Source organism: Lactuca virosa, chromosome 3 (assembly GCF_052849685.1).
Source record: "Lactuca virosa cultivar CGN04683 chromosome 3, Lactuca_virosa_CGN04683_v6, whole genome shotgun sequence".
NCBI classification, from domain to species: domain Eukaryota; kingdom Viridiplantae; phylum Streptophyta; class Magnoliopsida; order Asterales; family Asteraceae; genus Lactuca; species Lactuca virosa.
In genome coordinates this window covers 381,259,379-381,331,467 of record NC_136428.1, presented here as the reverse complement: position 1 = coordinate 381,331,467, position 72,089 = coordinate 381,259,379, and the positions used below count along the sequence as shown (strand labels likewise).

At 38.5% G+C, this 72,089-nt stretch overlaps 1 protein-coding gene across 1 annotated transcript; it reads right to left on the bottom strand.

Annotated features, from left to right (window-relative positions):
* Window positions 1-15,214: 15,214 nt before the first annotated feature.
* LOC145164973 (5'-3' exoribonuclease 3-like) lies at window positions 15,215-68,845 on the bottom strand. Its single transcript, XM_079083615.1, has 25 exons — window positions 68,706-68,845; window positions 68,463-68,619; window positions 68,196-68,370; window positions 65,839-66,077; window positions 19,844-19,949; window positions 19,698-19,774; window positions 19,331-19,522; window positions 19,048-19,230; window positions 18,852-18,944; window positions 18,469-18,639; window positions 18,208-18,285; window positions 17,916-18,068; window positions 17,749-17,829; window positions 17,557-17,649; window positions 17,383-17,478; window positions 17,215-17,285; window positions 16,990-17,118; window positions 16,824-16,900; window positions 16,686-16,726; window positions 16,510-16,584; window positions 16,305-16,432; window positions 16,139-16,225; window positions 15,972-16,047; window positions 15,632-15,705; window positions 15,215-15,540 (listed from the first exon to the last, which is right to left on the bottom strand). The coding sequence occupies exons 1-25, from the start codon at window positions 68,843-68,845 to the stop codon at window positions 15,294-15,296; spliced, it is 3,039 nt and encodes a 1,012-aa protein (XP_078939741.1). The 3' UTR covers window positions 15,215-15,293.
* Between the last annotated feature and the right edge of the window lie 3,244 nt (window positions 68,846-72,089).

Genomic DNA, 72,089 nt, shown 5'->3' with positions numbered 1-72,089 from the left:
ACCTCTTGCTAAGTGCAAGAGAAACAAATGATCGGGTAGCCCCCGAATCAAACAATACTGTAGCTGAAATGCCGTTCACTAAGAACGACCCTATACAACAACATATAACCATGAGAAACAATCAATATCAATAAAGAGATAAGAGGAAAAATACATACCCGTCACCACATCAGGAGTCGCTCGCGCCTCCTCTGCTGTCATCTGAAAAGCTCTACTCTTCGCCACTGGCGCCTTACCCTGGCCCTGACGGCCGTCTGTAATCCTCAAAGTAGCAGGGGCAGGTGCTGCCACCTTCCCTGCTGCTGCTAAACTCGGGCACTGGGACTTTTTATGTCCCCTCTGATTGCAATGGAAGCAAATCAGATCAGCTGCTGTGGTGGTGGTGGTAGTAGCTGTACAATCTCTACTCATATGCCTGGTCCGACCGCACTTATAGCAACCGGCACTACCTGCCTTGCATGCCCCATCGTGCAATCTCCCACACTTGCCACACCGACTGTGGCTCTGCTGTCCTCTAGATCTGTGATCTGACACCTTGGGCTTTTTGCCCGAACTCCCTGTACCAGAAGCCACCTCTGGCTTCCTCCTCCTCTCCATCTCCATATCTATCTCCCTCTCCCGAGCCCTCGCAATCATATCATCCAGCGTTTTACAGCTGGACCGACTCACAAACTGGCGGATATCACTCCGCAACATCTCATGATAACGGGCCTTCTTCATTTCCTCATCAGCTGCATACTGAGGAACGAGAAGAGCCCTCTCCCTGAACTTGGCGGTAATCTCCGCCACTGTCTCTGTAGTCTGGGTGAGATCCTGAAACTCCCTGGCTAACTGCTGCACCTCAATAACCGGTGCAAACTCGGCTCTGAACTTGGTAGTAAAATCAGCCCAAGTCATCGTATCAAGCGCTGCGTCATCCCCGATGACATGCCCGATCTCCTCCCACCAATCTCGTGCCCTGTCCTTCAGAAGACAGGATGCTAGTCTGACCTTGTCCCCCTCGGGACATCTGCTAGTACGGAACGCATTGGCGACATCCGCCAACCACCTGGTACTCGCAATGGGATCCCGTGCCCCATGGTAGTCTGGAGCTCCACAAGCTCTGAACTCCCTGAACGTCAATGTACGTGATCCCATCATGGCTGCTATCTCAGTACGGAACACGCCCAACTTCTCATCCAGAAGCTCTAGGATACCCTCCTTGACCGATCCAAAGATCACAGGAGTCTGCTCGAGTATGCTACGCGTGACCTCGGAAGAGATGAACTCTCTGGTCTGCTCATCTAAATGCTCGGCTCCCGAGCCTGAACCTGATCCCTCTCCGACACCTGAACTGCCGACTGCTGGTCTAGGGCGTAAAACCACCATTCTGAAACATATAATAACATTCATCAGAAATACTATCATAACTAGAGGAATCACTTCTACCACAAGTTCCCTGGTTTTGCCTCAGCCTCCCTTGATTCGAGTACAGATCCTCTGCTTTCAGTAGTACGGGCCCATACTACCTTGCACATTTATCCGTACTTTCCTCAAGTACTGCCTCGACTCCACCAAGTCACTTCTACTGCTACTGATCTCTGCTACTCTCATCCTAGGCTTGCCCTAGGAAAATCTCTGACTCCACCCAATCCAGTCCTCAGTTGCTGAAGGCCTCCTTGTAATGCCAATTAGCCATCACCTGAATACCATCACATGTGACGAGGCTCAGATAATCCTTCGAGTAAAGACTCGTCCCGACAACGGTTAGACTCAGACGAGAGCTGCGCAATAGGGCCAAATCCATCACTCTGAGATTATTCAACCCTGATCACATGTGACATGACGTATTCACCTAATGGCTAACTCCCATCACTCCGAGTCCTACAAAGCACGAAGCAAGCAGCATTCGGACACAGGAACTACTCAAGCAATTCTATCCTCATAACGAGAAACTGTACTAGCATACAATGCTAAGCTCATACTATCAGGCATAACCTAAACAAGCTATCCTACTGCTGTCTACTCATTACTAGCATGCAATTCTCAATAAGCTGAAACACATATAATAGGCACATAAGGCATCCTCCTAGATCCTTAGTCCTATTCTAGCATGCTGTTCTACTGAAACTGGAACTGATAATTACAACATAAACTTGTATGGGTAATTTGGGAGTACTTACTTGAGCTCGGATGATCGCATGCACCACACCCTTTTCCCTTTCTCAAAACTCTTTTCTTTTTAAGTTTCTTTTTCAAAAATTCTTTCGAAAACATTTTTCTTTTGAAAATCTTTCACCATTTCCTTAGTTTGAGTCCAGTCATACCAGAAAGTGTGGCTGAATCCCTCAAACCAAGGCTCTGATACCAACTTGTAACAACCCAAAAATACGACCCAAAAATTTTTGTTTCAACATTACTAAAAATCACAACATTAAATGTCATATCATAAAATCATGGAACGTGTATCTCAAAAAGTTATAATCAATGTATCAAATCAGAAAATGTGTCAAATCATATCAAACTATCAGAGTGAACTCCCAGGCTAAACTGAAGCTGTGGTGTGTGCCATGCCATCATCCCGAGCTCTTCCCCTTGCTAGCGGAAGTACCTGAAACCAAAACTGAAACTGTAAGCACAAAGCTTAGTGAGTTCCCCCAAACTACCACATAACATACAATAACATATAAAACAACTATTGGGCCTTGCCCACTGCATCGGACCGAAGTCCGGAACTAACCAGGGCCTTGCCCTCTGCATCGGACCGTAGTCCGGAAATTGCATCAGACCGAAGTCCGGAACTAACCAGGGCCTTTCCCTCTGCATCGGACCGAAGTCCGGAAACTGCATCGGACCGAAGTCCGGAACTGACTGAACATAACATGGCATATTCACAACTACTGGCTTAAACACATATACTGCATACTGCATCGGACCGAAGTCCGAAACACATAACACAAAGACATGCTTGAATCAAAAAGACCTCAAGCACACTGAACTACTGCATCGGACCGACGTCCGGAACTACTGCTAACTAAACGGGCCGGCATTGTGGCCGTAGACCCGTTCCTACTGAAAGGAAACTCACCTCGTAAGCTGGCTGCTGAAGAAGCTACTCGGGAACTGTCTGCTGCTGCTCCAGTATCCCTCCCGACTACGATTCCCATATATACACTCAATCAAATACTGATAACTAAACTGAGGGTGAAATGACTATTTTACCCCTGATCAAAGTCAACTTCCTGGTCAAAGTCAACTGCTAGCTGACTTGACTCGTCGAGTTGGTTCGCCAACTCGCCGATTCCCTATCTTTTCCTCAAATCTCTATACGCTTCTACTCGCCGAGTTTTAGCACAGACTCGACGAGTTCTTACTCGATACAAACACTAAGTCTGTCTTCATCTGACTCGCCGAGTTGTATGAACAACTCGTCGAGTCCTCCTTCATCCTATGAATATGTCCAGTCTACGACTCACCGAGTCGTATGAACAACTCGTCGAGTCCGTTCTTGAGGCAAAAAGATTGCCTTGGACTCGCCGAGTCAGGGCGTTGACTCGCCGAGTCCCTCCATTACTGAGTCCGTGACCCAACTCACTGAGTCCACCTCCTACTCACTGATTCCACTCGTAATAACTCAAAAGGGGAAAATCGGGGACTCGCGACTCGACTCGTCGAGTCTGATGAACAACCCGTCGAGTCCCTTGCATGTCATCACTATTCAGTCCGTTCTGGTCGATTCCAGTGCATTCAATTCATAGATCTGGGTTCTTAGGGTTGGTTTTACACGTAAAGTTTCCAACTTTATGTGCATGCATAAAGAAATGAGGCTAGAACATCAAAATAAGCTAAGAATGGGGTCCTAGGGTTTGGAACTCGACTTTGGGTGCATAAAGGCAGCTACATTGAGCTCCCACAGCTCGAATATACTCAGATCTATGATCCATTTCCTTATGGGAGTCGCAATCTCGAGTTTGGATCCAAAAGTCCCAAAAAGAAGCACTTCTAAGCATACAAGACTATGAAATGGAAATAACAAGCAAGGTTCAAGCTTTAGTACCAGAATGTGAGGCTGATGGTCAAGAGACTCTGGATCTTCTTCTTCTCCTTTGGATCTTCCTTCTTTCCTTCTCTTCTAATCCTCAAAATGGCACAAAACACTCAACTTAGAAATGGAGGGTTTAGGGTTTTCAGATAAGATGATCTAAGGGTGCTGGAGGCTGGGGTAGGAGGCTATAATGATGCTTAAATAGGGTGCAAACCCTTAAAATTAGGGTTTCATCCAGACTGGCAGACTCGCCGAGTCCGAGAGTATGGACTCGTCGAGTCGCCAACTTAAACTGCGTGCAAATCCCGTCTCTACTCGACGAGTCGGGCTACTGACTCGTCGAGTACCCCTCAAGAAATGAAACTTACTTTATTTAAATTACATACCAGAAATGGGGCGTTACATAAGTGGGGGAAAATTGTAATGCCCAGATCCCTGGTATGCATTAAAATATTTATTTATTCATTTTTACAAGGCAACTCGACGGGTTGGTATCCCCAAACTCGTCGAGTAGAGATCGAGAGGGACGCGGATTCTGATGTCTACTCGCCGATTTGGGAAGCCCCGACTCGACAAGTAGGACTGCCAGAATGAAACCCTAATTTTAAGGGTTTGCCCCCTATTTAAAGAACATAACACCCCTTATGGCCTCCCTCATCATCCTCCATTGTCCAAAAAACCCTAATCAGTGAGTTTGAGTTTTGTGTGAGTCTGTGAACCATTTTTGAGTGTTTTAGTCTGATTTGAAGCTTGTGAGAACAAGAAGAAGCTAAAGGTCTCCAAGAGAAGGTTGTAGATCCAGGAGCAACATCACTTTTCTAGTTTTCCTCCACTTTCTGGTAATCAAGTCTATACCTTGACCATTTGTTTACTAGATCTTCTTATGGGGTAGTTTAGGGCTTTTGGAGTGCATTTCGGAATCATTCATGGATGCAAGCATGATTTGGTGTATCAACTGCATATCTAGAGTCTTTGAGGGACTCCATGTCATAAAGGTGTCAACTTTATGGCCATGGGAGTCCCATGCACCTTATGAGACACCTTTTTGGACCTTGTGAGCTAAAAACCCATGTATGCACGTAAAGTTGGAAACTTTACGTGACATAAGGACCTTAGGGGTCCAGATCTATGTTTTGGAGGCAATGAACCCAACTGAAATCGACTGAATTGATTAAGATCATGGGGGACTCGAAGAGTTGTTCATGCAACTCGGCGAGTCGGGTCGTGGTCCCCCCAACTCTTCTGTTAATGAGTGAACTTGTTGGGTCTAGGAGACGACTTAGTGAGCTGGACATAGTTTTGGACTTGGGGTTTGAAGAACTCGACGAGTTGAGTCGGGGTGACCTGATTTTATGATAGACAGAACTCGACGAGTTTTTGAAGGGACTCGCCGAGTTGACTCGGTTGACCATGAGTCTGAGTAGTTCAGGGACTCGCCGAGTTGGGAGATAACTCGACGAGTTGGGTTGACTGGGAGTCTACCTTGACTTTGACTTTGACTTTGACCCAAGCGTTGACTTTGACTAGGGGTAAAATGGTTATTTTACCCTAGGAAGAATTATCAGATTTTGATTAAGTGTTACTATGAAATTGATAGCCGGGGAGTCATCGGAGCAGCATTAAGAGATTCTTCACTCAAGTTTTCAGCAGTCAGCCTTATGGCACCAAGGTCGGCCCGAATATGTTATTATGAAATTGATAGCCAATGAATTTCCTTCAGTAGGAACGGGTCTACGGCATCAAGGTCAGCCCGAATATGTGATATGATAGTAGCTGAGTGTGGGCGGGGCCCGAATCTCGTAGTATTATTTGAGTATAGTTATGTGATTGTTTAATAGGAGTAGATATACTTGTTGTCTGTGTGATACTTGTATGTATATTATACAGCGGAGTGTGGTCGGGGCCCAAATCTCCCAGACAACGGAGTGTGGGCAAGGCCCGAACCTCCTAGACAGCGGAGTTTGGGCGGGGCCCAAATCTCCTAGATAATGGAGTGTGGGCGGGGCCCGAATCTCCTAGACAGCAGAGTGTGGGCGGGCCCAAATCTCCTAGACAGCGGAGTGTGGGTGGGGCCCGAATCTCCTAGACAGCGGAGTGTGGGCGGGGCCCGTATCTCTTAGTTGCATGTTATGTGTATGGTATGTGGTAGTTTGGGGAGACTCACTAAGCTTCGTACTTACAGTTTTCAGTTTTGGTTTTAGGTACTTCCACTAGCAAGGGGAAGGGCTCGGGATGATCGCATGACACACACCACTGTTTTTAGCCTGGAATAGACTCTGATATTTTTCTCATATGATTTTGATACAGTATTTGACATGGTGTTTTGAGATACATGATGCTTGATTTTCTTTATGATGATGGATGATTTATGGTTTATTTATAAGCTTTAAAACGAAATTTTTGGACTGTATTTTTGGGATGTTTCACTTTCTTGCAAAAAAGTTGTTGTTAGTTTCTTCCCCGCAACATCTTTTGATCACTTGGTATTTCTCCTATGGAGACGTGATCATCTTTAACAAATTGTTTTTTTTGTTTATGAATTTGGGAGAGAGTAATGAATGATGTTGCAAATTTGGTGATTGCAGGCCAATGTAGGTTTCTCTAATTTGTGAATCTCCTCGTCAAGTTGACAATGCCAACATGGTTATAGATATAATCGTTGCAGAATATGGCTCTCTTCAAAGTATTTCACACCTTTAGAATTTTTTCAATATGTTCTAGCATCAGATCGATACAATGTGCAACACAAGGTGTCTAGTATAAATGTGGTCTTGTTGCCTCTAGCATCGTTCCTAAAAGAGTTTTGACAAAAAAGTAAAGATATTGGCAAACATATTCAAAGCTCTAAACAGGTGAGGTAACCATGTAAGAGTAAGACTTACCCGCTTTAACATAATTAGAAGCATTGTATGTCACAACTTGCACTACATTCTCTTCTCCTATATCTTCCACCATATCATCAAGATTTTTAAACAATGTGTTTGCATCTTTTTTGATTTCCGAGACATCCAAAGACTTTAGAAAGAATGAACCTATAGGAGAGTTCGCTAAAAGTTCACAGTATCTTTCTGAATAGTTGAATCACACCATCCATTTGATAGAATCAAGCAACCTTTTATTGCCCATTCTTTTTTGTATTCTTTCAATGCATTTTGGGTGGATTCCACTTATTTTTTAAGCAAAGGAACTCTAAGCTCACATGTATGCTTAGTGGTTTGAATCCCGAGCCAAATTATGCAACAGATTCCATTGCAATATGAAAGCTATCGTAACAAGCTGCATTAAAAGCTATCCCCACATTATAAAACCAACGAGCTATATCCTTACATGCTTAGTGGTTTGAATCCCGAGCCAAATTATGCAATAGATTCCATTGAAATGTGAAATCTAGCGTAAAAAGTTGTGTAAAAAGCTAGCCCCAAATCGTAAAACTAACAAGCTATATCCTCACAAGCCTTGTCCCTTAACTCTTTTCGACACACTTCGTTTATTGTTTGTTGTTTTCCACCTTTTCCACCTTTGAGTATGTCTTCTGGTTTATTGGCGTAAAACTTGTCTTAACGACCCTTTTGTCATGGTTTATTAGGTGCAAGCTTGCTACTTCCTTGTGCTGTGCCATCATTATCTTCATCGTAGTCATCAAGGTCCACTACATTCAAAGAATCGGTAGTTCTTGCACTTTTTCCACTTCTTTTTTGGATCATGTACTTCTTTACTTATCGCACATACTCGGGACACTTAGGGTACTTTTTAATGATCGGGACACTTGGGGTACTTTTTACAATTTTTGAAACCTCCGACTAAATGTTGTTTTAGTCGATATACTCCTCCATAAGGTTTTTTAGTGTCTTTGCACAAAATTTGCAAATAAATTTGTGCCTAATTGTTTGGCCAGGTCTACCATATTTCCTGCCAGGATCAGTTGCATCATCAATGGAGCCAACAATAGCATTGTTGGTGTCCATAGTATCAATGGAGTTAGGAAGGAAAAAAGAAAGACTTTAGAAGAATGGAAGCATAAGAAAATAAAAGGAAGGAAACCACATTAATTTATAGAGAATAAGGGAAGAAACTGCCTGGATTTATAGTAATTGTCCAAAACTCTTGGAATACTAGAAGACATATGTCACACCCCCAAACCAAGGATGACGGAAACGTCCGGGGGTGGAGGACTTCATGTATAGTATCACAACAACGAGTATAATAGTGCTCAAAGTAAATACAACCATCATAAATATAATTGAAAAAGTTATACCATAGTATGTTTTACATGTTTCAAATCAATTACACTATGATGACAAAATGAAATGTTTGACGATTTAACGCCCCATCCTCAAAAGTAGTTGATTTCCTGTTTCACTGAATCCTGAGAATACAAGTAGTTTGAAAAAGTGTCAACAATTAAGTTGGTGAGTTCATAAGAGTTTTATTTGAGAAAGAAGCCGTTTTCCTTGTAAAAAAAAGAGATAGAGTATGATTCTATAAAATTCAATATTTTCTTTATTAAAGGCGAAATGAACTCTCCTATGTTATGCAATAATGTACCCTAGAAAGACCCGTAGATTCCTTCTATAATTACCCAGTGTATATAAGTTATATAAAATCTAAGTTAAATAAACCGTTGAATATAATGGGTCTGGCCTAGGTCCACAACCAAACAAGGAACATGAAATAAGGCGGGCCCACCAATTCTAAGTTGATTGTGACTAGATTCTTATATAACTCTAGCATATACACTTAGCAATTATAGTTGAAGTCTAACAATTTTAGATGAAATGTAGTTTTGATAGAAGTATGTTTCCAAAGAAAATCCAATATTTTCCTTATAAAAGTCATGTAGTCTTAATTGTCAAGACCGAGAATACGTGTGTGTTTTGTACTTATAATGTTCATAATGGTAATGTGTCTCCAAAGAAAATCCAATATTTTCCTTATAAAAGTCATGTAGTCTTAATTGTCAAGACCGAGAATATGCACAAGTATTTTTCCATACTTAAAGTAATTCATGCAAGTTTAAATCGACATAAACTCGTTTAATTTAGAAGTAAAACCCCTTTTCATAGTAGAATTTTCCCTATAAAATTGAAAGATTATTAACTCCCTATGTGAGTCGCTATAACCATACTACGACAGAATAACTTGCTGCGACGTTCTTCAGACGTCGGAAACGAAATGACATTTGTCACCCCCGATCGGCCGATCGGACTTATGCAAGCATCATGGGTGTGGGTTGTCAATCCCAATATAGACCTATACACAATTATCACGCTCTCCCTACAAGAGACTCTGGTTATAACTGATTCAGGATTTTCTGTGGTACTTAAGAGTACCCCGAAGGAGAATGTCTCACAACTTACGTTAACTAGTTTACATATAGTTTTGAGTATAAAACCTCTTCCGTGGAGGAAGTGAAATCACCTTTTATGAAAATACATTTGTGATATAAATCCATAAACTATTACTATTATAGTTTATCAAGTAGTATATGAAAAACTCATTTGTTTTGAGAGTAAAACCTTTTCCATGTAGTATGCTTTTATCGAAAATTCATAAACTATACTTAATGTAGTTTATTATATGTGTTCGAAAAGAATGGAGGAAAAACCTTAACATGAATGACTAATTTCTGTTTATGATGATAAACTAACAAGAATGCATCCAAACATTGAGAAACTTATCGTTATGCACTTTGCTCAACATACTACAAAGTGTTGTTAATATGGTAAACTATGTAACTAGTTTTTATCCTTTCTGCACTGTTTTGAAATCATCATAGAAAAATCATACGAAGTCGAAAACTAACTCCGTAAACTCTGAGAGTTTAGAAAATGTGTCTAGTTTATTCATAATTTTTATTATGATTTTTAGAAGTCTCTAACTTATGTGAAAGTGTTCATAATCACAGACTGGTCCGAATTCGTTTCTGAAATGATAGGCGGTTTTGTAAAAATCACCATAAATCGTAGAAAAATCATATGGAGATGTGAAAGTAGTCATTTTAAAGGTATAAACCTGAACTACTTGCATATTAAACATTTGTGAAAGATATTAAGTTTAAGTTGGGTAAAACAGTTCGTGAATAGGTCACAACGTTTCTGTTGTAAACTGTCAAGTTAAGTTTTGAATATGTTTTGGTGTTTTTAACTTGTATTCCCCCCCTGAAAACTGAAGAAAACTAGAAAATGTAGGGGTATGAACTCACATTGAGTGATTTCTTGAAGAGTGGAAGGTTGAAGATGATGAGTTTCAAGTCTAGATCACTTGATGAACACACGAAGTTTTGGATGATCCTAAAAACGATTTTTGGTGTTAAGATATGAGTCGATGATCCAAGAGTGTTATGAAAACATGTAATATCACTTGAGTTAGAAGGAAATACTTACCAATAAGTGAATAAATGAATCAAGAACACATCAAAAGTGTGGCTGAAAGTTGAGAGAAAAGAGGCCCTCTTGATGGTGTAAGAAGTGTATAATGTTTGATGGTGAAACAAATGATCAAGGAAATCCCAGGCATTTCCTTATATGGAGGGTTGCTGGAGCAAGTGGCTAGGGTGAAGGGATGTTTGCCTTGGTTTGTGTGATGTGGATAAGGTTGGACCAATGAGAAAGTAACACATAAGAGGCAAGTGGGCACACTTGACCCACTTGTGGTGTAGGATACTATTCTTAATGTAAAATAATGATTTATAATTAATAAATCCTTGAAAAATAATTAAAATAAGAGTTCTGGGGGTTAAAATGATAAAAATATGAATTTGGTGAAAAAATCCCGTCAAAAACGTCAAAAACGGGCTTAGGAAGTGAAAGTGGTCGAAAACCGGACAATAGGGACCGAACCTGCGAGGTTCAGCTCTAAGAGGATGAGAACCGAGAGAAGGGAAGAAGGAACCGAGAGGGAAGGAGAAGGACCGAAGGTGCGAGGGGGAGGGCCGAAGGTCAGGTCTCGGTCCGAAGTAGCTAGGGAACCGAAATAGACCGAACCCTCGGTCCATTTCGGCTGAGAGGGTTTCGGTTCTGATGCATGTTCGGTCCGAGAATGGGAGGTTCGCTTCTGACAGGTTCGCCTCTGACAAGTTCGGCTCCTAAGAGGTTCGGTTCCTAAGAGGGGTTTCGGTCCTATATAGCTGTTTTTCGAGAAATCTTTCCGTTTTGCGTGATTTTTGACCAAGTTAAGGGTCGGGATGACTATAAAAAGTTTGAGAGAGATTTTGGGAGAGATTTGGGAGAGATTTCACATACTTGGAGAGATTTGTGAGAGATTTCACATACTTGGAGAGGTTTGGGAGAGATTTCACATACTTGGAGAGATTTCACATACTTGGAGAGATTTGGGAGAGATTTCACATACTTGGAGAGATTTGGGAGAGATTTCACATACTTGGAGAGATTTGGGAGAGATTTCACATACTTGGAGAGATTTGGGAGAGATTTCACATACTTGGAGAGATTTGGGAGAGATTTCACATACTTGGAGAGATTTCACATACTTGGAGAGATTTGGGAGAGATTTCATATACTTGGAGAGATTTGGGAGAGATTTCACATACTTGGAGAGATTTCACATACTTGGAGAGATTTGGGAGAGATTTCACATACTTGGAGAAATTTCACATACTTAGAGAGAGATTTCACATACTTAGAGAGATTTGGGAGAGATTTCACATACTTTGAAAGATTTGAGAGAGATTTAACCTTAGCCATTATTATCGTATAATCTCGTAATGCAAGGTTCGTGAACCCCGTTATGCTTCGTTAATGATCGTTTTAAGTCCCCGAAAGGGTCCTTAGTCGTGTTTTGATGCGTTTAACTCCCTTTTTAGGGTTTTTTTTTTATTTTTTTTTTACATTTTTAACACATAGATTCTTCGAGACACTTGAATTTTTGACATACAAATACACATTTTTATACATAGAGTAACTTTTTAACATACAAGTACTAGTTAAGTTTGACCGGTTTGACTTGTTGACTTTGACTTTGACTTTGACTTAAATTTGGCGGTTGTCACAACATACATACACATACAGAGCCGATCTTGGGTATCCCAGAAGAAATATAGAGTTGAAACTGATGCATGTGAAGCATGAACCGAATCAAACGGTGCATATAATTACAACTGAAAAGTAATAAAATAATTAATAGGGTAGAATTAAATACAAAACCCAAATCCAAACACTGGTACATGAATTCCTAAAGGTGAAGGCTTAGCGCTTAAAAAAATCAGCGGCTGAAAGAAAATGTAACATCCGTTCCAGGTATGAATCAACTTTTTTATGTATTAACTTTAAATTTGGTGACCACGGTGTGGTGGAGCGTCACCATGACATGACAAAATGTTTTAGACTGCGAGACTTAAATAACCCGCCACGATGTGGCCTTAGGTGTCACGACGTGGCAAGTGTTTTTAGTGAAAACCCCTAATTTCAGGCTTGGGCCCTATATAAAGAACATTAAGGCTAGGGTTTCATGATCATTCAGCCTCCATCTCCCTCTGAAACTTAGAAACCTTAACCCTAGCCTCAATTGAAGTTGTGAGCTCATTCTTGGTGCTTTTTGGTGATTTTTTGAAGGAGAAGGAAACCCTTGGTGTAGTAGTTACTTGGCAAGCATCTTTTTCTTCATTTAGCACATCTCCTGGACCTTGGTGAGTGTCCAAGATCCAATCTTTTCCTTACCATGTTTCTACATCTCTTCATTTTGTCCCTTTTCTTCATGTATTGATGGATTTGAGTTGTGGGATCTCATAAAGTTTGAAACTCTATGAATCTACAGGTTAAATAGAGTATTTGGTGTCTTTGATATGGATTATGAATGAGTTTTGGTGTCATGCATGGAGTTTTGGTCATTAAACCCTAGTTTTTGACCTAAAATAGAAAGGACATGCATGTCCATAAAGCCACGATCTTTAGGGTTTATTAGGAGTATGAAGTCATTCTGGAAACTTTGGAGGTGCAACTCCAAGGATTGGATGCTTAATGAAAGTCTTGATGCATTAAGTTGTATTTAGGAGTTAGGGTTTGGGATCTTGACTTATTGAGGGGTCTTGAGGAATAAAGTAGAAAACTTTATCCATCAAAGCCATGGGAAGGACCATATATGAGCTTTAGAGCTCTTGAGGTTGGGGAAAAAATACTTAATGGTTTAAGCTGTCCAGACCAATCCCCATGGTGTGGCTTAGGTTGCCACAACTTGGCGACTGGGTCGAGACCCGTCTGTTCTGCCGACTAGCAGCCACAGCGTGACGGCTAGCTAGAGTTGAATTTGACTTTGACCATTGACCGTTGACTTTGACCATGATTGAGGTGTATTTTGGGTATTTTGAGTTGAAATTTGAGTATAGGTCACTATTTGTTGTATAGGTGACCTGTAGAGTTGGCATTTGGAGTAGCGGTCTTTTCTGCTATCTTTTTAGACTGTGAGGTGGGTTTTCCTCATTATACTTATGGGTCGAAGGCACCAATGCCGGCTCATTGGTTTATGTATCCTGGTATATTGGATTGATATTATGCTGAGTATGCATTAGATTGGTAGATTTATATGATTACCTCTGTCCACTGAGTATGCGTTAGATTGGTAGATCTGTATGATTACCTGTGTTACTGGTTATTATTGTATATGTCGACATGTTATGGTTTTTGGATTGAGGCGGTCCTGCTTTGTGCTAACGGACAAGATACCCAGGACGGTCTAGATAGGCTGAAGGCCTGCGAGGCGGTCCAGTTAGATCGAAGGCCCGAAGAGTGGTCCATATAGGTTGTAGGCCCTGCGAGGCGGTCCGGTCAGGCTGAAGGCTTATTTATGCATGTTGTTATCTGTATTGGTTTTGTGTGGTACTTTGGGGGAACTCACTAAGCTTTGACTTACAGTTTAAGTTTTATGTTTCAGATATTTCAGATGATCGGGGAAAACAAAGGCGTGATCGTACACATCCTTTGGTGATATGTTTTGTAGATGTTATGATACATTTATTTTGAAACATTTGTACTTGATCTTGGATTTTTATGACTTGGATTGATGGAAAACAATGATTTCTCTTTAATTAAAAATGATAAATTTTATTGTGGTTTTGGAATGTTACAAAAGAAATCGATGCCTCCTGTACATGACATCGCCTTAGTGGCTGGAAACGCTTTTATTCTCGCCTTAAGTCACCTAGCGCCTTAGGCACGCTTTTTAAAACATAGATTGTGACCCTCAAAAAGAACATCATAATGAAACCCCCAAAGAAGCCCCCACAATGATAGTTTCCAAAACAATTCAGTTCGTTTGAGAAATACGTAACATATCAATCCACATCACCACCTCTTGCACATAAATAAAATCTGGTATGAAGAACTCACATATACCACAAACAATGGAAGAAATTTCCACAAACAATAAATTGGCATAAATAAAAGAAATGAAAATATGCCACAAATCTGGTATGAACAACTCACAAATAATGGACAGATTATCCACATCAATAAAATCTGGTATATCAATAAAATCTGGTATGAACAACTCACAAATTGGCATAAAAGAAATGAAAATACTCACAAATACTAATAAATTGACATAAAAGAAATGAAAATATGCCACAAATCTTCCCTGTCCGAGTCACAAATATCACAAACAATGGACGGAATATCCATGCCTTTTGCATCTAAATTGACATGAGTATCAATTCTATTTAAACGAACATGACAGTAAAAGATATTGATCTTCCGAGGGATAAACTTATTCCATCTTGTGGAAATAATGCCTTCCGGGAGAGTAACCTCATCTATGTCTCGAAGTCAACCAAAAAAATCACATCCATTCAAATTTCAAATCCAGATGTCTCTAGAATTCAACAACTAAAAATCATGTCAAAATATTTTGTTTCTATCCAATTAGTCTTCATCATTTCTACACTGTTTTTGATAATGATATCCAACAATATTTTAACCCATAACAAGTTTGACACTTCAAGACTTCCTACACACATGTCTACTCAAGATAGCAAGGATTTTTTAAAAATGCTGCACCATATCACGAGGTTCAAAATGTTGAGATACCTTTTTACGCCACTTGGCAAGTCTAAATTTATAACAGCAGCCCACATCCTCTGTTACTTTGGTTAATACTTCATTTTTTTGGCAAAAGTATATGTTTATATCAAAAAACATGTCTTATAAGTTTCAGACATATACATGTTACCATCCCAAGAGGATGCCAGGTTAGGTTTTAAACATACAAGAGAAACCTTACAAACTTGCAAAATACTTCTTAACTGGTGGAAACATAAACTCTACCATCTACTAGAAGCATTCCTGGATTGTGCATCGCCCCACCCTCCCCTTGCATGGTTTCTGTTTGAACTGGAGTCTGACCTAACTGACCAAGACTGACCATACACATTGTTTGTCCGAGAACCTCTCCCATAAGTATTCCACCAAGAAGCGCAGCTTGTTTGTTCTTTTGGTGTCCTCGTGGCATCAACAAACCTATTGCTTCGGTTAGGGTTTATTTTAGCTTCTTGAACCCGTGTATGTGATCTATGAACAAAAAATTTGCAAAAATGTTAAGGTCAGAGTCGAAAGCCACCAAGGGAGCATAATTAGCTAGACAAAAGTTGAACCAACAAACCTATTGCTTCGTACAGGGTAACCATGGCTCTCATGCCACAAGCATCCTTCCTCGATACCCGATTCTCTCACAGTCTATTAATCAAATTTTCCAAAAGTTCCATCAATTACTTGGAAACTAACAGCACTAGAAGTCTAGAACAAGACTCAACTTTAATGCATGTTCATGGACTTCAGAAGTGTCTAAAAGCAAATCTTTCATCCATTTTTTAATGAAAAAGACGAGGAAAAACAACCCATGATATTGTATTGTCCACAACAAAACCTTTAAAGTAGGAAAGGATAAATTAGAAGCCTGTCAAAGCAACAGAACCTGATCATAAGGATCCAAAATGACATACCGGTTCTGGAATGGCTGTGCCTTCAAGGACACGAGGGATATGAAGAGAGAAGCATGGTGGATCATAGTATACACATCTGTAGCATAGAAATATACACTATTTAAGACAGTAGAACAATATTCTAGATTATAAATCCTGAGTGATGACTGAAAAAAGCATTTTCTTACAGAACATCAAGATCGTTTCCAAGGCCTTTAGAATCACGAACATACTCGGGCTCTAGGTTAGGATGGATAAAACCATTTATGTCTCCACTGAAATTGAAACAAGAGAAGAAAATATATACATTAGGAAAAAGAATAATCACCACATATTAATAATGGACAGCACAACCTTAAGCCTGTCTTTTGCTCGATGGAGCCTTCATTGTTGAAGGAAGTGATAATCCGCAAGACAAGATTTTCAGAAATGTGTAGGAACAACTTGTTGGCATTCTCAGCATTTCTTTTAGCTTCCTCCTCCTGAAGATAAAAGACCATGTTAATTAGAGTCCTTGTCAAACGTGTGAAGGTTCTGAATACAATTCAGCCTTACGTACAGTCAGTTCCTTCTCGATCATTTTTGTTGAAGCAAGAAGGTGCTCCTTATCAATAAAAGGAAGCTTGCAGATACCCTACAAAAGAGATATTTTTGAAACATAAGAAAATTATAGGCATATAAAACATGGATGTTGAAGGGAGGAATAGATGTTTTGAACAATAATCATCCCCTAACCTGCCAAAGAAATCTTTTCCCATCCGTGTCAACATCAAAATCTGAGTATAAACGACAACATATGTATAGAATCAATATTGTTCATAAAGATATTAAGCAACAAAATTTATCTGTCTGGCAATTTAGAATGGGACATACCATTAGGATAGAAATCAAGAATACTCGAATCATCAGTTGTCATGAGTGACCGATATGAAGGGGGAAGTGCATGGGCACTACATGAGCACAAATTAGATAAGATTATGAACAAAACCTGATCAACCAATGTAACCATGTTTCTAAAAAAAGAAATTTAAGAAGATACCTAGAAGAGGGGAGAACAGACATAAGCTGATCGAATGGTTTAAAAGGGGATCCTCTTTGAAACGTAACTTTAGTACTTGAAAGACCTTTAAAATCTGATGCAAATGGCGCATAATGGAATGGGTAAAACCTGTTGATGGATAATCACAATCGTTATTCTATGTTATCAACCAGTCTGAGTATGATGAACCTATAAATATTGATCTTATTCACAGACGCCCCTCACCATGTCCATGATGCAACACCCGAGAAGTAATATAGAAGAACCCAACACAACCCTTGGGTGTATTTTTCGACCTACAAAGAATAAAATGCACATGTATGAAATAAAGTGGATCCAATACTTGAGAATAAATACAATTAGTAAAATAGTTGATGTGACATATATACATACAACTTCTTTCCTCGTATTTTCCATATCTGCTCCCGTTTCAGCAGAAAACTTGTATTTGTAATAGCGTTTTCTCCATCCAGGAGTACCCAGTTTCACCTGACAAATTAAATTTAGTTTAAAAATTGCTTAGTTGTGGTAATGAATAGATGGAATGCTCACAAGAACGATCCCTACCATGTCTGAAAGAAGATCGTTTCTGAAATTATCCGATATCTCACGTATGTAAGATTTTAGTTGCTCCTTCAATGCTTTTGTATTCTGGGCTATCTGAGAGAAAACAAGAAAAAGACATTTCATATTGAGTTATGATTTGAAAAGATACAAAAATGATAGCGAAAGATAGTATTTCTCAACAATATATCGTACTTGCACATCATGATCGGTTGATTTTTCAGTGTATGGTGACCGAGCATCAGAACCAACAGACGAGCCCTTCTGATCACCACTCTAGACAAAAGATTACTTGTAAAAATATGTTTTTGACAGCTATTATAAAACTTATTGAATTTGTAAGAAATTTAAAGATAAAGAACCTTATCCTTGACTTCTGACAACATGTATCGAAGTTTGCTCTTGTGGAATATTGCTGATCTTTTCTCGAAAATCTGATCTTCATATGCGCCAACTGCAAGGATGAACTTTTCGACCCTTTTTAGCTTGATATACCCTCCTTTCTCATCACCAACCTGTTTCCATTTTTCAAAAATTCAAAACCATAGAACCTAATATTATATACATCGCCAAGAATGAGTTGTAGATATCAAAAACAGACTCTTCTAGGGTCATGAAAGAGACTAAATTTATTTACATTACATCATTAGTTACCTTTTCCGTATTCACAAGATACCCTCCAAGGTTCTTAAACTCGTGCTTGTACACATAAATCAATAGATCAATAGCACCCTGATCAAGAATGATAAAAATTCAGAATTTGAACTTTCGACCACAAAAGCAGCAATGATTTAGTTGTCTCATGAACATTTCAATACACTTTTTTGGTAAACTCTAGCAAATTTTCATTTTTGTACTTTGTCATCATCGAAAATTCCTTGAAACGAAATAGCAAAAATGAAAAGGCATTCAAACCTCAGGAATTTCCAAGGTTGGCATAGGCGGAAGAAAATCATTTCCACCGAAAAAACATAAGAATATGAAATCATCAATTAGTCGTTCAATATCATATTCAAAATTTTCAGGAACATTTTTGGTTCTCAAATCAAGGTTAAGATATTCTCTCAGTATCCAAACATGAACAAACTGCAGTAAGAAAAAACAATAAAACTAACATTAGAATGGCACGAAGTGAACGCATACTACAACATAAATACGAATTTTTAGCTCATGTTTAATCCATCATACGTTTCATGGAAACATGTAAAGACGATAAATTTAAATTCACATATATTTACATAACCGTTCATGGATAATTAAACCACTTGTTGTAGGGACATGCACATCTGACTCCTTACCTGGTGAGGCTTCTTCACCAACGACTTTGGCTTTCCAGCTGGCAACGACACAGAGGAGTGACTTGTTCTTGAGTTATCTTCTGCAAAAACATTCTGACAAAACAAGAACTTAGAATTAGAATGGATTACAAAAAACTGTATATATTAATTAGAATTTAACAAATAAACACGATTTTACAATAAGCAAAGCAAGAACCTCTCGCAAAATGGAGAAATGGACTTCGTGTGTAGCCAGAGCGAGCATAATAAGGTCTGTATCCTGACCATACAAGACATGGCGTGTATTCGGATTATAACCAGGGCAAGTACGTTGAAGCCGTATGAATGACATTATCTTGTGTTCTCCTTCACCAGGGGCATTCGCATCAGAAAGAATTACCTAAATGATCGAACATTAACAAACACCATGAAAATGGATACAGTTTGGATTACGTATTAATCAACTAAATTATTAAATCTTTCAAGATACACGTGCGAACCTTCAAGTGTTTCCAAGCATCATTTTTTGATATGCGCAGATTAATGTAAGTCTGGAGTTGCTTTGATAACTCGAACATGAACGTTGTGCCAGGAGTGATTATGCTCGAATCTGACATTTCTGATTCCTGGTGCGGAAGAACATCTCTACCTTCAATTTCGTATTGTCTTCTCAATCTATCTTCTTCTTTCCGCTATATATAGACATTAATTTCAACTTAATTATGAAATAGTCAAAAAAGACGTGGAACTCTAGCATGCAGAAATAGTTCGGATCCCGATTATGATTATCTATTAGTTTCTACTTTCTACTAGAATGTTTCGATGAAATGTGTATGAAAAAGCATGTACTGTAGGAGAAAAACGTACAAGTGTCTCGTGGTCTTTGGAATTTCTAAATCTTCTTGTTCTTTGCTGGTTCATTTTGGCTCTTGGTGCAACCCCATCTGCATAATGTTTTTAAATTTGTAATCTTTGAATATGGAAGTGGATTTTAGTCGAAAAATATCACTTACCTATGGCCAAATATAGAAGCTTTCGTGGTCTTACTATCATCATAACCCTGTCTATATACTCAAATATGTTGCTGAAAACATCTTCGTAAGACGCAGGAGTGTTTAACTGTAAAAAGAACAAGCATTGTAAAAAATAGAGATTTTTGTATAGTAAATTCCCATAAAAGTTATTTCCATTTTGGAATACAGAAAAAAATTGAAAAACATTATTTTTTATTTTGACATTGATTTTTTTCTTAAACTAAAAATCATGTTTTTCAATTTTGTTTAATATTGACTACATACTCGGTTGTCTCCTCATATCCTGACTAAGAAATAATGCTCACGATGCATTATTTGTTGGGGATTAATAGGCAAGGTGTGTGGTAGTCTATTTGTTTCTAGATAAAGAATCGGTGCTATGAATAGAATGTCAGAATTATTGCTTGTGCATTTGCAAGGGATTATTGATATTAGAGGCGGTTATGATTGGGAAGTTTTCGAGGTCTCCATATGAGATTCGACGTCTCTTTGAGTATGCTTGGTCTTTATTTGCAAGACCATCTTGCGTTGTGTTACACATTCCAAGGGTCAAGGATGGTATGTATCTGGTTGAGCCGGTTTGAGTTTTAGTGTGTTTGCAATACCAGTCAATGGTAGTTCGAACCCTAAGTGGGGGAGAGTCGGGTATTCTACTTGGGGGATCATCAATGTGTTCAAGTTTATGGTTTCAGAATAATGGATCCCAGGTATCTGCCATTCGGGTATGCTATATTTTGGTTCAAGATTTGGTGAAGATGGAGTGCAGAGCAAGTTGCCATTAGATGCATGTGTTCAAGAATGGATGAGTTGTCATCGCGGAAGGAATCTGTTGGACAAGGGACTCATTGTAGCTAGTGGTTCCTTTTGGGAATGCCAATGAATAGAGCACGAGGCATTGGGTCGCTCAGGTTGAGAATCGGTTATTGAGGGATTTGTCAGCCCGTTGTATAGATTGTTATCTATAGTCTAGGTTGGGCAGCTGTCGATCAGTAAATCAGCTTCAGAGTTGGGTATGTTTAGTTCCACATGGGTTTTGTTTAGTAGTGTATTGTATCATTGTTGGAGATAGTGTCTAAGTCCATAACTACATTTGGTATGTACTTGACCCGACCCGGCATGGTCCATTTGGGTTGCACTTCACCCGAACAATTTACGGATAATCTTTTGAGAATAGTATAAGTTATGATTTATTAATATATTATAAGTTCTAATATATTAATATAAAATCATATTATTTAATTAGTATTGATCTATAATTAATCTAGAATTAATTTAGAGATCAAAAGTATGACTAATTAAATATGGGCTCTTGTATTTATATAGTGTGGGCTAATGCTTATTTGGAATGGGCTAGGCTTGCATGGAAAGTCCATGGATACTCCATGGAGCTTTAACCCATGGATCTCATGGAAATGAAAAGACATGGATATTAGGGTTTACATGAATGTAACCCTAATCCACCACACTATATAAAGGAGGCTTTGGTTCTTGAAATCACTAGTTGATGTGTGTAAACTAAGAGGGCCGATTTCAAGAAGTTTGTGACTATTCTCTCAAGTTTCCAAGTTTGTGGTGATTTGTGACTTCCATTTGAGGCATCCACATTATTGGTGCTAGGCTCTCAAACTCCAAGCAATCAACTACTACTACAAGGTAAGTAATTCTACTAGTTTTATTTGATTCAAGTTCCCCATGCCATGCTAGATAGGATAAGAACCTTGGAAAAATAATTATTTGCATGTATCATAGTCAAACATAGATCCAAGGTTTCTAGGGTTGCATGTACACCATAGGAGTGTTAGAATGCTCAAAACCCATCAGTGGTATCAGAGACAGGTTTGTTTATTTGATATTTGATGCAAAAAAAAAAAAAAAAAACTTGAAAATCGAAGTTTTGTTCAAAAGCTCGTATCAAAATTTCAAGTTTTGTATATGTACTTACGATTCTTGAAATTTTTGATATGAACATTCATAAACATATGAGTTTAGAAGATCATAGAAATTATGTGCTAATAATTGATTAGATTAATTCTTGATCTTTATGTGTTTTAATGGAGTCCATAACTAGTTCTTAAGTTATGGATAACCAAAAGTCACATTTATAAATAACCATTAAAAGAACACATAGGTGAGTCTTCATTTTTAATAACCATTAACTCATAAGTTATGAGAAATGAAAAGTTTTGAAAGTTTACAAAACTTTCCCTCAAGTTTTGGAACATGTAAAGTCATATTAAAAACTTTAGTTCCAACCCCTAGAATTTTAAAAGTTAAAATTCAACCCTTATACTTTATAATATTATAAGTTTAATAATATTTATATATGTATAAGATCAAGTCGTCTTACCGCTAGTACGCCTCATTCACGAAGCCGGTCTATAAGGGGCGTATAAGGTTGTTGCCTATAAAATGGCAACTTAATGGGTGTCCACTCTCACCCACCGCTTCCTTGATCGGTAGAGGGTCGTTAGCCGAACGGGTAGGACAAGGACTTATAAATTCTAATTAAAAGTATAATGATAATACTAAAGTAACTAAAATTTATTGAATTCCCAATCTTAGTTATTTTAGGAAAATGTGAATAAGGTGCTAATCCATGAAATTACACTTTACACTTTGTTTAAGTCGTTAGTGGAGCGTGTGTGGTTAACCGACACACTAACTTGAACTTAACAATGTAGGTAAAGGGTGACTTAATGTTTATCATAGTATCGATGGAGCGTGTGTGGTTAACCGGCACATCGATTGAGGGGTAATACATTAAGGGTACCAAGTAATTTGCATGGTTACTTCACACCTTGTTTTGTGATCCTCGGCATCCCAGTCACAAAACTTGAAGGGCACACTCGAGATTGAAACATGCCATTGAAGGAAGTTCAATGAATCTCAAAGAATCTAGGAGTTTCTAAACCAATTAAAACCTAATTAAATATTTCGTTTTTCATGGTGGAAATTGGTGAATCGTCATTCACCTACCTTCAAATATCTTATAGCTTAGATTACGACATCCCTCTTCTAAGTTATAAAATATTGTGTTGGGTCCTAGCCTTAATATTACATCTGGGTGTTTTGTTAAGGACTATCTCTATATCTAATCTAATCTATTCCCTCTTCTTTTCAGATGTCTTCCAATAACAATGCTTCTGGCTCAAACCCTACTAGCTCCTTCTCTCTCATGAATCTTTGTGGGAGAGTCATCTTTGATGGGTCCAACTTTACAGATTGGATCAGAAACATCAGGATGGTCACTCGGTATGAGAACAAAGAATATGTTCTCGACAAGGAGCTGAAGGTACCCGAGCCAACTGCTACTCCTGAAGAGCTTGCTGAATATGAGGTACATGAAAGAGATGCTACAAAAGTGGCATGCATCATGATGGCCACCATGACAGCCGAGCTCCAAAAGTCCTATGAGGACTATTATCCTTTTGAGATGCACCAGGACTTGATGGACCGCTACCATCAAAGTGCTCGTCAAGAGCGATATGAAATAATCTCCTCCATGATAACAACCCGAATGAAGGATGGTGAACGCATCACAGGCCACATGCAGAAAATGCAAAGGTATGTGGACCGTTTACTGAAGCTGAATGTGAACTTCCCTGAGGAGTTAGCAATAGACATCATTTTGCACTCCTTGCCATCGTGTTATGATCAATTCCGCATGACATATCACATGAACAAGGAAGAAGTCACCCTCAGCAAACTTCAAGGACTCTTGAAGACCGCCGAAAGTGGTCTAAAGGGTAAGTCGGTTGTTACTACTCCTACTCCTACTCCAACTGCGGCCAATGTCTTGGCAATCGGGCATGGCAAAGGGAAGAAGAGAAAGAACCCTTCTAAGGGTACCAAGGGTAAGACCCTTGAAGGCTCCTCTTCAAGCAAAACCAAGAAAGGTTTTGTCACTCCTTCTGCTAACCCTAATGAGGCTGAATGCTTCTATTGCCATGAAAAGTCACACTGGAAGCGAAACTGCCCAAAGTACCAGCAAGATTTGAAGGATGGGAAAGTAAAACCCAACCATGCAGGTATATACACTATATTGTCTAATAACTCACCTCATTCTAAGTCTTGGATCCTTGATACAGGTTGTGGTATTCATATATGTTGTGATTTGCAGGGACTAAAAAGATGTGAGAATGTGGAGCAGGGAAAGATAAACTTGATCATGGGAAACAGGAAAGCTTCACCTGTCACCAAGATAGGAGTTTATTCCTTAGTGCTAAATAGTGGGTTTACATTAGATTTGAATAAATGTTATTATTCGCCAGAAATGGCAAGAAATGTTATTTCCTTTCATGCATTGTATAAACAAGGTTTTACCTTTTATTTTGATAATAATAATGGTAGTATTGATGCTTTCTTTAATAATGTTCTTTATTTTAAAGCATTACCTTGTGATGGCGTGTATGAAACTGTATCTGTTGTAGATAGTCTAGGAAATAATGTATTGTGTATTAACTCTTCCACTAGCTTAGATAAAGCATCCTTATGGCATTGTCGTCTTGGACATGTAAGCAAGAAACGCATAGGCCAACTCCAAAAGGATGGAGTCATGGAGTTATTTGACCTAAACTCAGATGATAGTTGTGAATCTTGTTTGCTTGGTAAAATGAAAAAGTCACCTTTTACTGGCACTTGTGCTAGGGGTGAAGGTTTGTTGGACCTCATACACACGGATGTGTTTGGACCCTTCAGAACTGCCACAAGAGATGATAATCGGTTCTATGTGACTTTTACTGATGATTTTAGTAGATATGGATATGTCTACCTAATCAAGCATAAGTCAGAAACCTTTGAGAAAATCAAAGAGTTTAAGCAAGAAGTGGAGAATCAGTTGGGCAGGAACATTAAGATGCTTCGATCCGATCGTGGTGGTGAGTATCTTAGTACTGAGTTCCTTGACTATCTTAAGGAATGTGGGATTGTCTCACAATTGACACCTCCTAGGACACCACAGTTGAATGGTGTAGCTGAGAGGCGCAATCGGACCTTGTTGGACATGGTTCGTTCCATGATGAGTCGAGCTTCGCTACCAATCTCATTTTGGGGGTATGCCTTAGAGACTGCCGCCCATATCCTTAATCTAGTCCCTACAAAGAAGGTTGCCAAAACACCTCACGAGTTGTGGACTGGAAAAGTTCCCAATCTAGACCACATCAAGATTTAGGGTTGCGAGGCTTTCGTGAGACGCGAGACTCACGATAAGCTCGAACCCCGAAGCGAAAGGTGTATTTTCATCGGCTACCCACAGAAATCCTTTGGTTACATCTTCTACAGACCCAGTGATAATGTGGTCTTTGTAGCAAGAAGAGGATTCTTTCGAGAGAGAGAATTCATGAGCCAAGGAGACAGTGGGAGGCAAATTGACCTTGAGGAAATTCAAGAGCCAAGTGGTGAAGGAACCTCAAACCCTAGCCCTCAACCTGAGGAGGAAACTCCTGTTGAGCCGACTGAAGAATCTATACCTCTGAGGCGTTCCACCAGAGTTAGGAATGCACCTGAGCATTATTATGGTTTTCATATTACTGCAGAAGGTGAGACACTTATCAGTGATAACACACTGGTAAATCTGGATGAGCCTAACAGCTACACGGAAGCCATGGCAGGCCCTGAGGCTGCTAAATGGAAAGAGGCTATGGATAGCGAGATACAGTCCATGTATGACAATCAAGTTTGGAACTTGGTTGACAATGTACCTGATCGTAAGATAGTTGGGTGCAAATGGATCTTCAAGAAGAAGACCGACATGGATGGTAATGTACACACTTATAAGGCACGACTGGTTGCAAAGGGTTATTCTCAAACTCTGGGAGTTGATTATGATGAGACGTTTTCACCAGTGGCCAAGATTAAGTCTATTAGGGTTCTGTTAGCCATTGCTGCATTTCATGATTATGAAATATGGCAAATGGATGTCAAAACCGCTTTCCTTGATGGAAACTTGGCTGAAGATGTTTACATGGTTCAACCAGAGGGTTTTGTCAGTACAGAGTACCCCAGTAGAGTGTGTAAGCTCGAGAAATCCATTTATGGATTAAAACAGGCACCTCGCAGATGGAATCTTTGCTTTGATGAGAAAGTCAAAGAATTTGGCTTTTCAAGGAGTGAAGATGAATCTTGTGTCTATATCAAGGCTAGTGGGAGTATAGTCAGCTTTTTGGTACTGTATGTGGATGACATATTACTCATAGGAAATGACATCCCAACCCTACAAGAAGTAAAGTCCTGGCTTGGGAAGTGTTTCGCTATGAAGGACCTTGGAGAAGCTGCCTATATCCTAGGGATAAGGATTTTGAGAAACAGGAGTAAAAGACTAATTGGACTTAGTCAAAGCACCTATGTGGACAAAGTGTTGAAAAGGTTCAACATGCATAACTCCAAGAAAGGAGAGTTACCCATCCAGAGTAACGCCAGATTGAGTAAGACACAAAGCCCTAGTACTGAGGCTGAGATAGCAGAAATGAGTCGAATACCTTATGCTTCAGCTGTAGGATCGATCATGTATGCTATGACGTGTACTCGACCTGATGTAGCCTTTTCTTTGATCATGGTTAGCAGGTATCAGGGGAACCCTGGCAAGGCATACTGGACTGCGGTAAAGAATATCCTCAAGTACCTACGGAGGACTAAGGACTAGGTCCTTACCCTCGGTGGCAGTGAGGACTTGAGAGTTGTAGGGTACAGTGATGCTAGCTTTCAGACTGACAGGGATAATTTCCGCTCTCAGTCGGGCTGGGTCTTTACTCTAAACGGAGGGGCAATTACTTGGAAAAGTTCCAAGCAGGAGACAGTGGCTGATTCCACTTGTGAATCAGAGTATATAGCAGCAAGCGAGGCAGCAAAGGAGGCTATATGGCTAAAGAACTTCATCGGAGACCTTGGAGTTGTACCTGCTATAAAGGAGCCAATGGAGATTTTCTGTGACAGCAATAGTGCGGTTGCCTTAGCCAAGGAACCAAGAGATCATGGGAGATCCAGACACATTGACAGAAAATATCACTTCATCAGACATCGAATAGAAGAAGGAATCCTCGTGGCAAAGAGGGTATCATCGGATGAGAACCCAGCAGATCCCCTCACGAAGGGACTGACTCGGGCTAAGCATCTCCAGCATGCTCGGAGCATAGGGCTGAAGGATGATATTAGTTTTAGTAGTTAGATAATCTTGAAATTTGTAAAATGTAATTGACATTTGATGATAAATAAAAGCTGTTATTTATGAGTAAAGTGTTGCTATCTCTCGTCAATCGTTTACTATTATTTCTTTTTGCATGTTTTGACTTCCAGAATAATTATGTTATGGTTTATATCATATTATCCAAACTCTCCACAGTCGGTCATATGGTGGAAGTAGATATGAATCAAGACTGTCATGGGTTGGCTTGTAGAGGTCTAAGATGTTAGACAAAGTGGGGCTACAACACTCATGAGTGCTCATAAGTTCTGAGTATTGGATTCAACTCACGCTCACTTGTATCACTTCATGGAATTTATCTCGAGTGATCGTGAGACGGTAATATCATATAAGTCTTCAAACCTAGAGATATGGTTTGTTGCCTATGAGTTGGTTATGCATTGATTGCACGAAAACGCATTGGTAACTTGATGTTATAAACCGTGCTTTTGTGTGTAATTCAACAAGTAGTAGAGCAAACATATGAGTCGAAGTTTATCTGTTCCTTCTAGAATTAGAAGCGATATCTGGGCCCCTCGATGATTTTGTTTTGACCTATGTACCGGGCCCGGTCAGAACTAAATTGATGTGTTCAGTTAAGTTCTGTGTCAAACAAATCGGAAATCGGGAAACAAATGCTGGACAATAAGCAAGACCATGTTCCATGTATTTGTCCGGCTGATATCTAGAACGGAGGATTATATGATCACTTATCTAAAATGGCGCTTCATAGTTCAACAGAGTTTTAAGAGCTACGATTGCTGATCGGTTCCTGAAGTCATACTTGCAACTATAGTTATTAGACTTATCCAAGTGGGAGACTGTTGGGGATAGTGTCTAAGTCCATAACTATATTTGGTATGTACTTGACCCGATCCGGCATGGTCCATTTGGGTTGCACTTCACCCGAACAATTTACGGATAATCTTTTGAGAATAGTATAAGTTATGATTTATTAATATATTATAAGTTCTAATATATTAATATAAAATCATATTATTTAATTAGTATTGATCTATAATTAATCTAGAATTAATTTAGAGATCAAAAGTTTGACTAATTAAATATGGGCTCTTGTATTTATATAGTGTGGGCTAATGCTTATTTGGAATGGGCTAGGCTTGCATGGAAAGTCCATGGATACTCCATGGAGCTTTAACCCATGGATCTCATGGAAATGAAAAGACATGGGTATTAGGGTTTACATGAATGTAACCCTAATCCACCACACTATATAAAGGAGGCTTTGGTTCTTGAAATCACTAGTTGATGTGTGTAAACTAAGAGGGCCGATTTCAAGAAGTTTGTGACTATTCTCTCAAGTTTCCAAGTTTGTGGTGATTTGTGACTTCCATTTGAGGCATCCACATTATTGGTGCTAGGCTCTCAAACTCCAAGCAATCAACTACTACTACAAGGTAAGTAATTCTACTAGTTTTATTTGATTCAAGTTCCCCATGCCATGCTAGATAGGATAAGAACCTTGGAAAAATAATTATTTGCATGTATCATAGTCAAACATAGATCCAAGGTTTCTAGGGTTGCATGTACACCATAGGAGTGTTAGAATGCTCAAAACCCATCAATCATTGGATTAGTTCTCAATGCATTCTCGATCGTTGGTCATTTCGTTCATCATCAATAGCTCAGATTCTTCGAAAGTTTCGAGCTTTATTAGTTGAAATTCAATGGATGTGTCAACCTATCGTCAAAATCTATACATTATACATTTTAGTTTCTGGGTATGGGTACCCTCAATTGTTGGTTGTGGAATTATTTTTCATAGCAAGCTCAAGTTTGGCAAATGTTCTTGGTTATTGGAAGTTCAGGTGTTGAGGCACTGTTGTTTAATTTTCCAGGTGTGGCTTTGGATCTACATAGAATCCGATTTTTGCATGTCATGTTGGCAGGGTTGGTATCTGGATTGACCCGACCAGGGTTTTCACAACATTTCTAGATTATTTTGGAAGTTTTTATCAAGCTAGTTACGTATTGGTGGGATCTGTCTAGTTTTAATCAATATGTGGGATCTTGTTTAGGTCGTTCATGAGAACGTTTCTGTCAATGGTCGAGGTTCGTCATTTTGTTAGGACTACTGATACTTCACCCTTTAGGTAAAGTTATGGGGAGGAAGAAAAGCAGCAAATCTAGGGTTGGTTATGTGTTTTCCCTTTGGGGGTTGTATATTGTGGTAGTACATCAAATACGATCATGAAGGGTGTATGTGGACTGAGTAAGATATCATGAGAACACTTGGTTTGAATTATTGTCAAGGTTCTTATTGGGGTTATAGCCTTAGAATTTGAAAGAAGAGTACGACGGCTTATCTCATTCGCTGGTTTGTTCGACCATGTTTTCATTCGGATTTTTAGGATGTGTGTACGCCAAGTCGGTTGGTCAGGAAATGTGAGTCCTTGCAAAGCTCAGGTTGGCGGCAGTTCTAAGTAATGAAATTGTTGATGGCATGGGAATTCGAATAGGTACCAGGTTTTCAAGGTATAGATGATTCCGAGTGGGGGAGAATCGCTTGGGATTAATGGAAATATTCCCAATGTGAGTCAACTTAGAATGGCTTGTCAAGAGCAAGAGGACCGCCAGTTCTGATAGTGGAATGAGCCAAAATATTATGAGTGTAACACTCTGATCATGGAGGTGTTTAATTTCTTGAATTTTTTTAGCTTTGGTTGAAGGTCACTACGTGAAACATGATGGTCACGTCGTGAGTTCCCATTGACTAGTTGACCTGTGATTTTGATTCTCACGACCTGAGACTTTGAATGCTCACTACGTGAGATTGGCTTGATGACCAAACCTTAATATTTTGGGTATTTAATGGAAAGAGAGGGCTAGGGTTTCCCATCCTTAGCCTCCTGCACTCTTTTGCCTCCTGGAAACCCTAATCTCGACCCTCTTGAAGTCCTTAGTAATTTTTTAGATCCTTGAAGAATTCTTTGGTGGTTTTTGACTCTTTGAAGTGAAAGAAGACCTTGGTTGAGCAACCTCTTGGCGTTTGGCTTCTACCTTGCAATCTCTTGGAGCTTTCAGACCATTGTAAGTCTTAAAGCTTGGAAATTTCTACCTCTTGCATGATCGATCTAAGTTCTAAGCTCCTTTTTGCATGTTTGTGTTGGATTGCATGCTTGGGATCCATAAAGTTGGCAACTTTCTAGATCACTAAGTCATTCTCTATAACATAGTCTTTGGATCTGAGTTTTGGTATAGTTTGAGACTCCAAGAATGAGTCTAGATCTTATTTTTCCCACTCTTGGCCTAGTAAGAGTTTGAGTCACGCATTGGACATGCATGACTGAAAAGCTATGATTTTAATCATTCTTTGGGTAAGAGAAGACCCTCTGGAAAGTCCCAAGATATGGTTGTAAGGAATAAGAGCTTAATGCTCAAAGTTGGTGGGTACAGATCTCACGACGTGAGGATTAAGCCTGTCGCATCGTGAGAATACTAGCCATCGGGACTATTTTGTCTGGATTAGGCCACGATGTGACTCAGGGTGTGGTCGCGACGTGACAAGGATTGGGATCGTATTGATGGGCCGAGTTCACCTGCTGAGTTGGGATTAGGTCGAGTTGGTGGTTACGACGTAACCATGAGCTGGTCACGACGTAAGGACCAGCTGTTGGAGGTTGGACTGTTGACTTTTGGGCCTTAGTTAGGTTTTGGGCCTTGGACTGTTTGTTGCATGAGTTGGGCCTTTTAGGCCTTGGAGTCCATTATTGTGTTATTGGGCCAAGTTTGGTTAGGCCCATTATGGGAAAGGCAAAATGGGCTTTTTTCTTAAGGGTATGGACTTGAGATTTGGGCCCACGGTTATGGTTTATAACCTATTTCTAATTAGAGTGATTTGTTTGTGTTTTGTGTGGGATCTTCCGATTCGGTAGCCGAACATTTAGTTATTTATCAGCGGACTGAAATGTGTGTTCTCACTGTAACAATGGGTCGAAGGAACCAAGGCCGGGCCATTACTTGTGATATAGGATGCTAGTTGTGTTTGTGATTTGTGTGTGAAAGACCAGGATGTGGCCCCTGGCAATTGTATGAAAGACCAGGATGTGGCCCCTGGAAATCTGTGTGAAAGACCAGGATCTGGTCCCTGGCACCTGTATGGAAGACCAGGATTTGGCCCCCGGCAAGAAAATACTTGTAAGACTGTGATTTTGCCCATAGTACTAACTTATCTATGTTCGTATGTGGTACTCTGGGGAAACTCACTAAGCTATTGCTTACAGGTTATATTTTTGGTTTCATGTACTTCTGGTACTAAGGGGAAGGGACCGGCGTGATGGCACATCATTCTCCCCTTACTATTTTTCGCACTTTTTGATATTATACTCTGATGATTTGACATTGTTATTATGTGACGATTTTGGAATAATGTGATGATTATAACTCTTGTTTTTAAAATGAAAAAATTTATATTGGTTTTTGGGTTGTTAGAAGTTGGTATCAGAGCCTTGGTTTGAGGGATTCGGGCACACCCTCGGATGCGTCAGAACTCAAACTGAGGAAATGATAATCTTTTCAAAAGAAAAGAAATTGAATTTTTGAAAAAGATTCGTTTTAAGTAAGGAGGGGAGTGCAATGTGTGCAATCAGCCGAGCTCAAGAAAGTGTTTCCCAAGTTACCCATACTTATGTATTGTAACTAGTATGCTCGATATGTGAACTGCATGCTACATTAGGGCTAAGGATACCTTCAAGAATCATATGATAGGATTTTCTGTTTTGTGTGATGCCTTATAGCTCGATAGAACTTGATGCCATGTATTACTTGGAATTGATATCAACTCAGTTATTACTATGTGTATGCTTTCAAAGTTGTATATGATTAGGATTGTATAGCCCTAGAATGATCGATTTAGCCTCATTTCCTGTTCTTTGTTTGGTTGTGGACTTAGGGTAAAATCTTCATTCGACAGTCTATGCGATCCTATTTTATGTACAACTTGCATGCATAAGGAAACCAACAGTGTTGATTGAGGTTCTTGGTACTGCTAGTGGTGAGGGTTGAGAGTTCCTAGAAGAGTCTAGGATATGTATACTGTGTAGCATAAGTTTGTTCTTGGATGTAGTCTGGTAACCTAGAGGAATCAAAATTTACCTTGAGGAAGGTACAAGTAGGTGTGGAAGGTAGTATTGGGCCCGTACTACTGGAAGCACAGGACCTGTACCCGAGACAAGTGTAGATCTGAGGATTCTAAGGGTATCTGTGTGTTGCGGGTTTCCCTCGAGTGTTTGCTATGTTTTTTATATCTTTTGTTTCAGTTTGAGGATGATGGTCACTCGTTTGGGATCAGGAAGTACTGGTTCTGGCTTTGGATCGAGCTCAGGTCCTGGCTCTGGCTCAAAACCGATTGATGAGAGACTGCGTGAGCTCATTGTAGCTGAGGTTACTCGTGGTATTCTTGACGCTACACCCATGATCTTCGGTACCTTCAAGGAGGAGATTTTGGAGCTCATGAAGGAGCGGCTCAGGTCTTTTTCGAGACGAGATCGTTGCAGGTCAGATTGGGGCTCGAGCTCCCTCTTTCAGAGAGTTCAAGGCGTGTGGAGTGCCTGAGTTCTTTGGGGTCAAGGACCCCATCGCTAGCCATCGTTGGATCGCTGACATGGAGAATGCTCAAAGGAGGAGCTTTTGCCCTGAGGGGGAAAATGTGGGGTTTGCATCCTGCCTGCTGAGGGACAGAGCATGGGACTGGTGGGAGGAGGTTACGCGAACCATGGGGACGACATCAGTGGTAGATATGAAATGAGAGGACTTTGTTCAGAGGTTTCAGAGGGAGTTTGCACCAGCTATCAAGGTGCAACAGCTGGCGAGGGAGTTCCAGGACCTTCGCCAGACTATAGAGATTGTGGCGGAGATTACTGCCAAATTCAGGGAGAGAGCATTGTTGGTCCCATAGTACGCTACAGATGAGGAGATAAGGAAGACGGGATATCATGATATGCTGAGATACGATATCAGGGAGTTCGTGAGCTTTTCGGGGTGCAAGACCCTTAACGATATGATCGAGAAGGCCTGAGAGCGGGAGATTAAGTTAGAGCTCCAGATGAAGTGGAAACCGGAGCAGGTTCAGATAGCTGTGGGTAGGGATAAGAGACCCAAGGCCTCTGATACCCACACCAGAGGCCATCAGGGTTGGGGTCATTGCGCCAAGTGTGGAAAGTCGCCCATTGGAGCCTGTCGACAGCAGGTTCAAGATATTTTTGATGGGTTTTATGTACTATAATACTCCTATGGTTCACATACAACCCTAATGCTTTGGATCTAAGTTTTCTCTAGTTATACATGCAACAAAAAAATTATCCAAAGCATGAAACCTACAACTAGCATACAATTTGATATTTGAAACATAAAATCAAGTTAGATGAATACCTCTATATTGTAGCTTGTAGAATTTTGGCATTTCAAGAGCTTAGCACCCCAAGTGTGATGCCTCAAACGGTTCACAACACACCATGAACAAATGGAGGAATTGAGAGAGAGGTTTTGACACTAAAAATCGGTTAGGCTCAACTAGGAGTCCACTTGTCTCGATTTTAGGGTTTAGGGAATACATATATAGTGTAGAATTCCAAGAGTCATATGAAAACCCTAATTCTTACACTTAGGCTTATGATCCAATAACTCATATGGACTAACTCTTCAAGGAACTTACATAAACTTAGTCCATTATGGATCAATAGCCCAAACCATATGTATCACTGATTTACATAATCAGTCCCTATTAATTTAATTAGTCTCTATTGATCACTAGATTAATTCCAAATTAATTCTTGATCAATACTAATTAAATAATATGATTTCTCAATTAATATATTATATTTATAATATATTAATAAATCACAAATAACCTCTTTCTCAAATATCCATCCTATCAAATTGCCCTGGTGAATGCAACCCGAAATGGACCATGCTACTCTCGCGTCAAGTACATACCAATTATAGTTATGGGCTTAGACACCTAATCCAACAGTCTCCCACTTGGATAACTCTAATAACTATAACTATAAGTACGACTTAAAACCGACTAGTAATCGAAGCTCTTAAAAGCCGTTGTCGAACTCTGACGCGTCCATTAGATAAGGGATCATATATTCCTCCATTCTACAATATATCGTATGAACTGAGACATGGATTATAGTCATTCTCTCTGTTCATGTGTTGTTTCTCGATTTCCGATTTATGACGACTGACTAATTGAACAAATCAAATCAGTACAGACTTGGCCAATCGCTTAGGTTTGTCATCACTAAATCATCGAGGGCCCACAGATATCACTTTTATCCCACATCGGGTAAAAGGAATGGATAAACTTCGACTTATATGCTTGCTCTATTTACTCATCAAATCACATACAACGATATGTTTTATAACACCAAGTTACTGGTGCGTTTACATCTCATCAATGTGCAACCGACTTGTAAACTGCAAGTATATGTCTCCGCTTGAAGAATATAAGATATTATCGTCTCATAATCACTCGTGATAAAATCCATGAAGTGATTCAGATGAGCATGGGTTTAATCCAATACTCTAATGTTATTACAGGAGTACTCATGAACACTGCAACAAACTTGTGCTATGTCTAAAACCTTAGACAATCTACAGTCGGATCCATGACAATCTTGCCTCAATACCTACTTCCAAAGTATGATCGACTGTGGATAGTTTGAATAATCATATTATTCGGGAAGTCAAAACATGCGAAGTGAAACACATGAATAATCGAATCCAATATGGTCTCAAAACTTTTAAATATAAATAGAATACCTTTTATTTAATCACTATATTGATTACACATTATTCATTGTATAATGTTTCGATTAATCAACTTAATACTTGAATTAAAACAATAGTTATCCCATGCTCCAAGCATGCACACTATGTTTACCTATGGTCCATTCTTCGTGAAATAGATCAATTAAAACATTTCCAATGATGCTCATTTCACAAATTCAAATCCTTACCACAAGTGTAAGAATACCAATTCTTGCCAGTATTAGAATGTGTTAGATTCTAAACTATCATGCAATGATCCTCTTTGTAATGTCAATGCACTAAAGTCATAGAGACTTGGACAATAATATTACAAAGTACTCTAGTAGAGATTGTTACAAGACAATTCTACAGATACGAAGTCTCACATTCAAAGTACATTCCTTTGAACATCCTTCTTGCATGAAAGTTTCTAACTTACACATAGATTCTTAATATCCAACTCCCATTATGAAAACATTTCCATATTTTCCATATGGCAATGCATTATTAATAGAATTATGACTATTCATAATAATGTCAATATGGTTCATCCATTACTATACTTCCAACTATCCTTAAGCAACCAATCCTTAGCGAACCTTAGATTGTCCTTGACAGTTGTTTAACCACTTTAGTCATATCATATTCTAGTCCTTTTTCCCTCTTAATGCCCTAGGCATTTGGAAAATTAGAACACGTGAATATTATAGCATATGCAACGATCCTATATCCAAAGCATATGGGACACGATTCATAATGTCTTACATAAAGACATGATATTTGATCAGTCTTTTGCTATAATATTTCCATATATAGAATTTCCAATTTTGAAATATTTTAACATGGTATTCATATATATCCATGACTAAGTTTGATTAGTACTTCAATCTAAACTTTTAGATTCGAAATAAAGTATAAGTATCCTCTCCCTTACTACAGTGAAACAACTTTTCAACCTTTGCAACTTTGCAAATTAGAACTTTGTTTCCTATGAATAGTATTGCTAACTCGCAACACTTACCATAATAATTATGCTCCCGCTAGCACAATAATTATTATTTTACTAGCATAACATTTATGCTCCCACTAGCTTTGACATGTATCCAAAATCAGCTGGACTTATAGAAATCAATACTTGTTGGCTTTCTTACCAAAGTTCAGATTTCTGATACGAGATGCTTCGATAAGCCTTTATATAAGTTCATACACCTTTTACAAGAAAGCTCACATGTGTGTCTAAACTATTTCAGAACTTACAGCAATAAGTTCCGAATGTTCAAACTATTTGCCATTTCTCACAATTCGAACTATGAAGAGGGATGCCGTAATCATAATCGAATTTGAGAACGCAATTAACACAACTGCTATCTTCTCAAAATCTACTTAGTGAAAGCGTTTCCTCACAATCATTTGCATGAATTGGAGAGAAACCTTACCACTTAGATTTAATGGTGTATGTGTTCCTATCCATGTGAATTTGTTATTTCCAACCATTATCATAGGATAAGGTCTATGACAATTTCAAACTCATATGGACTAAACTTGTTCAATCTTAATTTCTTGCCACTTAGCAGCACAAGGGCCTATCATGTTTTCCAAGTTGCTTAGCAGCTCACCCTTACTGATCAATGAAATTTCACTGATCAAGGTGCATTGCCTTATGCAAACAATTGAGAACTCATAGAACTCACATGCATAGTCCACTTTTAACTGGAATGGGCACAAAAACAAGAATGTGTCAACACGATAGGTTACAACCTCAAGTCGTGTGCTAGTGATAAACAATAGGTTTATTCTTGATTAGTTCTTGAAAATTTTCAAGGCCATTAAGGCTCCCACTGGCTTCTTGACATATAAGATTCTCTTGTCAAGAACCATTCATTGACAAACAAATATTCAAGAGTTAGTGTGGATTCTTATCAAGCCAAACACTTCACACAATTGGTCTTAGTTGGTCTTTGTTTTGTCCAAAACATCACAACTACCAACTTGAAATATGCAAGAGTTAGAAAACATTTCTACTCCGTATTTTATGATGTGTTATAAACCTACTTAATACATGTCACTCAAGGCATAATCTTGGAGTATGACTCTAAGACTTTATTTTGGAACGAAGTATGACTTACCTTAATTGATTTAACCATTTCAATAATTCCCGATTCCTCTTCTTAGCCATGCGATTGCACTAAGGTGTCCTTAGTGGATCAATTGAGACATGGTTCCATAATCATAAGGATGATCATAAAACGTGATACTAAAGTACTCTCCTTTCCTTTCAGATTGGAGAAACTTTTATCTTTCTGCCTAATTTGATTCTTCTTATTCGTTCTGCTGTACATTGAAACTTTTTCAATGATTCAGAATTATACTTAATCTTGTAAGCATAATCATATTCACTAATCTTTTAGTAAATCATGACGAATAGTCTTATTGTTCTTTGTGGTGGACCTGACCAGTGCACAACCAAGTGTACCCGATCCCCTAGTCCTTCACTTGACTCACATATACATGTGAACAAGGAATTAGTCTTAATTTTCAAAAGACGAAGGTTCTCATCCATCATACAATACAAGTTGCATGATTCCAAGTTTCTGTCCAATTGAAACTTGGTGATGAGAATCTTTCCTTATTTGGTAAATTTAGACACTACCACAAACGAAAGAATCAAATCCATATTGCTAAAAATAGAAAAATACAAACATCTATTTTCACAAATGCCATTGTAAGGAAATTTTAAAAATAAGATAAAATCAAAATTTTCTTTATTTAGTTATAAAATGTGCGGAAAACTAGTCCTTACAATGCAAGTACATATGAAAACTATGTTTCCAAATGTTCCTAAGCAATCTATCATAACTCCTAAGCAGCAGCTCAAAAATCCGATTATCAAATCATGCGATCGAAATCCATTTCTTCGCGATCAGACTTAGCTCACTATTCCTTTAAGCTTCCTTCGATTCTACAAAACATCAAAATGTAATCTTATCACATCATGTATTAAGAATCTATAAATAGGAACTTAAGTGGACTTACCTGAAGCAGAGTCAAATACTTTAACTTTACCCTCTCTTAGATCTTTCAGGTAGTCAGGGCAGCTTCGCTTCCAATGTCCCTTCAAATGGCAGTAGAAACAAGTGGACTTTTTGGCATTTGCACATGGAACTATCTCAGAACTGGCATTTCTCTTATGGTCAAATCTTTTGATCATAGCCAATTACCTTTCTGGACTATCTATGTCATTGCCTATGTCCATGGCAGCTTGGGAAGTAGATCTTCCAATCAAATTTGCTTGACCAGTGCGCCCCAAATCATTGCTGATTCAGCAGCAATTAGCAAATAGGTAAGATCGATAAGGGTCACGTCGTGATCTGTCATATAGTAGTCTCTAACAAACTGACTATACGACTCGGGAAGTGACTGAAGAACCTAGTCAACAACCAGATTCCTTGGGAAAACGACACCCAACATTCCCAGCCTGTCAATATGCAACTTCATCTCTAAGACGTTAACACATACATACTTTCCATCTTCATGTTTGGTTGCCAATAGGGCTTGAGTGACCTTTAACTTTTCAAGTCTACGAACATGTGGGTCAGGGAGAATAATTGGAGGAGGTGGAGGAAGAGAAGTTCCACTACAACACGAAGAAGGGATTAATCTTTCACCTCGATCGTCTCGTGGAATATCATCTTTATAAGGAAAGCTTTTTCCAAAAGGATAAGGTAGACCATAGTTGTCATAATCAGACATCTACAAAGGGATAAATTTAAGTTAATTGATTTAATTCCTTAATATAACACCCAAATGAAATATTAAGGCTAGGACCCAACACAATATTCTACAATTTGGAAGAGGAATGCCGTAATCCAATTGCAAAATATTTGAAGGTAGGCAAATGACGATTTACCAATTTCCACCATGAAAAACGAAATTGAATATTAGGTTTTAAATGAATTGAAATTCCTAGATTCTTTTGAGATTCATTGAACTTTTCAATGACATGTTTAATCTCGATTACGCCCTTCAGGTTTGTGACTAGGATACCGAGGATCACAAACAAGGTGTGAATAACCATGCAAATGTGCTTGGTACACTCGATGTCATTTATCACCTAATCAATGTGCCGGTAAACCACACACGCTCCATTGATCTATGACAAACATCGAGCTACCCTTTTCCACCCTTAATAGTCCAAGTTAGTGTGCCCCGTTAACCACACATGCTCCACTAACGAATTGGCAAGGTGCATAGTACAATATCATGGAATAGCATCATTTTTACATTTTTCCTAAAGTAACTAAGATTGGGAATTTAATAAAGTGTTTAGTTACTTTGTATTTCCTTATACTTTTAATGAGGATTTAAATGTCCTATCAAACCCGTTAGGCTAACGACCCTCCATTGTTTAAGGGTGCGGTGGGTAAGAGTGGATACCCAATGGCGGTCATTTTACAGGCCGCTTCCTTAAACACCCCTTATAGACCAACTTTGTAAATGAGGCCTACTAACGGTAAGACTGACTTTTTAACTTATAAATATATAATATCACTACAAGAAAAAACGCGATTTTGCTAGGGAAGGTTACTATGGAACGTATTTTCGTTGTTAGTCTGCAATGGATCGTGCTATGGAATGTCGTTCCATAGCAATGTTGCTACCACATTGTCTACATATTTTATTTCTGGTAGCGAGAGTGGGAGTTGCTAGGGAAAATGTTACCGACTCCATATCCGTTGGTATTATGCTACCAATAGTGCTATGGAACAAAAATTCGTAGCAATTTTCCAACGACATTTGCTACCAAATCAATTTCCGTTGTACTGCAGCTATAGAATTCATCATCGTGGTTACTATGCAACGGAGCTTGTGACGGAAACCAATTCCATAGTTGAATTGCTACGGAGGTACCATTCGTAGGTATTTGCTAGGGAATATGATTTCGTTTGCTTGTTTTGTTATGGAACAAAACGCGTAGCTAATTTGTGATGACATTTGTTGGAATGTTGTATGCTTAATTAATCTTCTTATACTATGGATGAATTATTATTATGATCAATGGAATTTGGAAGATATGGTTTGAATGAAATTTTTTTGAATTGGTAATATGTGGCATAAACTAATGGATAAAAAATGTAAAAATGAATTATAAAGTAGATATTGCTGGCAAGCAGACTCGAACTTAAGCTTATGCTAGAAAAAGGCGCGGTTAAGCCAGTTGTGCTAATCAAGTTGTGTATAATTTCTTGAAAACATAGTATATAATGAATAACTAACAACAAATTCATTACAAAGTTATTTTTAATTACATTAACCGGGCATGTTAAAGTATATATAATCTATGTAGATTAATTTTCCTTAATAACGAATTCATTACAAACTTATTTTTAATTACATTAACTATACTTCATCACAAAAATAACATGGGTTTTATGTATACTTCATCCTACTCAAACAACAAAGCAAGCAAAAATGACTAAAATGCCATTTTAACAGAACGATGTAAACACAAAACCAAAATAAAATTATAGTAGTACTATACAACTTCATATACAATATAATAAGAACACTAATATTCAATGTCCATTCTATTATCAACCATTAATATTTTTAAGAAATATACAAAACCTACAATAATCTACATACCAACGACAAACCGTGCAATATCTTTGTCGATCCCAGGGTCGGCCCAATAGGGTGGGCAAGGTGGGCGACGGCCCCGAGCCTCGTTATGGTTTGGGGCCCCAAAAATAATTATGTTATATATATATATATATATATATATATATATATATATATATATATATATGTCACACCCCCAAACCAGAACGGCGGAAACGTTCGGGGGCGGATGACGTCATACTCAGTATCATAACCATAGTGAAGAAAGTTAAACACAACCATCATAGATATAATTTAAAAGGTTACATTGTTTCCAAAATACATGTTTCCAAATAAATTACATATGATGATAAAATGTGGCAAAAGAATCTACGCCTTAGCGTCTTGACTTCAGAAATCTTGTAGTTACCTGAATCACTGATTACCTGAGAATACAAGTTGTTTCGAAAAGAGAGTATATAAGCGATTTATATAAAGAAAATAAATGTTGTTTCTTTAAAGTTTTGTTACCAGAAAATCCAATATTTTCTGAAAGGTTTGTTGTAATTTTAACCGAAACAAGGCTTGGTACGAGTAAGTAAATCGTCGCACTTATAGGTGTAATTTTATGTTTAAGTAAAACCCCTTTTTATGAAAAGGTCGTAGAATTTCCGTGAATCGCATGTTTTATTAATACTCCGTGCGAGGTGTTATAACCATACTAAAGACTAGAAGGCCTTGTATGCGACGTTCTTCAGGCATCGGAAAGTTATAACACTTGTCACCCCAGACCTGCCGGTCTAGCTGTTGCAAGAAGCTTAGGTGCAGGTTTGTCAGACCCAATATAGATCTATACACAACTATCACATTCTCTCTCCCGGAGATTCTGATTATAACTACAGGACTTTTCTGTGGTACTTAGGAGTACCCTGAAGGAGAATGTCTCGCGAGTTGAATTAATAACAAGATCACGTAGTGTGCAATGAAATATTTGTTTTGTAAGTCGATTGAGTTACTGTTTCTTTGTCAAACGAAGTGCTGAAACTATACCTGTTATAGTTTATCAAAAAGTGTTGTGTGTGTTTGGATGAAACCTTTTTATGCAAGTCATTGTATTTCCATAAATCGACATTTGAAATGATAAGTGTAAACCGTATACACACCTTGCTCAGCATGTTACAAGGTGTAGGAAAACTCTTAAACATGTATTACATAGTTTTTAAAAAAATGTTAAGTTTAGGTTGGGTAAAATAGCCCGTGAACAGATCACAACTTTGCTGTTGTAAGCTGTCCAGCTCGATTTCAAATGTGTTTTGGTATTTTGAACTTGTATTCTCCCCCTGAAAACTAAAGAAAACGTAAAAATGTAGGGGTATGAACTCACCGGGAAAGTGCGTGATTTGAAGAAAACAAGATTTTCTCGGGCGGCACCTCGACCGGAAAGTGGTGGATTTTTCGGAAATCTCGGAGCTTCGGACCTTTGCCGGGACTTAGATATGAAACCGGGAAGTCGGGATCGTTTCGGGAGGGTAGAAATATGAAGTTTGGGAGAGAATATGGGGAATGAGCAAGCCAAAGTCGGAAGTCTCGCATGCTATTTATAGGAGGGGGAGCTGCCCTCGTACGCTGGGCGTACACCGAAGTACGCGGGGCGTACCTCGTACGCTGGGCGTACCCTCGTACGCGGGGCGTACGTCAGCGATGACGTCTCCGGTCTCCGATCTTTGGATGGGACTGCCGTATAGGGTGTAGGGGCGACGTGGCCGGTTCGAGACCCTTCATTCGGTACGCTGGGCGTACTCCTTCGGATAAGCCTCGAAGTGTGTGCCAAAAACTTCAAAAATGCGTAACTTTAGCATACGAGCTCCGTTTTTGACGTTTTTTATATCCACGCATAGGTGAGAATACACTCTACAACTTTCATTTAGACTTCGTCGGCTAATTTTGAATTTATTTTTAATTATATTTTATTTAATAGGCCGGGACAGGATAATTCTGTTAAAAATCCATAACTTCTTCATCCGATGTCCGTTTTCGTCTGTCTTTTTACCGTTGTACTACTATTGTCGAGATCTTCAATTTCCGTTTAGGTTGCGTCGGCTAAAAATATCTCGATCTTAAATTCGAATGTTTAGCTGTCTACCGTTGATCTGAAATTTAGAAAAATCATAACTTCCTCATACGAAGTCAGATTTGGACGTTCTTTTTAAGTACGCTCACGGTTTAACATAATCTACGATTTTTGTTTAGATATTTAAGGCTAAAAAGTATTTTATTGAAATTTGACTTTTCACACTTAACAGCGTTTTACCGGTTTTGTCGCGAATCTTTGATTGGTCATAACTTCTTCGTTATAACTTGGATTTGAGTGTTCTCTATATTTTTGAAAACCTTGATACAATATCTATCACTTTTTTTACTCCAATTGAGACTTTAGAACACTTCGTTTTTTATGCTAATTTTTATTGATTCAAAATAGTTTATAATATTGATTTTTCGAACATTACATTGACTCGAAATATCGGGTTATCACATCATCCCCCCGTTAGAGGGAATTTTTTCCCGAATTTTTAATGTAAGACAGAGTTTATGGACTAGGAAAAAGATGCGGGTACTTATGTTTCATCTGATCCTCGTGTTCCCAGGTGTATTCAGGTCCTCATTTGGCGTTCCACCTGACCTTTACGATGGGGATGCGGCTTTGTTTCGTCGACTTCACCTCTCGGTCCATGATTTCAACAGGTTCCTCTACGAAGTGGAGGTTCTCGTTGATCTCAATTTCTTCCAAGGGAACGACAAGGGTCTCATCAGACAAACATTTCTTCAGGTTTGACACATGAAAGGTAGGATGAACGTGATTGAGTTCCTGTGGTAATCGTAGTTTGTATGCCACCGGGCCAATCCTGGCGAGGATTTCGAATGGTCCGATGTACCTTGGATTTAGTTTCCCATGTTTTACGAAACATACGAGTCCCTTCCAAGGTGATACCTTCAGAAGTACACGATCCCCAACTTGAAACTCCAAAGGTTTCCGTCTCTTGTCCGCGTAACTCTTTTGTCGGTCTTGCGAAGCCTTCATTTGTTCTCGAATCTGGACGATCTTTTCGGTTGTTTCCCTGATGATCTCCGGGCCAGTGAGTGCGCTGTTAGGGACTTGCCCTTTTGCTAGTTGCGTATCTCCCACCTCAGCCCAGCACAGGGGTGATCTGCACTTACGGCCGTAGAGGGCTTCGAACGGAGCAACTTTGATGCTAGTATGATAACTATTATTGTAGGAAAACTCAATAAGAGGTAAATGAGTATCCCAAGCTTTACTAAAGTCTATCACACAAGCCCTTAGCATGTCCTCTAACGTCTGAATGGTTCTTTCACTCTGACCATCAGTCTGTGGGTGGTAAGCTGTACTCATGTCCAGCCTAGTTCCCATAGCTTTCTGTAGTGACTGCCAGAATCGTGACGTGAACCTACTATCTTTGTCGGAGATAATGGATATCGGTACTCCGTGAAGGCGCACTATTTCTCTAATGTAGATCCTTGTCAGCTTCTCCATTTTGTCTGTTTCCTTTATTGGTAGGAAGTGTGCGGATTTGGTTAATCTGTCGAAGATTACCCAAATGGTGTCAAGTCCACCCGTGGTCTTAGGTAACTTGGTAATGAAATCCATCGTAATCCGCTCCCACTTCCACTCGGGTATCTCTGGCTGTTGTAGTAGTCCCGAGGGCTTTTGATATTCTATCTTAACCTTGGCGCAAGTCAGGCACTTTGTGACAACTGTCAATTCAGGTCATTCTCGGACTCATGCATCTTTATAAAAACCATTCATGCACAACATGCCATGGCCTAGTAGTATAAATTAGGTCAAAATCTTGCATAAACTAGGATCCAACTAAGATCTAGGACTAATATACTTGACTCTTACGATTCTAGTAAGTTGCTTAACTATAATAGGAAATGCCAATACCATAATTAGAATGAAACTTCAAACTTTGTTACAATTGAAAAAGGGTATAAAACCCTAAAAATAAATTAAAATATTCTAATTTCATCCCAATATGATGGTGAATATCAAACAATGTTCCAAAAACTCTAAAGAGCCCAAAAATCCAAATTTATAAACTTTAAAGCTTAAAAACTTTATAAAATTTCTATAAACTTCCTAATATAAAATTTTTATTAATCAAATTATAGATTATAATCAATGAAATAGAAATTTAAATTATCATACATTAATCATAATTTATTAGTTAAAAAAAAACAAGATTTTTAAATAAATCAAAAATTGCTTAAAGAGACATTTTATAAAAAGTTAGGTTTTATAAAAATTGAAGGGATAATTATATAATTTGAATTTTAGGAGAGAGGGAGCCTCTCTCACTCATAAAATTCGTGCATCCTCTCCCCCATGCCCTCTCTCTTCCCAAAACTTCAATCATTAAAACACAATCCCCACTCTTCCACTTCTCTCTTCACTCTCTCTCACACTCCACCCTTTCAACTCTCAAACTCTCCTCCTCTCTCTCCAAACCCACGAAAATCATCAGCCAAGAACACCTCTCCACACTCAAATCTTCATCTTCTAAGGTTGTTCTTCAAGGTATTCACGAAAATCCTTCATTTTCCTTACTTTTCCTTCTTGTTTTTAAAGGGTTTTCTTGTACTTCTCCTCCTTCTACACCATTCTTTATGAACATTCATGAACATGTTCATGAATGTCGTGTTTGATGATGATGGTGGTAGGGTTTCACCCAAGAACAACATGCATGTTGTTTAATGGTGAAATCCAAGGACCAAAACCTATGTCAAACACTAAAGTTCGGATTTTTACAAGTTTTAAAGGTTCATACACCTTATGCATTCAAGTATTTCCTTTAAAAACATCACTATGACAAACATATGTCCATGCATGGTCTTCAAACCGTGATGCATGTGATGAACACCAAGCTAAAGAGCTTGGTGATCAAAGTACATTGTTAATAGTGCATGTAAATGATTTTGTCTATAAAAATATCTAAAAGTTCTTTTCTGTTCAAATCAAAATTTTTCCAGATTCCCATTAAGGTAATATTAACATCTGGAAAATCCCAAGAGTTTTTATCGTTTCCTTGATTTATTAAAATTGTTGCAAGAAAACAAGGGCATAAATCACATAAAATACTTCCAGAGGTCTATAAATCCGGAATAAATTCTTGGATGACCCCTATGGTGAATAATGACCTCTCATTAAATTTCATCGATTTATGTTGCTGTTTAGTATGATTTTCAATTTTCTTTTTGTTTGGGTGCAATAAATCACAAAACCACTTTAAAGAGTGTGAAAATTGTATCTAACAATTTTCGCAGCTCTTACCTGTGGTGGGAGACTCAGAAAAATAATTTCAGAATTTTTCATCATGCCTTTCTATTTTTCCCAATTTTTGGTAGTTATAATGGCCTAAAAATAGGAAAAACAGTTCTGATCATCCAAAATTCATGAAAATTTACTAGAATATCATGTTGTACATTAGGAGGTTACATAAAAACTTTGATGATTTTCCTCTACTGTATACTATTTTTCTCCTATTTTCTAAGGTTAAATACACTTAAATACACTTAAATACACATAAATACCCAAAACCGGATTATACAACATGAAAACCACTTTTGGTATTTTTCCCAGATTACTTACACTGTAAATGATGTTACAAAAGTTTTTGGTAATTTATTTTAACTGTTTATTATTTATTCTTCAATTAATGATTATTTAAGGGGATAAAATAAGGAAAAATAGAAATACCCACTGAAAAATATCTTTACTATTTTTCCCAGCCTAGTTATGAATAATAACAGTTAAATAAAAAGTTTGGGTAATTTTGGAAACTGTTTTCTATTTATTTCAATTTTTATTGGAATAAATGCTCAAAAATCGTAAAATATAATTAAACAGCTTGGAAATCCATTTTTATATTTTTCCTAGCTTAGTAATGTATAATAACAGTTAAATAAAAAGTTTGAGAAATTTTGGAAACTGTTTTCTATTTATTTTAATTTTTATTAGAATAAATGCTCAGAAATCATAAAGTATAATTAAACAGCTTGGAAACCCATTTTTATATTTTTCCTAGCTTAGTAATGTGTAATAACAGTAAAATAAAAAGTTTGAGAATTTTTATCCTTTGAATGCTATTTTTCGTGAATTTATGTTGTTATGAAGGCTTAAAAATTTTGAAAATAGTTAACCATATCAAAAATTCAAGGAAAATTTTCTGGAAAACCTCTATTGTACTTAGAATGAAAAATACAAGGTTTGACAATTTTTGGAAACTATTTGATAATATTTTACATTTTTAGGAATTTAAAACACCTTTAAATGTGTTGAAACACCCTTAAATTTATATTACTAAATCTGGAAAATTAATATCCCAAAGTTGTATTTATCGCTTGACTTGTAGAATTTCATCATTTCAGAAAAAGTGTAACCAATTAATATAAAATCAAATATTAGAACTTAAATTGGCATTTCACTATATGTAGAGTTTAGTATATTAGCATTAGATTTCGACATGGAAACTCACTAGTGTGTGTTTGATGTCGTAGGATCCCGGCATTAAGACGTTGGTGTATTCCGAGGCACTACTTGTACCTACTCGAAACATTGTGAGTATTCACGCACTCCCCTATTTTCAGTTTTTATGTTTTGGGTGGAAAAGCATGTCCCGAAAAACTATTATTTGCATGTTGTATTTAAATCGATTTATATCAAACATGATTGCTATTTTATTGCTATGTCTCTCTATGTATGTCTATGCAACACGGAACATGAGAACTTATCGTACTAAGGCCCCTCCCTTATCTCTAACCATTAACTCTTTGAGCCAATGGTCATTATGGATAACGCTATTAGGAATTGACAACTCCTCACTCGCCCTATTGTTGGAGTGCATGATACCATATTCATCTATGGAACGATAAACATAGATCTTGATAGGGCTTCAGTCATAGGTTTGGTTGAGACTCATTGTTTGCTCATACACATACAAACTCGTTTCTCGTTATAGCAATAAACTTGTTATCAATAATAGCAATCAACTTTGTTTCTCATTAAAGCAATGTACTTGTATTTATGAAAAGCCTTATTCCAAATCTTGATTTTATAAACTTGTGAACTCACCAACTATTTTCATAGTTGACGCTCGTTTTACATGCTTTTTCAGGAAATAATTAGTAAGTGGATATAAAGATTCATCATCATAGAGCATGCTGCATCGTGTTGAAGTTATTTATGAAGTTATATTTTGAACAATGTTATTTTGGAAAAACTTGTACTTGTTTCTATTAAGCTATGGGTTGTAAACTTTTGAATATTGCTATGGTGATGTATCTTTATCTTTTGCAATGAAACCGTTATCGCTGTCATACCTTGCGTTTCCGCTTTAGCGGGGTGTGACAGAAGTGGTATCAGAACCAGGTTATAGAGAACATCAGTTTTCCTTTAAGAAAACACAACCTATAACCAAAACTTATAAAAATTCTTTTTACATCAAACATATTACTAATATAATTAGGTCGGGAATTGTATCGTTGGACCTCAATTAAACATAGCCTGATCACCTATGTTTAATTAAGGAAAGATGTATACAAAGCTTGAGCTAATTATAATGGGAATATGTTCAACAAAATTTTTGAGAAAACTTTATTTCAAAAAAAAAATTCAAAAAGGTTAATTTTGGTGTGTGTAAGCATTGCATATTATAGGCATGCATTGTCATTTATTTCATATCTCATTGAATCTATGTCTCAGTCCACTATGTCGACATCGTCATCTTCTCACGCTACCGCCTCAGCCGATGAGTCCGGCTACGTCACTGTTATCCCTCGACGTGATCCCCCCGCCTCGGTGGAGGAAGACCCCTCGGAAGACACAGAAGATACAGGAAACTTGGTGGAGATCAGCAATGACAGCGCCCCGAGTCAGCGACGCGAGGCATCGCCTACATCGGTGATGCCACAGCCACCACTTTATGGGCTTCGCATTCGGAGGACGGCGAGGAAGAGTGTTCCCATTCCAGGAAGGATAGCCACCAGCACAGCAGGACTTGGCACGGCAGGACCTAGCAGGGTAGGACCTAGCATTGCAGGACCGAGAGCACCCCCACCACAGCGAGTCATAGGGATACCTGTCAGGCAGCCAGGTATGACCCCGGAGGAGTCCCGGAGGATGCATTCGATGGCAGCGGGGCTACATCACAGTCTTGCTGTGATAGCTGGGCATCAGGAAGTTTTGGATGAAGTGTTGACAAGGATGGAAATCCTGTTTCAGCATTCGATGGAGGCTGCTGACACTGCTAGTGCTGCTAGACGAGTGGCAGGTCGTGCGATGACCGCATATTATGTGCTTGGAGGGCTATTACTGATTGTGGTGTTGATGTTTCTTGTTGGGATAGCGATTAGTAATTGGTTCTGATTTCAGTATTTTATTTTATTTTGTCATGAAACGAAAACCCATGTTGGGTGTCTTTTGGGGAAAAACATTTAAAACTTTATTTTGGGAATTTATGTATTGCTTTGGTTTTAAGACTATTTCAAATGGTGATGAGAAGTTTATTTTATGTTTGAAAACTTTTACTATGAGGTCAAACCCTAGAATTTTCTTAGTCAATGGTCGAATAAAAAGATTTTTCTTTTCTTTACTTTCTAAAATCTATATGCCTAGTATTAATGCAAACCATTAATTTGACAACACTTACGGTTTTCAAAATAGTAGTGAACTAAATATTATACATTATTTTATGTATTTATACGTATTTCTTCTCTTGTGTCTTAGAACCATGTCAGGAAGGCCTAATCGTGGGCGCCCACAGAACGAAACACCCGATGTTGCTCAAATTGTAGCACAACAGCTCTTGGAAGCAATCCCAAACATTGTTACTCAAGTAACTACGGGACTTAATGCTAACCAAGGAAGTAGTGGAGGAAACCGGGGAAACAATGAAAGAGAATGCAACTACAAGTCCTTTATGGCCTGTAAACCTAAGGAATTCCATGGAAAGGAAGGTGCGATCGGGTTGCTGAAATGGATTGACAGTATGGAGTCGGTCCTTCACATTAGCAAATGCCTCGAGCGCAACAAAGTTGAGTATGCAACTTGTCTACTCCAAGATAGGGCATTGACCTGGTGGAATACTCTAGTGCAAACCCGAGGTCGTGCAGCGGCATATCAGCTAACTTGGGAAGACCTGAAGAAGCTACTGATAGAGGAGTATTGTCCCAAGGATGAAATTCAGAAGCTTGAATCTGAGTTCTGGAACCATTCTATGGTTGGAACACAAATAGAGAAGTACACAGTCCGATTTCATGAACTAGCAAAACTGGTACCTCACATGGTTACTCCTGAGGAGAAACGGATAGACCGTTACATCTGGGGTCTGGCACCAGAGATTCGGGGAATGGTTACTTCAGCAAACCCAACTACCATTCAAAGTGCAGTAAGTCTAGCAAATCGACTAACCAATGATGTGATAAGGATGGGAGCATCGACAAAGGAAAACTCTAGTAGCAAGAGGAAGCCAGCAGATCAGGGAGAGAAGAAGTATGGAGGCAAGTCAGGGAGGAAGCAGAAAGTCTCAAGAAACTTTATGGTAAGAGCCCAGGAGCAAGAACCAGTGAAAACTCAGGAACCGGAAGTCATGGAAGTGCAGGAGCGAAAGCAGTACTCAGGACCGCTTCCGAAGTGCAATAAGTGTAACTTCCATCACAAGGGAGCTTGCCCAGTGTGCCAAAACTGTAAACAAACAGGCCATTACTCGAAGTATTGTAAGCTGAATAAGGATAGAAAAAGGGCATGTTACGAGTGCGGGAGTGCCGATAATCTCCGTAGAGCATGTCCCAAACTGAACAAGGGGCCTGGTAGCAATGGACAGGGCCAAGCCAGGCAAAACTTCCAAGGAAATCAAGGTGGGCGGCCAAGGGGTGTAGCCTTTGTGATTGGTGCAGAAGAAGCTCGTCAGAACCCTGAGGTGATAACAGGTACGTTTCTCTTGAACAACCATTTTGCATTAGTAATATTCGATGCAGGAGCAGAAAGGAGTTTCGTTTCTTTAGCATTTAGACCGTTAATTGACTTGAAATCAAGAAAGATGAGGAATACTTATACTATTGAACTTGCTGATGGGTATGAAATTAGGGCTAATGAAATAATTCCTGGCTGTACTCTGAATTTAGCTGATAAACTCTTTAGCATTGACCTAATTCCTATCGAGCTAGGTAGTTTTGATGTAATAGTAGGAATGGATTGGTTATCCAAGAATAGAGCGGACATTGGTTGTTACGAGAAAGTCATCAGGGTACCTCTCCCCAATAGAGAAACCCTTATCATACACGGTGAGAAGCCAGGAAGAAGTTTAAACATTGTATCAAGCATGAAGATTCACAAGTACCTGAAGAAGAATTGTATTGCATTCATGGCCCACGTGCTAGAAAGAGAACCCGAAGCTAAGCAACTCAAGGAGATTCCAGTGGTTCAAAACTATCCCGAAGTGTTTCTGGAGGAATTACCCGGTCTACCCCCTCACAGACAGGTCGAATTTCGGATAGACTTAATTCCCGGAGCGGCACCGGTAGCAAAAGCACCATATCGCCTCGCGCCATCCGAGATGCAAGAACTGTCCGGACAACTTCAAGAACTTCTAGACAAAGGGTTTATACGACCAAGTTCTTCACCTTGGGGAGCCCCCGTGTTATTCGTCAAAAAGAAAGACGGGTCATTCCGAATGTGTATTGATTACAGAGAATTGAACAAGTTGACAATCAAGAATCGATATCCTCTTCCTCGAATTGATGACTTGTTCGATCAGTTGCAGGGCGCTTCATACTTCTCAAAGATCGACCTCCGATCAGGATACCATCAACTAAGAGTTCACGAAGAAGACATTCACAAAACAGCATTTAGAACCTGTTATGGACATTATGAGTTCTTAGTCATGCCTTTTGGACTAACGAACGCACCTGCTGTTTTCATGGATTTGATGAATAGGGTATGTAGACCATACCTAGACAAGTTTGTAATTGTATTTATCGATGACATACTTGTTTACTCACAAACCAAAGAAGATCATGAGAGACATCTGAAGCTAGTGTTGGAACTGTTGAAGGAGCAGAAATTGTATGCCAAGTTCACTAAGTGTGAATTTTGGATTCGGGAAGTACATTTCCTTGGTCATGTGATCGGCGAAAGAGGAATTCATGTAGATCCAGCTAAGATCGAGGCAATCAAGAAATGGGAAGCCCCCAAAACCCCGACAGAAATACGACAGTTCCTAGGATTAGCTGGGTACTACAGACGCTTCATTGAGAATTTCTCTAGGATTGCTCAACCATTAACATCTTTGACCCAAAAGGACAGAAAATTTCTCTGGGAAGAGAAACACGAAGAAGCGTTTCGAATCCTGAAAAACAAGCTGTGCAATGCACCAATTCTGGCCTTACCAGAGGGATCAGAGAACTTTGTAGTGTATTGTGATGCGTCTCATCAAGGATTAGGATGTGTGTTAATGCAAAAAGATAAGGTCATTGCGTATGCTTCCAGACAACTCAAACCGCATGAGAAGAATTATACAACCCATGATCTAGAACTAGGAGCAATAGTTTTCGCTCTAAAGATATGGAGGCATTATTTGTACGGAACCAAGTGCACCATTTATACCGATCACAAAAGCCTTCAGCATATCCTAGATCAGAAAATGTTAAACATGCGGCAGAGGAGATGGGTAGAGTTGTTTAGTGATTATGACTGTGAGATACGATATCACCCAGGGAAGGCTAACGTAGTAGCCGACGCTCTAAGTAGGAAAGAAAGAGTGAAACCTTCCCGTGTGAGAGCTTTGGGAATGGTAATTCAGACAAGCTTGAAATCTCAAATCATTGATGCCCAGGAGAAAGCGCTATTCAAGGAACGTCTTCCAGGCGAAACCTTACATGGTTTGGAAGTGAGATTTGAAACCAAACCTGATGGAGTTCGTTATTTTAAGGACAGGGTCTGGATTCCAAGGGTTAACGATCTGAGAGACATGGTACTAGAGGAGTCTCATCGATCTAAATACTCAATCCACCCTGGAGCGGATAAAATGTACAAGGATCTTAAAGAGTACTATTGGTGGCCTGGAATGAAAAGGGATATTGCCTTATATGTTGGGAAGTGTTTAACTTGCTCAATAGTCAAAGCTAAACATCAAAAACCATCCGGCTTATTGCAACAACCTGAAATTCCCCAATGGAAATGGGAGCAGATATCCATGGATTTCGTTACCAAACTTCCTAGAACTGCTAAAGGTCATGACTCAATTTGGGTCATAGTGGATCGACTGACGAAATCTGGTCACTTTCTCCCCATTCGGGAAGATTTCAAGATGGAAAAATTGGCCCAAATCTACATCGACAAAATTGTTTCTCTACATGGTGTACCTCTATCTATCATTTCTGATAGAGATAGTCGTTTTACATCGCGATTTTGGTGGATGTTACAGAAGGCACTAGGAACCAAGATAGATTTGAGCACAGCTTACCACCCTCAGACAGATGGGCAAACAGAGAGAACAATACAAACATTAGAAGACATGCTACGAGCGTGTGTCATTGAGTTCAAAGGAAATTGGGATACTCATTTGCCTCTGGTTGAGTTCTCCTACAATAACAGTTACCACACGAGTATCCAATGTGCTCCATATGAAGCATTGTATGGACGCAAGTGTCGTTCGCCCTTTTGCTGGACAGAAATCGGAGACAGACAATTGACTAGACTCGAACTTATCCAGGAAACATCTGACAAGATTGCTATCATCAAAGATAGGCTTAAAGCTGCCAGAGATCGTCAGAAAAGTTATGCGGATAATCGTCGAAAACCATTAGAATTCCAAGTTGGAGACAAGGTACTTTTAAAAGTGTCGCCTTGGAAAGGGCTTGTACGTTTTGGTAAGAAAGGAAAACTAAGCCCGAGATATGTTGGACCCTTTGAAATCATTGAAAGGATTGGTCCGGTGGCTTATAAACTCCAATTGCCCCAAGAGTTAAGCGCCATTCACGCCACATTCCACGTCTCCAATCTTAAGAAATGTCTAGCCGAAGAAGCATTGATAGTACCCCTGGAGGAAATTAAGATCAATGATAAGCTAAACTTTGTTGAGGAACCGATAGAAATCCTTGACAGGGAGGTAAAACAACTCAAGCGGAGTAAGATTCCGATTGTGAAAGTTCGATGGAACTCAAAACGCGGGCCGGAGTACACCTGGGAGCGTGAGGACTTCATGAAGGAAAAGTATCCACAACTTTTCCCATGCAATGACAAACGATGACATAGAATGAATTTCGGGAAGAAATTCTTTTTAAGTGGGGGATACTGTGACAACTGTCAATTCAGGTCATTCTCGGACTCATGCATCTTTATAAAAACCATTCATGTACAACATGCCATGGCCTAGTAGTATAAATTAGGCCAAAATCTTGCATAAACTAGGATCCAACTAAGATCTAGGACTAATATACTTGACTCTTACGATTCTAGTAAGTTGCTTAACTACAATAGGAAATGCCAATACCATAATTAGAATGAAACTTCAAACTTTGTTACAATTGAAAAAGGGTATAAAACCCTAAAAATAAATTAAAATATTCTAATTTCATCCCAATATGATGGTGAATATCAAACAATGTTCCAAAAACTCTAAAGAGCCCAAAAATCCAAATTTATAAACTTTAAAGCTTAAAAACTTTATAAAATTTCTATAAACTTCCTAATATAAAATTTTTATTAATCAAATTATAGATTATAATCAATGAAATAGAAATTTAAATTATCATACATTAATCATAATTTATTAGTTAAAAAAAAACAAGATTTTTAAATAAATCAAAAATTACTTAAAGAGACATTTTATAAAAAGTTAGGTTTTATAAAAATTGAAGGGAGAATTATATAATTTGAATTTTAGGAGAGAGGGAGCCTCTCTCACTCATAAAATTCGTGCATCCTCTCCCCCATGCCCTCTCTCTTCCCAAAACTTCAATCATTAAAACACAATCCCCACTCTTCCACTTCTCTCTTCACTCTCTCTCACACTCCACCCTTTCAACTCTCAAACTCTCCTCCTCTCTCTCCAAACCCACGAAAATCATCAGCCAAGAACACCTCTCCACACTCAAATCTTCATCTTCTAAGGTTGTTCTTCAAGGTATTCACGAAAATCCTTCATTTTCCTTACTTTTCCTTCTTGTTTTTAAAGGTTTTTCTTGTACTTCTCCTCCTTCTACACCATTCTTTATGAACATTCATGAACATGTTCATGAATGTCGTGTTTGATGATGATGATGGTAGGGTTTCACCCAAGAACAACATGCATGTTGTTTAATGGTGAAATCCAAGGACCAAAACCTATGTCAAACACTAAAGTCCGGATTTTTACAAGTTTTAAAGGTTCATACACCTTATGCATTCAAGTATTTCCTTTAAAAACATCACTATGACAAACATATGTCCATGCATGATCTTCAAACCGTGATGCATGTGATGAACACCAAGCTAAAGAGCTTGGTGATCAAAGTACATTGTTAATAGTGCATGTAAATGATTTTGTCTATAAAAATATCTAACAGTTCTTTTCTGTTCAAATCAAAATTTTTCCAGATTCCCATTAAGGTAATATGAACATCTGGAAAATCCCAAGAGTTTTATCGTTTCCTTGATTTATTAAAATTGTTGCAAGAAAACAAGGGCATAAATCACATAAAATATTTCCAGAGGTCTATAAATCCGGAATAAATTCGTGGATGACCCCTATGGTGAATAATGACCTCTCATTAAATTTCATCGATTTATGTTGCTGTTTAGTATGATTTTCGATTTTCTTTTTGTTTGGGTGCAATAAATCACAAAACCACTTTAAAGAGTGTGAAAATTGTATCTAACAATTTTCGCAGCTCTTACCTGTGGTGGGAGACTCAGACAAATAATTTCAGAATTTTTCATCATGCCTTTCTATTTTTCCCAATTTTTGGTAGTTATAATGGCCTAAAAATAGGAAAAATAGTTCTGATTATCCAAAATTCATGAAACTTTACCAGAATATCGTGTTGTACATTAGGAGGTTACATAAAAATTTTGATGATTTTCCTCTACTGTATACTATTTTTCTCCTATTTTCTAAGGTTAAATACACTTAAATACACTTAAATACACATAAATACCCAAAACCGGATTATACAACATGAAAACTACTTTTGGTATTTTTCCCAGATTACTTACACTGTAAATGATGTTACAAAAGTTTTTGGTAATTTATTTTAACTGTTTATTATTTATTCTTCAATTAATGATTATTTAAGGGGATAAAACAAGGAAAAATAGAAATACCCACTGAAAAATATCTTTTATATTTTTCCCAGCCTAGTTATGTATAATAACAGTTAAATAAAAAGTTTGGGTAATTTTGGAAACTGTTTTCTATTTATTTCAATTTTTATTGGAATAAATGCTCAAAAATCGTAAAATATAATTAAACAGCTTGGAAATCCATTTTTATATTTTTCCTAGCTTAGTAATGTATAATAACAGTTAAGTAAAAAGTTTGAGCAATTTTGGAAACTGGTTTCTATTTATTTCAATTTTTATTAGAATAAATGCTCAAAAATCATAAAATATAATTAAACAGCTTGGAAACCCATTTTTATATTTTTTCTAGCTTAGTAATGTGTAATAACAGTAAAATAAAAAGTTTGAGAAGTTTTATCCTTTGAATGCTATTTTTCGTGAATTTATGTTGTTATGAAGGCTTAAAAATTTTGAAAATAGTTAACCATATAAAAAATTCAAGGAAAATTTTCTGGAAAACCTCTATTGTATTTAGAATAAAAAATACAAGGTTTGACAATTTTTGGAAACTATTTGATAATATTTTACATTTTTAGGAATTTAAAACACCTTTAAATGTGTTGAAACACCCTTAAATTTATATTACTAAATCTGGAAAATTAATATCCCAAAGTTATATTTATCGCTTGACTTGTAGAATTTCATCATTTCAGAAAAAGTGTAACCAATTAATATAAAATCCAATATTAGAACATAAATTGGCATTTCACTATATGTAGAGTTTAGTATATTAGCATTAGATTTCGACATGGAAACTCACTAGTGTGTGTTTGATGTCGTAGGATCCCGACATTAAGACGTTGGTGTATTCCGAGGCACTACTTGTACCTACTCGAAACATTGTGAGTATTCACGCACTCCCCTATTTTCAGTTTTTATGTTTTGGGGTGGAAAAGCATGTCCCGAAAAACTATTATTTGCATGTTGTATTTAAATCGATTTATATCAAACAAGATTGCTATTTTATTGCTATGTCTCTCTATGTATGTCTATGCAACACGGAACATGAGAACTTATCGTACTAAGGCCCTTCCCTTATCTCTAACCATTAACTCTTTGAGCCAATGGTCATTATGGATAGCGCTATTAGGAATTGACAACTCCTCACTCGCCCTATTGCTGGAGTGCATGATACCATATTCATCTATGGAACGATAAACATAGATCTTGATAGGGCTTCAGTCATAGGTTTGGTTGAGACTCATTGTTTGCTCATACACATACAAACTCGTTTCTCGTTATAGCAATAAACTTGTTATCAATAATAGCAATCAACTTTGTTTCTCATTAAAGCAATGTACTTGTATTTATGAAAAGCCTTATTCCAAATCTTGATTTTATAAACTTGTGAACTCACCAACTATTTTCATAGTTGACGCTCGTTTTACATGCTTTTTCAGGAAATAATTAGTAAGTGGATATAAAGATTCATCATCATAGAGCATGCTGCATCGTGTTGAAGTTATTTATGAAGTTATATTTTGAACAATGTTATTTTGGAAAAACTTGTACTTGTTTCTATTAAGCTATGGGTTGTAAACTTTTGAATATTGCTATGGTGATGTATCTTTATCTTTTGCAATGAAACCGTTATCGCTGTCATACCTTGCGTTTCCGCTTTAGCGGGGTGTGACACACTTGCCCACAAATGTAGCTATTTCGACTTTCATGTTCGGCCACCAATACATATTCTTGAGGTCTAAGTACAACTTGTCTGAGCCGGGATGCACGGATTAGCGAGTTTTATGAGCTTCGTTCATGACAACGTCCCTGAATCCACCAAATTTTGGTGTCCAAATCCGGTTCATGAGACAACGAACTCCGTCATCCCTGACTTCAAGATTTTTATCCATTCCTCTCAATGCTTCACCTGTCACGTTCTCTGGCTTCAAGGCTTCTTCCCGAGCTTCCTTGATTTGTGCGGACAGGTGTGAGTGGATGGTCATTGTTAATACCTTTACTCGGCGGCCCGAGTACTCCTTTCTGCTTAAAGTGTCTGCAACCACGTTGGCCTTTTCGGAGTGATAACGAATCTCGCATTCGTAATCGTTTAGTAATTCCACCCATCGCCTTTGTCTCATGTTGAGTTCCTTCTGATTGAGGATATGCTGGAGGCTTTTGTGATCAGTGAAGATGGTGCACGTGGTGCCGTAAAGGTAATGCCTCCAGATTTTTAGGGCGAAAACTACTGCTCCTAACTCAAGGTCGTACGTCGTGTAGTTTACCTCATGCGTCTTCAGTTGTCTTGAGGCGTAGGCAATGACTTTTCCTCGTTGCATTAACACACATCCTAGACCTTGGTTTGACGCCTCGCAATAAACCACATAGTCTTCGGTTCCATATGGTAAGGACAAGATCGGAGCACTGCACAGAGTTCGTTTTAGTGCTTGAAACGCAACCTCTTGCTTATTCCCCCAGGCGAAAGTCACTCCTTTTTGGGTCAAGGTGGTGAGTGGTTTTGAGATTTTGGAGAAGTTCTGAATGAACCTTCGATAGTAACCGGCGAGTCCTAAAAATTGTCGGATCTCCGTGGGTGTTCTTGGTGCTGCCCAGCTTTCAATCTCCTTGATCTTTGAAGGGTCCACATGGATTCCTTCCTTGCTGACTACATGTCCGAGGAAATTCACCTCTCGAATCCAGAACTCACACTTTGAGAACTTTGCGTACAATCTCTCCGCCGCCAGTGTCTCTAGGACTTGACGTAAATGCTGGCTGTGTTCTTCCTTACTTCGGGAGTAAACTAGTATATCATCGATGAAAACAATCACGAACTTGTCTAAGTAAGGTCGACACACTCGGTTCATCAGATCTATAAACGCTGCGGGTGCATTTGTTAAGCCGAAAGGCATCACTACATATTCGTAGTGACCATAGCGCGTTCTGAAAGCTGTCTTAGGAATATCCTCCTCTTGAACTCGTAGCTGATGGTACCCAGATCTAAGGTCAATCTTCGATAAGAAACTCGCTCCTTGTAGTTGGTCGAAGAGGTCATCGATTCGAGGCAAAGGGTATTAGTTTTTGATGGTGAGTTTGTTTAATTCGCGGTAGTCAATACACATACGGAACGATCCGTTCTTCTTCTTAACGAACAAAACCGGTGCTCCCCAAGGCGAGAAGCTTGGCCTAATGAAGCCTTTGCTCAGTAGTTCGTTCAATTGACTGGATAGTTCCTGTATTTCGGCTGGGGCTAGACGATACGGCGATTTGGCTACGGGGGTAGCTCCGGGAATTAAGTCGATTCGGAATTCGACTTGTCGAGGAGGGGGCACTCCTGGAAGGTCTTCCGGGAATACATCGGGGAAATTGCAGACCTCCGGAATGTCCTTTATGTCTTTCATTCCTTGACCCTTATCTACGACGTGGGCTAGGAAGGCGTGGTACTCCTTGCGGAGATACTTTTGAGCCTTGATACAAGAGATGATCTGAAAGTTTGAGCTAGGTTTGTCGCCATAAATGACGAGAGCTTCGCCACTTGGCAGATTAAGGCGAACGACCTTTTCGTGACATAGGATTTCCGCATGGTGAGGGCATAACCAATCCATGCCAATGATAACGTCAAAACTTTTTATGGTGACCGGCATAAGGTCGATTTGGAAAGAGTGATTGTTTAAGGTGAGGGTACACCCGATGTAAATATCGTTACTGTTCTCTGTTTTTCCATTAGCCATTTCTACGGTGAATGTGTCTTTTAGTGTTTGTGGTGTTTGATTAATCAAGTGTTTAAATTGGTGGCTCACGAAGCTTTTCTCCGCGCCACTATCGAAAAGAATGCATGCATAGGTATTGTTGAGGGGAAACGTACCGGTAACTACAGTTGGATCTGCGACGGCTTCCTCATGACCTATCGCCAGAACTCTGCCCACTTCGTCGGGGTTGGGGTTTCTTGCCTTCGGGCAGTTACGTTTGGGGTGTCCTGCTTCTCCACATCCATAGCAGGTTCGGCTTGCTCCGGCGTTGGAAGCTTGTGCGTTCGGTTGGGCTGGAGTTCTACAGAATCGGGCGGTGTGCCCCTTCTTGTTATAGTTGGTGCAATGCATTTCACGGCAAGCACCGTTGTGGTGGTAGTTGCATTTGTTGCACTTGGGTAGGTTCCCGACGTATTGCCTTATCAGATTAGGGTTGGTAGGGGTCGTGGCAGCGTGCACAGTAACCACTTGTTGTTTCTTGGAAGGGTCTTGGGCAGGTTGGCCCTTCTTATTATCCTAGAACTTCCTTTTGTTGTTTCCCCCTTTTTCTTGCTCGGATGTGGTCGTTACAGTGCCATGGCTGGCGTTATGGTCGATGAGTTGCTGTGCCAGTTCGTTGGAACTGTTGAAGGTAGTTGGCTTTGAGGCCAATACGTGTCCTTGGAGTTGTTGAGATAATCCCCATACGTATCTTTCCACCTTCTTGCTTTCAGTAGGAACCATCCCGGGACACAGCATGGCTAGATCGCTGAACCTTGAGGTGTACGACAGGATGTCAGAGCCTGTCATTTTAAGAACCCAAAATTCTTCTTCCAGCTTCTGTATCTCACCCCTGGGGCAGTACTCCTTCATTAACATGGTTTTTAGGTCTTCCCGTGTTATCGCATTAGCCACCGGGAGCGTTAGTGCCTTGACGTGACCCTTCCACCAGGTGAGGGCTCTTTCGGAGAATGTGCATGAAGCAAATTTGACCTTGCTTGCTTCAGGGCATGCGTATATTTCGAAAATGGTCTCGGTTTTCTTGAACCATTGTAGCAACGCTATGACACCTCCGCTTCCGTTGAAGGTTTTGGGCTTGGCGTTAGTAAAGTCTTTGTAGGTACACTCTCTCGAGCGTCCCTGGCCGTCCCCGTTATTAGAATTCGAGGCACCACTGCCTGCACCTCCTGAATTACTGGGGTTAATTTGGGCTATCACGACTGCCACTGCGGCCGCCACCGCAGCCTGGAATATGGCTAGGTCGAACTGAGGAGGTGGTGGTGGGGGTGGTGCAGTCTCAGCTGCATCGCCGCGTCTAGGATTTCTACGAGGTGGCATTTTCTGCCATAATCAAGAATGAAAAGACAATAAGTCTTTGATACAAGTCGAGTGTTAAACTAAACATTATTAGTTCTTTATATGCATCATGATTCCGACTTGTAAGTATGTTGTAAGAATTCATTCATACTAGAAGTCTATAAACAATGAAATATATACTTTATGAATTTCGGTAGTATTGATTTTTCATGAAATGTCTGTGATAGTATCCATACCGGGTCCACCCTTCAATCGCTCGATGTATAATATTTATATATAATCAAGATTTAATAAACTTTCGAATCTAATGGGTCTGTCCTGGGCCCACAACCAAACAAGGAACAGGATCCAAGGCGGAACCACCATTTCTAGGTCTACATGGTCTTAATTACATATGACTTTGATTTATACCTCGGGCGACCATAGGTTGGCTACTAATAAATTTTTATCTGAAAATAGTTCATGTTATGAAATTGGAGTAGTGTTAATAAAGCAAATAGCGTGCCAATATCATTGATATAACTTAGTATACAATACTTGGGAAAATTTGACCCTACTAGGGGTCTATGCTACATCAATGTACGGAAAATTTTTGGCCGCCTAACTGATCCCAGAAGTGTAAACACTTAAATCGCGAGATTGAACATAAAATACTAGAAAGTAATATTTATCCGCGAAACTAAATTAAACTGGAGCGAGCAGTGCAAGCACTACTTGCGGTGGTTGAAGCTCTGAGGATCACGAAGTGTAGACACGAAGTTCCTCATTTCGGTTCTAGATTCCGCCGCTTGGCGCTCTGCTTCTGCCAGACGTCCTTCTAGAGTGGCTCAGTGTTCTCGGAGTTCTTGTACTTCAGCCCGGGTTGCAGCCATTTCTCGTCGAAGGAGCTCGGTGCGGTCTCGAGTCCGATCGTGGTCGTCATCCAACCGGCGAATGCGAACGGAGTTGACTTGGCTGGTAGCACCAACCTCCATGAGATGTTGGGTGTTAACTCTTGTTTTCTCTTCGTGGCGTGTGACACAGTGAACTATGACAGGGAGGGCTCGGTCGGCTGACCCTCCTCTGCTGAGATCGTAGAAGCCTCGTTGCATGCCATAGGGAGGTCGTTGACCTTGTTCTCGGCTCCATCGATGTATAGTTTCGGCCCATTGGGGCGTCGGGCCCTGGAAGTGTCGCGGAGGATTAGGGGCAGGGTTTGGATTGTAAACTTCGGGTTCGGAGTCGGTTCCATCTGAGTCTTCTTCCTCTTCACCGTCTACAGATTCTTCTTCTTCCATGGGTTCCTCGTCCTCCATGGGCTCTTCTTCGGGTTCTTCCTCTGGGTCTTCCACAATCCAACCGGCATTCCCTTGGTTAGGAAAGTAGGGATCACCTGGTAAGTGGAATCCTGCCATCGTACCTGTACGAGAGTGGGGATAAGGAGGAATGTCGCGAGAAACTTTGGGAACAAGAAGTTAGTTATCGAAGTTGTGATTACGGCTTTTTGTGTTAAAATACTCCTATAGTATTTTTAAGTTTGATTCTTGGAATTTTTGGTATGTTGCAGACTTGTTGCTCACCATGATCCTTCTTCGGGATACATTGGTCCTATCTTGGCTGAATATAGTTGATCAGACTATATTCATCCAAGATCTGACTACATACCCCGAAGCTGGACCATGGTGTCCAACTTGTCTTGATACTTTTATGTTATTGCCATTATGATACTGAATGTGCGATTGTGCGAATACTTTTATAAAAATATTAATTCTTATTTTTAAAGTATTTTTGAAAAGCTGCGTCAGAGAATTTTTGTCCCGTTGTGTTTATAGTTTGTATATCTTATGCCGTTCGATATACTTAGTTCACTATAAGCAAAGCTCTGATACCAATCTGTCACACCCCCAAACCAGAACGGCGGAAACGTTCGGGGGCGGAGGACGTCATGCTCAGTATCATAACCATAGTGAAGAAAGTTAAACACAACCATCATAGATATAATTTAAAAGGTTACATTGTTTCCAAAATACATGTTTCCAAATAAATTACATATGATGATAAAATGTGGCAAAAGAATCTACGCCTTAGCGTCTTGACTTCAGAAATCTTGTAGTTACCTGAATCACTGATTACCTGAGAATACAAGTTGTTTCGAAAAGAGAGTATCAGCATAAAGCTGGTGAGTGCATAAGCGATTTATATAAAGAAAATAAATGTTGTTTCTTTAAAGTTTTGTTACCAGAAAATCCAATATTTTCTGAAATGTTTGTTGTAGTTTTAACCGAAACAAGGCTTGGTACGAGTAAGTAAATCGTCGCACTTATAGGTGTAATTTTATGTTTAAGTAAAACCCCTTTTTATGAAAAGGTCGTAGAATTTCCGTGAATCACATGTTTTATTAATACTTCGTGCGAGGTGTTATAACCATACTAAAGACTAGAAGGCCTTGTATGCGACGTTCTTCAGGCGTCGGAAAGTTATGACACTTGTCACCCCAGACCTGCCGGTCTAGCTGTTGCAAGCAGCTTAGGTGCGAGTTTGTCAGACCCAGTATAGATCTATACACAACTATCACGTTCTCTCTCCCGGAGATTCTGATTATAACTACAGGACTTTTCTGTGGTACTTAGGAGTACCCCGAAGGAGAATGTCTCGCCAGTTTAATTAATAACAAGATCACGTAGTGTGCAATGAAATATTTGTTTTGTAAGTCGATTGAGTTACTGTTTCTTTGTCAAACGAAGTGCTGAAACTATACCTGTTATAGTTTATCAAAAAGTGTTGTGTGTGTTTGGATGAAACCTTTTTATGCAAGTCATTGTATTTCCATAAATCGACATTTGAAATGATAAGTGTAAACCGTATACACACCTTGCTCAGCATGTTACAAGGTGTAGGAAAACTCTTAAACATGTATTACATAGTTTTTAAAAAAATGTTAAGTTTAGGTTGGGTAAAATAGCCCGTGAACAGATCACAACTTTGCTGTTGTAAGCTGTCCAGCTCGATTTCAAATGTGTTTTGGTATTTTGAACTTGTATTCTCCCCCTGAAAACTAAAGGAAACGTAAAAATGTAGGGGTATGAACTCACCGGGAAAGTGCGTGATTTGAAGAAAACAAGATTTTCTCGGGCGGCACCTCGACCGGAAAGTGGTGGATTTTTCGGAAATCTCGGAGCTTCGGACCTTTGCCGGGACTTAAATATGAAACCGGGAAGTCGGGATCGTTTCGGGAGGGTAGAAATATGAAGTTTGGGAGAGAATATGGGGAATGAGCAAGCCAAAGTCGGAAGTCTCGCATGTTATTTATAGGAGGGGGAGCTGCCCTCGTACGCTGGGCGTACACCGAAGTACGCGGGGCGTACCTCGTACGCTGGGCGTACCCTCGTACACGGGGCGTACGTCAGCGATGACGTCTCCGGTCTCCGGTCTTTGGATGGGACTACCGTAGAGGGTGTAGGGGCAACGTGGCCGGTCCGAGACCCTTCATTCGGTACGCTGGGCGTACTCCGAAGTACGCTGGGCGTACTCCTTCGGATAAGCCTCGAAGTGTGTGCCAAAACTTCAAAAATGCGTAACTTTCGCATACAAGCTCCGTTTTTGACGTTCTTTATATCCACGCGTAGGTGAGAATATACTCTACAACTTTCATTTAGACTTCGTCGGTTAATTGTGACTTTATTTTTAATTATATTTTATTTAATAGGCCGGGACAGGATAATTCCGTTAAAAATCCATAACTTCTTCATTCGATGTCCGTTTTCGTCTGTCTTTTTACCGTTGTACTACTAGTGTCGAGATATTCAATTTCCGTTTAGGTTGCGTCGGCTAAAAATCGCTCGATCTTAAATTTGAATTTTTAGCTGTCTACCGTTGATCTTAAATTTAGAAAAATCATAACTTCCTCATACGAAGTCAGATTTGGACGTTCTTTTTATGTACGCTCACGGTTTAACATAATCTACGATTTTCGTTTAGATATTTAAGGCTAAAAAGTATTTTATTGAAATTTGACTTTCCACACTTAACAGCGTTTTACCGGTTTTGTCGCGAATATTTGATTGGTCATAACTTCTTCGTTATAACTCGGATTTGAGTGTTCTCTATATTTTTGAAAACCTTGATACAATATCTATCACTTTTTGTACTCCAATTGAGACTTTAGAACACTTCGTTTTTGACGCTAATTTTTATTGATTCAAAATAGTTTATAATATTTGACTTTTCGAACATTACATTGACTCGAAATATCGGGTTGTCACAATATATATATATATATATATATATATATATATATATATATATATATATATGTTGTGTTAAACAATTGCATATAATTTCACTAGATCAGTTGGTTAGCGTTCTGGTAAAAATCGTAGGTAGGTGCTCAAGTTCGATTCTTTCTATATGCACTTTTTAAAACTAATCATAAATAATCAGCATTTGCTCAATTTCGTAACTTGCGCCTCATTTTATTGAAATTGAATTCAAATTACAAAATAGTCCCTGCATTCTTCTTTGTTATTCATAGATCATGCAAGTTATTAATATGGCCCTTTTTTTTTGACAAACTACCCAAACATTTATTTCATTTACAATTTTGGTCTTTTCTAGCCATTATCAAACATAATTTTCCAGCTAAGAGATTTTCTACATTGCATGGCGTTTTAATATATAATTAATTTGTATGTTTGTTAATAAAAATCATGCTAACATGTCAGTTAGGTAGGTCATTCTTCATGTTATTTTAGAGTTTTCACCAAATGTGATTTTTTTTCCAAACACTCATCTTTTTGTTTGTTTGGCCAGACACCAAAGTGACGGTTTTTCAAAATGGTTTGATTGTTCGCTTTTTTTTATTATTTTGCTTTATTATTATTTTTTTTGTACTAACCTAGTGGTTTATTGGTTTTAATATTTAACTCGCATCCTTTTAACCCGTTTCAATTTTCTTTCATACTATATATATTTAATTTAATAACAAGTGCTTATGTATTTGTCTCCATATCATCATTGTATTATTGTTTGACATTATTAAATTTTAAGGGGCCCCATTTTTTGTTTTTGCCCTGGGCCTCAAATCGTCTTGGGACGGCCCTGGTCGATCCCCATCCTCTTCATGGCCTATTGCCAATGCACCTTTAACAGAATGACGCGGGTCTTCATATTGGAAAGTGATGTTATTCGTTGTAAGTCTATGAACAACATCAACAGCCCGCAACAACTCTTTGGCACTATCAACAACACCCGTGTACTCCCCATCATATGGAACTGCCCAACCAAAATAGACATCAAGTAATTGTAAACCTACACATTAAAATATCCATCAATTAATCCAATGTACCATTTTCAATAAAATAGTAAATATTATACAACACAACACAACTAAATACTAACCCCAAACTACAAACATGCCTTAATCAACTATATATATAATTTAATTTACATATATACCATATATACATACCTTCATCACATTGATGAGACCCTCTTGAAATGTAGATCATTCCAAGCAAATAAATTGCCTCAAGATGATCTTCATCTGCTGCTTGTATCAACAGAGTCATTCCTAAATCAAAATTGTCATAATAAAAGCACTCATCCTGTTGACAGAATAACAATATCAATATATAACATCAATGACACTAAATATTAATAAATGGTATAGATTACATATAATTACTGAAACTACACATACAATTCCTTGTTTGAACATGGCTTCAATGTTATTATGCAATGCACATGTGCGTATAAATAAATCAGCTTTCAGATTTTTGGGACCCATTCCTTCAAACATGTCAATGCATGATGTTCTGTACACTTGAGGATCACCCCCTGCTTCATACATCTTCTTTGAACTTCAAAAATTTAAATATACAGTAAATAACAAACAAATAAAGTTTTATTTCATCAAATATACATTCATTAGTTGATGTTTATTGAGAATTACCAAAGTCTTGCCGAGACGATGTCTTTCGCAGATTCTGACCCTAATACTACAAATATCAGACTCAAAAGCTCTAATGGGAGATCATCTAACGAACGGCGACTTCTAGTATTCGACATTCTACTCACAAAATACACAATGGAGTAGTTGATTTCAATTTTTTTTTAAATTAAGCGTAACTATGAAAGACAGTGTAACAAGGTATGGGAAAAAACTTACTTTATGCTGATCTGGTCGAGAGGAGTACAAGAGTCTCTATTATCGGAGAAAATCGTTTTTGAGAACGATTATCCTTCGACGATTTGGGGTTTTTAGTGTTTGTATGCAGATTTATCGTCCGGAAAAGTTGAGATGTTTTGAATGGTTAAAGAACTGGAACGCAGGCGTGACGTCATAGGTATGATGGCGCCTTAACAATTTAGAGTGCAAAAAGACCAAATTGCCCCTGAAATCATTCCAAATACTTGAATACTAAGGGTATTTGTGTCAAAACACATATTCAAATATTATAGCCTTTTATAGCTAGGTAACATTTGACTTTTGATTGTTGAAATGAAAAAGACAAAAATAACATATATATCATAATCCATAATGTAATACATTTATATTAACATTTCACCAAATTACTAGTATATATTCATGTAGTAATATACATATTAAAAGTGGAACAAGATTTTAACAGTAAACTTATTTACTTTAGATTTTAGACACAATAGTTTTCTTTTGTTGCCACTTTTAGTCCCGATGTTTATAGTAATTTTTTTTACTTTGATTTTAGCCACAATACTTTTTCTTTGTTGCCACTTTTAGTCCCTATGTTTATTCCTTTACAATTTTACCCTATGCAAAGCATGGGTTCTCCACTAGTTGATATTAAACCAAATTACCAAGTTTAAAATAAAATACATGTTTGTTTATGCCTTTACAATTGTATTTTATATGTATTTAATACTAGGAAAGAACAAACAATTGCTATATACAACTATAATCACAATACAATGTAAACACTAATATTAAAAGTCCAAAATACATTATTCAAACATTATTTAAACATCATTCAAACATCATTCAAACATCATTCCACACTTTAACTCTTTTAGTCCCTTATTAACAACACAACATATTTACTAATCAAGTAACAACATCAAATAATTACTTATCAAGTAAACTACTATATATTCGTTTATTAAACCAAAAGAATCTACAAAGCATTAATTGTCATAATATGAAAGTACATATCAACAAACTACTCATAAATTATACCAAACTCCCTAGAAAACCTAACGAAACAAGCATCCCATAAACAAATTTCACACATAAACACCCATTTGTATCATTCACAAAAGCGTCTAACACACTAACTTCATACTTATGCAATGCACAAGATCTATGGAAGCCATGGAAGTGTACATGTTTCTTCCCCTCCCTATTTAAGTGGAGATGAACCTTAGAACAAGTTGCTCTAAGATTCCACTTACCATTTGCTCTGCGGTAACCATTTTTCAACATGTCCAAAGCTTCCTGCTTCATGTGTCTCCCTTCAGCCATCAGTATCATTCCCAAGACAAATTTTGAATCCAAATGTCCTAATGCAGATGCTTCTTCAAGCATCGTTTTCCTTTCATGTTCAACTTCTAAGAAAAATAATTTCATCTGAAAAAAACATTAAATACATAATTTCTAGTTAAAGTTATGCAAAACAAGTAACAGATTAATTACTACTATGCATATATATAACAACGTACCAATCCATTCCTGAATAGAATATTTGAGTTTCTCATCTCTATGCATTTGTTGACAACTGCATGTTTCTGGTCAGACCAAACACGAAATCGTAATCCATCTAACTCCATATGTTTATATACTTCATCCGTTTTTCCTGCCTCGTTGAAGAATCTGCAACTGTAAACGAAACACAATATTCGCTCCATAATGTAAAGACAACTCAAATACACTTGTGAAATAGAATGATCAAAGGCAAAACTTACACACTCTTCATCCTGAAAGCCTCGATTGCTGAAATTTTTGCCAAGTCGACTATTATTTTCTCCATCACTTCAAATGGCATGTCTGTTAGCGATTTCGTTTGATTTCTTGATTGATTATTAGAAGAAGTATTAGCTTCCATAATAATAAACATTCACTAAGATAGTTTGCAAGTGACTGAAATAAGAGTGAAGAACTGAAACACCGTGTTTCGTCGGAAAACATTATGGCGCCTAGAAGATGTTCCATTATAAAATGACCAAATTGTCCTAATACATACAATGACTCGTATTTAATTAGTAAGGGTAGTTTTGTAAAAAGTCATATTTAAAAGAAAAATCAATTTCTATTTTAATCAAGGTTGTAAAAATCGCTCGTTCGTCGCTCGACGGTCGACTGGCGATAAGCGATTAATCAGACTCAGCGGGGATTAATCGGGGACCATAAATTATTAATAAGATTATTTAAAAAATTAATATTTACTACAAAATTAAGTATTTGAAAATTTTAAATTTTAATACACAACCGGCACAAATGATATATGTTGACCAATGACCCGTATTTCATCCATGGACACCATAAGCAACTACCATCTTGACCAATGGCCCATATGTCATCCATGGACACCATAAGCAACTACCATGTTGACCAATGACCCGTATTTCATCCATGGACACCATAAGCCATTACCATGTGGACCAATGGCCCATATGTCATCCATATGTCAACCATGGACACCATAAGCCATTACAATGTTGACCAATGACCCGTATTTCATCCATGGACACCATAAGCAATTACCATATTGACGAATGGCCCATATGTCATCCATATGTCAACCATGGACACCATAAGCCATTACCATGTGGACCAATCAACCATATGTCATCCATGGACACAATAAGCCACTACCATGTCGACCAATGGCCCATATGTCATCCATATGTCATCCATGGACACTATAAGCCATTACCATGTGGACTAATCAACCATATGTCATCCATTGACACAATAAGCCACTACCATGTTGACCAATGGCCCATATGTCATCCATATGTCATCCATGGACACCATAAGCAACTACCATGTTGACCAATGACCTGTATTTCATCCATGGACACCATAAGCAATTACCATGTCGACCAATGGCCCATATGTCATCCATATGTTATCCATGGACACCATAATCAACTACCCTGTTGACCAATGACCCGTATTTCATCCATGGACACCATAAGCAACTACCATCTTGACCAATGACCCATATGTCATCCATGGACACCATAAGCAACTACCATGTTGACCAATGACCCGTATTTCATCCATGGACACCATAAGAAACTACCATGTTGACCAATGACCCGTATTTCATCCATGGACACCATAAGCAACTACCATCTTGACCAATGGCCCATATGTCATCCATATGTCATCCATGGACACCATAAGCAACTACCATGTTGACCAATGAACCGTATTTCATCCATGGACACCATAAGCAATTACCATGTCGACCAATGGCCCATATGTCATCCATATGTCATCCATGGACACCATCATCAACTACCATGTTGACCAATGACCCGTATTTCATCCATGGACACCATAAGCAACTACCATCTTGACCAATGGCCCATATGTCATCCATGGGCACCATAAGCAACTACCATGTTGACCAATGACCCGTATTTCATCCATGGACACCATAAACCATTACCATGTGGACCAATGGCCCATATGTCATCCATATGTCAACCATGGACACCATAAGCCATTACCATGTGGACCAATCAACCATATGTCATCCATGGACACAATAAGCCACTACCATGTCGACCAATGGCCCATATGTCATCCATGCACCCCATAAGCCATTAACATGTGGACCAATCAACCATATGTCATCCATGGACACAATAACCCACTACCATGTCGACCAATGGCCCATATGTCATCCATGGACACCATAAGCAACTACCATGTTAACCAATGACCCGTATGTCATCCATGGACACCATAAGAAATTACCATGTCAACTAATGGCCCATATGTCATCCATGGACACAATAATCAACTACCATATTGACCAATGACCCGTATTTCATCCATGGATACCATAAGCAACTACTATCTTGACCAATGACCCATATGTCATCCATATGTCATCCATGGACACCATAAGCAACTACCATGTTGACCAATGACCCGTATTTCATCCATGGACACCATAATCCATTACCATGTGGACCAATGGCCCATATGTCATCCATATGTCAACCATGGACACCATAAGCCATTACCATGTGGACCAATCAACCATTTGTCATCCATGGACACAATAAGCCACTACCATGTCGACCAATGAAGCATATTTCATCCATGGACACCATAAGCCACTATCATATATATTGACATGACTCGTACGTCTTTTGTATATAAATTTTAGTTTAAACAGAAAAACATAAAGATGTATAGTTTATTAATGTTTAGTCCTCGTATATAATTTTAAGTTAAAGTTATACTATGAACACATCGTTACTCTATGTTCTTTCTTGACGTTATTTATATGTATATACCCTATTTATCAATCTGTAACTACTTTAAATAAATTTGAATTACTAAATATTTAGCGGTAATTAGCACAGTTCGAATTTTTTATTAGCGGAGGTTCAAAGTATTTCACAATTCGTTTCCCTCCAACCTACACACCTTTATGCTTCATATTAGGGTAGTTAAGTTTACCGATTAGAAATAGGGTTTACATTTTCTATAATCATCATCTCCGGCGGCTTATTGATCGAAATCTTTGTTCATTATACGTTTGTGCACTGACTTTGGCGATATAGGTTGTCACTCATCTAAAATTTATATTTATTTAATTTACTGTTGTCGTGATGATCGATCGTTTTTTGTTCTCTGATCATCTTCATGTAAATTGGTTTTGATTGTATTCAATAGGTTGCATGCAAAGTAATGCCTTCATATATAATTTATTTTTATTGTTTGTGTTAGAAAGATGTCGACCCCGAAACCAAAAGGAGCATCCGGTGTGAAGCCAACTAAATTCATTGCACCACAAGTTATGAAATGCAATAGGATTTCTGCTGCAAAATTCCTAAACAGACAGTTACAAGATGAAGAAATCAACTTGCCAATACCAACAACCACATCCAAAGCACCTATAACATCTACCAACAAAACCTTTAAACCTATATCATTAACATCACCCATGACTACCACTTCCTCGGCATCACTTAAAACATCCACACCCTCCTTAGAAAAAACATTTAAAACTTCAGAAACTGGAACAATACAATCGTCAACACAAACATCAATAACGAAAACTTCAGAACCTACATTATCTAAACCATCCTCAACACCAACAC

Coding starts and splice junctions, on each gene's coding strand:
- LOC145164973 (XM_079083615.1), bottom strand. CDS start 68,845: ATGGAAGCTAATACTTCTTCTAATAATCAATCAAGAAATCAAACGAAA. Junction 18,286..18,468: donor CAACCTTGGAAATTCCTGAG/GTTTGAATGCCT, acceptor ATTCTTGATCAG/GGTGCTATTGATCTATTGAT. Junction 15,541..15,631: donor TACCCTGTACGAAGCAATAG/GTTTGTTGGTTC, acceptor TTTTGTTCATAG/ATCACATACACGGGTTCAAG.